This window comes from Chiloscyllium plagiosum, chromosome 22 (assembly GCF_004010195.1).
Source record: "Chiloscyllium plagiosum isolate BGI_BamShark_2017 chromosome 22, ASM401019v2, whole genome shotgun sequence".
NCBI lineage: Eukaryota > Metazoa > Chordata > Chondrichthyes > Orectolobiformes > Hemiscylliidae > Chiloscyllium > Chiloscyllium plagiosum.
This window is the reverse complement of record NC_057731.1, coordinates 15,754,998-15,827,086: the sequence shown is the minus strand read 5'-3', so window position 1 is coordinate 15,827,086 and position 72,089 is coordinate 15,754,998. Positions and strand designations below refer to the sequence as shown.

The 72,089-nt window shown below is 39.3% G+C and overlaps 2 protein-coding genes across 2 annotated transcripts in view; one reads left to right on the top strand and one right to left on the bottom strand.

Annotated features, from left to right (window-relative positions):
- pde6c (phosphodiesterase 6C, cGMP-specific, cone, alpha prime) overlaps positions 1-15,379 on the top strand; it is a 36,723-nt gene extending 21,344 nt beyond the window's left edge. Inside the window, exons 9-21 of the mRNA XM_043713147.1 lie at positions 413-556; positions 646-711; positions 805-951; positions 1,504-1,611; positions 1,730-1,839; positions 4,337-4,424; positions 4,528-4,628; positions 6,382-6,489; positions 6,587-6,650; positions 7,514-7,588; positions 8,835-8,918; positions 11,131-11,284; positions 15,122-15,379. Coding sequence (XP_043569082.1) covers positions 413-556; positions 646-711; positions 805-951; positions 1,504-1,611; positions 1,730-1,839; positions 4,337-4,424; positions 4,528-4,628; positions 6,382-6,489; positions 6,587-6,650; positions 7,514-7,588; positions 8,835-8,918; positions 11,131-11,284; positions 15,122-15,204 — 1,332 coding nt within the window. The 3' untranslated portion in view covers positions 15,205-15,379. The remainder of the gene's footprint in view (positions 1-412; positions 557-645; positions 712-804; positions 952-1,503; positions 1,612-1,729; positions 1,840-4,336; positions 4,425-4,527; positions 4,629-6,381; positions 6,490-6,586; positions 6,651-7,513; positions 7,589-8,834; positions 8,919-11,130; positions 11,285-15,121) is intronic.
- Positions 15,380-29,960: 14,581 nt separating this feature from the next.
- Positions 29,961-65,671, bottom strand: fra10ac1 (FRA10A associated CGG repeat 1). Its single transcript, XM_043712466.1, has 14 exons — positions 65,529-65,671; positions 62,048-62,127; positions 57,525-57,620; positions 56,447-56,492; positions 53,687-53,763; positions 53,023-53,106; positions 52,105-52,189; positions 49,198-49,243; positions 43,418-43,531; positions 43,008-43,050; positions 39,806-39,918; positions 38,992-39,030; positions 33,414-33,498; positions 29,961-31,265 (listed from the first exon to the last, which is right to left on the bottom strand). Exons 1-14 carry the CDS (start codon positions 65,562-65,564, stop codon positions 31,223-31,225), a joined length of 987 nt encoding a protein of 328 aa, XP_043568401.1. The 5' UTR covers positions 65,565-65,671; the 3' UTR covers positions 29,961-31,222.
- Between the last annotated feature and the right edge of the window lie 6,418 nt (positions 65,672-72,089).

The window sequence follows — 72,089 nt, the reverse complement described above, 5'->3', positions numbered from 1 at the left end:
ACTCCCCTATATTTACCTCTGACTAATGCACCTAAAACTATGGGCAATTTAGCATGACCAATTCAGCTAGCCTGCACATCTTTGGACTGTGGGAGGAAACCCACGTAGACACGGTGAGAATGTGCAAACTCCACACAGACAGTCACCCGAAGCAGGAATCAAACCCGGGTTCCTGGTGCTGTGAGGTAGTAGTGCTAACCACTGAGCCACCATGCCACCCAGATCTTTGGTACCCGCTATATGCTATGTAAGATGGGAGGAAATTCTGCTAGATATTGCTGACAAAAAAATTGCATAAAATTTTATCATAGCTTATTTGCCTCTCCATAGGAATCCGAGGTATTAACTGCTGAGAATGCTGTTTTAAATTTTTAAACCTGCTTGACTAAATGTAGCTGTTTGCTTACCTCAGACCCTGACACAGTTCCTGGGATGGTCGCTTCTGAATACAGACACTTATGACAAAATGAATAAACTAGAAAGCAGGAAAAATATTGCTTCGGAAATGCTAATGTATCATTCTAAGTGCACCGAGAAAGAACTTCAGACCATTTTGGTGAGTTCAGCAATGGCATATTGGCACGAATTAACACAAAGCAACAGTGTAAATGGAAATATTTGCAACAATGCTGTGCCTTTCCGCAGAAAACAAAAGAGATGTTGGACAAAGATACTGCAGATTGTGAACAAAAAGATATGCTAAAGATCTTGGTGAGTTACATTTGTGATTACTTGTATAAAAAACAGCTGTCAGGATGTTAACCATCTTCAAACATCTCACCAGAGCTTGAATTTTACTTACAGCAAGAAGAACTACCTGACCCAACTGACGTTGAGCTCTATGAATTCCACTTCAGTGACTTGGATGTTTCAGAATTGGATCTAATCAAGTGTGGAATTCGGTGCTTCTTTGAAATAAATGCAGTCATAAAGTTCAAGATACCAGCAGATGTGAGTCTTTCTAATCCAGTTTTTGTTGTGTCTGTCTTGGAGGACCAGTGCTAATTTGCTTTTTAATTTTGCCTCTTAATTTGGATTATGAAGCCCCTGTGTTTGGAATCATTGTATTCTAGGTTGCCTTGAAGTCCATTGGCAGACTCTGAGATCCAGATAAGACTGGTTGTGAGTTAGTTCCAGGGTGTAGGTTTAAAAGCAGAAGTCTCCTCAAAGACAGTGGACACCAAGATCCTGAATCAAGAGTCCGTCATGAATGTTGCTTTCTCACTGACACATTTTCAGTGTTTATTGACAAAGGGATGATCAGACTGCCTCTGGTTTTATTCCTGCAGATTTCTTAATGGAAGCTAAAAGACGATAACTACAACCAGTTCTCTCTGCAGCTCACCAGCTCAATGGAGCAAAGACTAATACTGGGGGTGCTTTGACCCTTCACAATTCAGGTTCCCCTCTGCACAGCCAGGATTGGTGTGCCTGAAATTGTAGGCCACTTGTCTTTTTATGTCACTGAACACCTTAAATGAAATGCTCTACGTTTTGCAACAGGTATTGACCCGATGGATGTACACTGTCAGAAAAGGTTACCGTGATATTACCTACCACAACTGGCGCCATGGATTCAATGTGGGGCAAACTATGTTTACACTTCTCATGGTATGATACAGTGTTTCAAATGGATCGGGGTGGTCATTTCAACACACAACTATTAAAAAAAAAATTAGTTTTATGTAGCGGTCGTTGTGTTTTTTAAACGTTCAAATCCACTCTGCAGACAGGTAAAATAAAGAAGTACTACACGGATCTTGAAGCTTTCGCTATGATTACAGCAGCATTTTGTCATGATATTGATCACCGAGGCACCAATAATTTATACCAGTTAAAGTAAGTGGATTTTAAGAATTCATTCTTGAGATGTGAGTGTTGATAATAAAACTATTTATTGGGTAACTTCTATTTTCCTTGCAAATGTGATGGCGGTGTATTCCTTGAATGGCTGCAGTTGCAGAGCGCTATTAGATGAGCAGTTCCTCAAATGTAAGTCAACAACAGTGAAGGAACGGTGATGTATTTCCACACAAAGATGGTATGTGATTTGGAGGTAGATCTTGAAGGATCTGGTGTTGTCATGTGGCTGCAGCCCTTGCCCCTCGTGATGGTAGAACGTACGGGTTTGGAAGATGCTGTTGGAATATCAACTCCACCTCACTCCCTCACTTCTGAACTAGCTGCTCCTCGGTTTGAGGCCCAGTCCCAGGGCCTGAACACAAAAAAACCCAGACTGACAGTCCAGTGGGATACTGAGGAAGCACTGCACTGGTGAAGGTACCGTCTTTCAGATATTAAGCTGTTCAGGTGGATGTTAAAATCCCGTAGCTTCATTCGAAGATGATCAGGGGAGTTATTCTTGGTTTCCTGGTCAATATCTCTCTCTCAAAAACTAGTATCTAGCCATTATCACATTGTTAAACAACATCGTAAAAAAAAAGTTGATTGACAAAGGATGTTAGTCTGTGTTCGTGACACAACAGAAACTGAAATACATCTGAGTGACTTGATAGGAGCAAATTACTGCGGATGCTGGAATCTGAAACCCAAAAAGAAAATGCTGGAAAATCTCAGCAGGTCTGGCAGCATCTGTAAGGAGAGAAAAGAGCTGACGTTTCGAGTCTAACTGACCCTTTGTCACCTTTGACAAAGGGTCAGTTAGACTCAAAATGTCAGCTCTTTTCTCTCCTTACGGATGCTGCCAGACGTGAGTGACTTGATGCTGTCTATGACAGAGATATCACACATGACTCTGCATTGCACAAAAGGTGGAGGGAGCGGACATTTAAACTACAGGATAGTGTGCCAATTAGAAGGGTTTCTTGTCCTTCTTAAGTGTTCTTAGAATTGAACCCATCCTGGCATTACAGAGTACTTAACTACCTACGAGACAAGCTCAGAGTGTGATGACGTCACGAGATGAACTGCCAAACCCCAGCCTGCTTTAGCTGCCACTGCTTGTGACTGGTGCAGTTCAGTTTTTGGTTAATAATAATCTCCAGGATGTTGATTGTGGGTGATTCCAAGATTGTAATGGAAGATGGTTACACTCTCCATTATTATAATTAGCCATGAGCTGACACTTGCGTGGCACAAGGATTATTTGTACTTATCTTACGTTGTGCAGATCTTGCTGCATTACAATGTGGGCTGCTTCATTATCTGGGGAATTGCGAATGGAACTGAACCCTGTAAACAGCCCCACATTTGTCAATAGGGTAAAAGAAAGACCATTGGTGAAGCAGCTGAACATAGTTCAGTCTAGGATTTAGGATTCGGTGAGGTGGGGGGGGGGGGGGGGGGGGGGGGGGGGGGGGGTGGTGCAGAAATACACAAGTGATTTAGTGCCCACCCAAAATCTACACAAAAATTTCTTTGTAAGTACAGATAAATATGATAACAAATAAGAACACAATAGCTATTCTTTATCAGATTTCTTCAGTAATTACTAGCAATAATAGTTGTATTATTGCTAGACTATTAATCCAGAGGTCAGGTACTGTTCTGATACCTCTGCTCTGATTACATCTGTTCTGATGAAGGGTGACCAGACTTGAATCATTAATTTTGCTTTCTCCCCACAGATACTGCCAGACCTGCTGAGTTTCACCAGCAATTTCTGTTTTTGTCCTGGGTACAATGGTGGGGACTTGGATTCAAATCCTGCCATGGCAGATGGTGGAATTTGAATTTGATAAAAATCTGGAAATTAAGAGTCCAATGACCGCCATACCTTTGTTGATTGTTGAGCAAAGCTTATCCGGTCTTTTAGGAAGGAGATCTCCTGTCTTTACCTGGTCTGGCCGACGTGGGACTCCAGACCAACAGCAATGTGGTGGACTCTGAGCAATTAGGGATGGGCAATAAATATGGGCAGAGCCCATTACACCCACATCCCGTGAATACATACAAAATGAATTACATCAAAGAATCTCTACTAATGAATATAGAATGTAAACAGGAAATGTAAGTTAGAATATTTATTTTAATTTAATTTCATGCATTATACTTATTTCAAGATGAGCTTATGGGTGAGGTATCCATACAGCAAAGCTTGGAGAATCAGGACAACCTCCTAATTTGTGTTTAATTCACCGCATGTGGATGCGAGAGGTTGTTTTTCCAATTTATTCCTCTATAACAGTGAGTGTTGATATTCTCACTATTATTCTTAGCACAATTTCCAGATAAAAGCTTCTAAGTCCATTCTTCCAAACACTCAGTCATGATCTTTGCCAGGGATATTCTATTTATTTACTGATGAACAATATCAGCAGCTAGAAAGCATATTTTAAAATCTAAACCATACAACTAAAATAAAGCTCCTCCACAGATCACAAGCAGCTTTAGCAAAATTACATGGGTCTTCGATTTTGGAAAGGCATCACCTTGAATACAGTAAAACATTACTTCAGGATGAGGTCAGTACACCAAGACTACTGAGTAATTTAGAAGAATCTTTAAAACAATTTAGTGAATTTACATTTTAATATTACTGATTTCCCATTCTGTTTACAATGGCAGAGCTTAAACATTTTTCAGAACCTGAATCAACGTCAATATGAAACCGTCGTCCATTTAATGGAAGTTGCGATAATTGCTACTGACTTGGCCTTGTATTTCAAGTAAGTGTTCATTTCTATTACCTGTTCTTGCTTTAGATGAGGTGGTGCAAAAGCTACATCTTCAGATGACGGGACATTGTGGAATATTGTATTTTTTTGACTTTAAAAAAACTCTTGTGAATGATCCTGAGGATGACAAAATACTCTGAACAATGGATTGACAGCTAAATAATGAACCATTCCCAAGATTTGGAACAGTTTGGAGATGCTTATGGCCTATACTCAGGTTAGTGAGGGAGAGGTCGAGGTAGCAGAAAAGTGGGCAAATTGACTGAGGTGGAATTAAGCATTTTTCAAAGTGGCTAAGATGTGGGATTTAAAGCGTGGTTTACAAACTCTGGTATAATGTGAGAATCGATTCACAAAGGAGCAACAAGACTGATCTGTGTAGAGCTCATGAGCTATAAGAAGAGATATGAGAAATTTAGAAGGTATGATGAAGATGGATTTCACAGAAGTATGAACAATATTAAAAGGTAAGGAGCACTGACTCTTAGGTTTAGGGAATAGAATAGAAGCAGGTTGAAGACAAGATTCTAAAACTCAAGTTGGACCACATTTGAAGTGCTGTGAGCAGTTCTGGCACTACACCTTGGGAAGGATGGATTGGCCTTGGAGGGAGTGCAGAGTAGCTCTCTTGCAGTGATAGCTGTATTGTAAAGACTGAATCATGATAAAAGATTTCATAAACTAGAGTTTATAATTTGGAATGTATAGGTTAAAGAGTTTTCATCAATGTTTGAGATATTAAGGGGAACAAATAGGATACACACAGAGAGAAACCGTTCCTTCTGATTGGGAAGCCTGGGATTGGGATGAATGAGTGGGGTTGGGGAATGGCATAGACTCTTAAAAAAAATTCGAACCAGACTGTTCTGTAGTGGCATTAGGAAACACTTAAACATACAAAGGATGGTAGAACGCTTCCTCAAATAGCAATTGATACTAAATCAATTGTGTAATTCAAAACTGAAATTGGTAAATTTGTTGTTAGGTTGCAGAGCAGCAATGGTCTCACTGAATGGCAAGACAGGCTTTAAGGCACTAAATGGCATACCCCTGCCTCTACAGCTCACAGCAATGCTGGGCTCCAGCAACATTGACAAAACCAGAAAACCTGATAGTATGGGGGATGAAGTTCGTCTTGGACTACAGTGAGTAGACAGCAGCTCTGCCCAATAACAAGGGTGACAGTGATTAACAGTCATTAGCTGTAGTGTAGCACATAGCACCGGAAGCTGAGGGGAGATGTGGTACATGTGCACAAGCCAATGCCCGATTTAGATAAGCCAGGCAAAGGGAAAGCTGCTCCTTTTAGCCGATGGTACAAGAATAAAGGGATACAAACCTCAAGTTTTGGCAAAGGAGAACGGGCGTGGGGGTGTGGTGGGGGAAGGTTGTGTGGATGGATTTCTTTTTATTGAGCAAATGGTAATGATCTGTAACTCACTGCCAATGAGGATGATGAAATCAGAAATGATCACTGTTTACAAAAGAGAACTGAATGGGGGATTTGAGTGGAATAAGTTTGCAGAACTAAAATAATCAAGTAGGCGAGTACGATTGACTTGATTGCTCTACAGAGAGCTGGCTTATACCTGATGAGCAGAATGCTTTTCTTCCCTAACCTAGTGACTCTATGATTTAAAGAAGTCTATACCGCACACTGTCATCCTTAGCGGAGACACACATTAAATGGAGCTGGATTGAAAAACAGATTATTTCAACAATATATTTTTTGAAATATTTATAGGAAAAGGACAATGTTTCAGAAAATTGTAGACTATGTTGAAAAATCAGAGACTGAAGAAGAAGCAATAAAGTATATTTCTTCTGATCCAACCAAAAAGGAAATTGTTATGTATGTATTTTACTCTTTATTTATTTTTGTTATTAAAAATAATTTAAAAATAATGGCTTTTTTTTTATCAGCCTAACACCTTTCCATCCTGTCGCAGGGCAATGATGATGACAGGATGTGACTTGTCAGCCATTACTAAGCCATGGGAAGTACAAAGCAAGGTAAGCAAAAAATACCAATCTTAACCTCTATTCGGGTGATATTACACACTTCTTCAAACAATTGCATAAGTTTGAACAGACAATGGGAACAAAGTATTATGTTTTAAGTTGTTAGTAAAGTTGCTTACATGATTAACTGATTTGTACTGGGAATTCCAGCATTAAAAAAATGTATTTGGAAAAGTACTCACATTCATTTTGTTTTCAAATTCCCCAATATTTTAATGTTTACTCTTCTCTCAAGTGTTTTAATGTCTGTCGTTGATTGGATGGATGTCAGTGTCTTTGGGAAAATTCATGATAGAAGAAAATTCAAAACAACAATTGTCTCACTTTATAGATTTTCATAGAATCACTGACATTTCACAAATCTTTTTATAATTTAGACAAAGTTATATGGATAAAGAGCTGTCTAATTTTGTGGTGGTGTAGCTTCCAAATACTTGAATGATGCATTTTGTTATTTCTAATTGTTTATAAACAAATGCATCTGTGGTTTGTCAAAGTCTATTTTACTGAAATTGAGTGTCTTTCGGTTTTTAAAGGAGAAATTCATGCTTTCAGCTCTTCACATTTAGAAAAGTAGTCAAATAACTTTATGTAAATTTTAAATGGTCTTAAAAATTGCATATCAAGCAAATCTGTGCACTATTTTGACTCATCCTGCCTTTTGTTTGCAATGCAAGACTTGATTAAAGCCGTAGAGTGTGGTGCTGGAAAAGCACAGCCGGTCAGGCGGCAGCCGATTGTAGCACTTCTCCCAGTTGGTTAAAGCCATGGAAGACTACTCCTTGTACTATATCTTCAAATTGGCAATTCAATATTTTTCTCCACTTGTCTTTCATAAAGTGTTTTCATTCTAGGTTGCACTTATGGTTGCTAATGAATTCTGGGAACAGGGCGATCTGGAACGAACAGTTTTACAGCAACAACCTATCGTAAGATTTGAATGTCTAAATTAAGTCAACTTAACATTTGGGTAGTTAGTCTTATAATATACAAAAAGATTTGACTGGGGACATTTAAACTTTTAAAACTGTACACTGGAAGATATCCTGGTGGCGTAGTAGATAGCATCACTGAGTTAGCAGCAAAGCCTCTGGGCTCAGATCCCACTCCGGTACCTGATGGCCAAGGAAGGTGTGTTCACTGTGTAGTCAAACAGGCTGAGTATCAACTTGTAAATCCTGCTGAGATATGTCACTTGCTAAGTGTAGGAGGAATGCCTGGTCAGCAGATAATGGAAAGAAATTGGGGCCACTAGTATTGGGGCTATTGTGAGCTTGAATTTACATATCTCTGCTTGGTGTGTTTTCGGGGAGTAGGGGTGGGGATGCATTAGGTAGGATGGATGCCCAGTTCATCATCTTCCTATTTATCCTGTACTGACCCTCATAATACGAAGAGTATGTATTTATCCAATATACAGAAATAACTAAGGGTCAATTGAGCTTTATAAAAGATGTATTACACGTCTTGGTAAAGTTGACATGGTAGTGGGCATCCATTAACAGGACAGGATAGAAGGGGAATAACAATTTTTGGGAAGTGCCATTTGTACACAATGGGTAAACACTCTCACCTCCACTCACAAGATGCTATTTTCCTGGGACTGGCTGCAGTACCGACAGGAACCACTGCCAAGCTCTGGTGTTGCTGGAACAACCCAGGCAGCACCAGGAGGAGGAGAAGTCAACGTTTCGGATATAACCATCCTCAAAACGTTCACTTCTCCTCCTGATGCTGCCTTCCTCGCTGTGTTCTTCCAGCCTCCTGCTTGTCTACTTTAGATTCCAGCACCTACAGTTTTTTTTTGCCTCTAGCTGCGGGAGCTGCTACAAATCCCCGGACTATCTGGTAACTCCAGAGAGTGGGACTTCCTCCCATCCCATTTTCCAACATCCAGAGCATGTAGTACCAAGCAGGGCAGTCTCCTTATGTGCCCGTCAGCTGGCCACAGACTTGCCTTCTGTAGGGGAGGGGCAAGTGAAATTGTGTCATGTGACACAATGGGTTGGTCCTGCCTTGGAGCAGAGAACTCAATGTGAAGAACATTTCACTCCTGTAGCAATGCTGTTGTACAGTTTTGAGGGTGCAGAGTTTAGTATTGTGTTTTATATCAATCAATAAAACTTAATCTAAGGAAATATACATATTTAAAGAACTGGCTTTTTTTTAAAACAGCCAATGATGGACAGAAACAAAGCAGATGAACTCCCCAAGTTACAAGTTGGTTTCATCGACTTTGTGTGTACCTTTGTGTACAAAGTAAGTATAAAGGCTGTTTTATACTCTATCTGGTCTGAAATAGAATTGTAAAATTGTGACAGACCTAAAGAGGCCATGTGACCCACTGTACTTATACCAGCTCTTAAGAGCAACTAAAAACTGCTAAAAGGTGACTAGTCAAAAGCATTTCACCTTGCATTCATCAGGACTAGGATGTTAGAAACTAGCTTAAATAAAAACTCACCAACTCATACAGGATAGGGACAGGGTGCTGAGTGATTGGGCCATTGTTGGCATGGAGATGTAACAAAACAGTTAATCCTAGTTCTTAGATTTAGATTACTTACAGTATGGAAACAGGCCCTTCGGCCCAACAAGTCCATACCGCCCCGCCGAAGCGCAACCCACCCATACCCCTACATTTACCCCTTACCTAACACTATGGGCAATTTAGCATGGCCAATTTACCTGACCTGCACATCTTTGGACTGTGGGAGGAAACTGGAGCACCCGGAGGAAACCCACGCAGACACGGGGAGAATGTGCAAACTCCACACAGTCAATCGCCTGAGGGGGGAGTTGAACCCGGTCTCTGGCGCTGTGAGGCAGCAGTGCTAACCACTGTGCCACCGTGCCGCCCACTGACCTCTCTGACCAATCAGTTTTATTGCCTGTTCGGAGTGTTGCTATGGGATTGCAGCAGAGATTGGCTGTCTCCATGATCCTTTGATTTTTTTCATGAGATAGGTAATGATACCCAAAGTGGGACTGGGTATACAAACATTAAAACCACAGCAAAGTGGGTCAAAGGGGAATAAGTTCCCTGGACCTGATGGGCTGTGTCTTAAGATATTGAAGCAAGAGCTACATAGTGGACACACTGGTCATAATTTTCTCAGAAACCTTCCATTCTGGAAAATTCCCAGAGGACCAGAATGTTACATACTTATTCAAAAGGGAGGGAGATAATAAAACATGTAACTAAATGTCAGCCAGTTTAATATTTCTGGATTAGTGGTGCTGGAAGAGCACAGCAGTTCAGGCAGCATCCGAGGAGCAGTAAAATCAAAGTTTCGGGCAAAAGGCCTTCATCAGGAATAAAGGCAGAGAGCCTGAAGCGTGGAGAGATAAACTAGAGGAGGGTGGGGGTGGGGAGAAAGTAGCATAGAGGAAGATGAGGCATTCTTCCTCCAGGTGTCGGGTGGTGAGGGAGCGGCGGTGAAGGAGGCCCAGGACCTCCATGTCCCAGGCAGAGTGGGAGGGGGAGTTGAAATGTTGGGCCACAGGGTGGTGTGGTTGATTGGTGCGGGTGTCCGGGAGATGTTTCCTAAAGCGCTCTGCTAGGAGGTGCCCAGTCTCCCCAATGAAGAGGAGACTGCATCGAGAGCAACGGATACAATAAATGATATTAGTGGATGTGCGAGTAAAACTTTGATGGATGTGGAAGGCTCCTTTCGGGCCTTGGATAGAGGTGAGGGAGGAGGTGTGGGCGCAGATTTTGCAGTTCCTGCGGTGACAGGGGAAGGTGCCAGGATGGGAGGATGGGTTGTAGGGGGGGCGTGGACCTGACTAGGTAGTCACGGTATTTCTGTTTGGGAAAATATTAGAGTCCATTCTGAATGACAATAGCAGAACATTTAGAAATACATCATAATATAATGATAGCACAGTGGCTCGGTGATTAGCAATGCTGCCTCACAGCACTTGGATTTAATCCCAGACTTGGGCTGCTGCCTGTGTAGAGTTTGCATATTCTCCCTGGGTATGTGTGTGGATTTCCTGCAGGTGCACCGGTTTCCTCCCACAATCCAAAGATGTGCAGATAATTAAAATCTCACTTCTTTGTAATTTTCACACAATTTCTATAATTTCCCGGCAAAACTGCTCTAAAGCTTCCCCATGTGTTGCTAGAATGCACATCGTATGCAATGTTACCTCTTTTGCTTCATAAAGCCAGCCTGAATCCTGACCACGTTTTATGTAGGATTATTTAGTACCCAGCAATAATAGGTCATTGTTTATACTACATTTCATTTATATGCAAACATAGTTATTTAGTCAAATTTTTCAGACATGTTCTGACACATTTCTGAAGCAGGTGGAACTTGATCCAAACCTTTTGGCTAAGTGGAAGGGACACTACCACTGTGCCACAAGAACCTTTCCACCATATCATATATTTTGTTATTAAAACTTCAATACATTACATGATCAGTAAACTGATTATTTATTAGCTGGGCACCTGTTACAGGAATTTTCAAGATTCCACAAAGAAATAACACCAATGTATGAGGGACTCCAGAACAACAGAGTTGAATGGAAATTACGAGCTGATGAATACGATGCAAAGATGGCTTTGATTGAAAAACAAAGGAAGGAACAAGAAGAAATGACAGTGAAAAAAGGTTAGGATTTAAATCTTAGGTAAATCTTTAATTTACCATTCTTTTGTCTCCCATTGAGTTCCAAAAAGACTCGTGTTCATTAAATGCACTCATGACTAATTTCGTGGAATTGGCATATTCCTATTTTGTTCTAAAAAAAGAGTTAAGGAAACTATCAATCTAGCAATGATGAAGTCAGGACTTGTGGCTTTATTTTAAATTTACTGTAGTCTCATATCAACTATAAAATGGAAGTCCAAAGGGCAAACATGTTAAGAAGGTCAAGTTACTGAGCTAATGGCCCAGATATTCTGAGGTGTGGCAGTCACTGTTGACTGGACCTCCCTCCAATCTTTTTTTTAAGTATTCAGCTTCACATTTCTAGCCAATCTTAGCTCCTGCAGAAATGTGCTGAGTACCTAAAATTAACTGTTCTCCTGGGGTGCAGGATTGTCAGGGGAAGTATAACTGCACCTCTTTTCTAGCGGTCAGTGTGCTGCGTTCTGATATTTAAAGGTCCATCAGCACAGCTAGACACTTTGACAGTGGCTGTGAAAGGAGACGTGTAGGGTTAAGTTGACAGTTTAAGTCGGGTGGGGGTAATAGGTGAGTAGAGAGTGACTTGGGCAGTGTGCCAGGAAAGAGATGGAATACTTAGCGTTGATTGGGGGTGGGGAGGATGAAGGGCCAGTGTGGCAATAAATCAGAAGAGTTATATGCACGCTATTATTGTTTAGAAAAGTCTTATTAGGTACATTACAATTCATGTGGAGACTGAATTCCCTGAAGTTTATGGAAAGAACCTTAGGGTCCATTTCACTTTCTAAGACTTAGAGTCAGAGACATACTAAACCACCAGCAATGGGTTTTGTCCAATCCCAAAACTCTTTGAGTCTTCCATTCTCTAACCATATAAATGTATAACACTCAGCAACTGTATCAGTGTTATTTGCAGGGACCTGTTTAAAGCAAGAACTTGTTCAAAAACTGCCAAACAATAAACTGAATTCCATTCAGAGAAAACTTGCTTGTTTCCTCTTGTTCAAACAATCTGTGTCTTCTGAGCTGCCACTGACATGTAGGCAGAAGCTAAACACCCTTGCTTTCTATTTCCACTTCGCTTCTCAGTTGTTCATAGGGCATTTCATGGAATGTATTGTTATAACCAAGAAACCAATGAACCCTCTTGCTTTATTCCCATGTATGTTATAGACTGAGCTCAGGAATCCCACAACATACAGATCAGATAAAGTCCTGCCCCATCCATTGTGATGGATGGTAGACAGTTAGCTAATTAAACAATTAACTAACCAGAAATTACAGAAGCATGCCAGTGCAAAAGGCACGTTTTTCAATCTGAGCTGCTGAGGTGATAACCATTTGAACCTTCGCCTGCAGTCCCACCAGCAGAGATTCCAACCTTCAACTAATTCGATTCACTCAACATGATATCAAGAAATGGCTGAATACACTGGATGCAGACAACATCCCAACTAGTATTACAGCACTAACACTTGTTCTCCAGAACAAGCCATTCTCTTAGCACAAATATAAGACTGGAACCTACCATACCAATGTATGAGGGATTCCAGAACAACAGAGTTGAATGGAAATTACGAGCTGATGAATATGATGCAAAAATGGATTTGATTGAAAAACAAAGGAAGGAACAAGAGGAAATGACAGTGAAAAAAGGTTAGGCTTTAAATCTTAGGTAAATCTTTAATTTACCATTCTTTTATCTCCCATTAAGTTCCAATAACACTTGTGTTCAGCACCACACTCTCAACTTATTGATGCTCAGTTTGGATTTTGTCAGGGCCTAACTTCATTGCAGCCTTCATTACAAACATGGACCCTGTCCAGATATGTCCACTGTCTGGTCAACAACAAGCAGATCTGTCCAATCAGTCTATTGTTGATTGATGAAAATGTCATTGACCATGTTATCAAGTGGCATGTCCAATGCTACTTCATTTATCTTCCACCAAGACTACTTTGCTGTCATTACAGCCTTGATTCCAATCCATGAAGTGTAGGCTCCCACCCCCGATTCACAATGACTTACCTTGCTTGGGTTTCTTGATATCATCCAAGATTGAAAGCTGCCTTGATGCTAACAGTAGTGACTCTCCCCATGCCTCTGGATGTGGAGGAGCTGGTGTTGGACTGGAATGAATAAAGGGGAGTTCACGCTCTTCTGTCCATGTTTGTAATGAAGGCTGTAACGAAGTTAGGCCCTGGCAAAATCCAAACTGAGCATCAATGAGTCGAGAGTGTGATGCTGGAAAGCACAGGAGGTTAGGCAGAATCCGAGGAGCAGGAGAATCAATGGTTCAGGTATAAACCTTTCATCAGGAAAGGTTCTCAACTCTGATCTCCAGCATCTGCAGTCTTTACTTTCTCCTGAACATCAATGAGTGACTGACAGTCTTGCTGCTGCATCAAGGAAAATAGTAAAATTAAAAAGTTAATGGGAATCGGGGGAATTGTCTGCTTGTTGCCATCATCCCTGGTGTTTATCTGTAATTGTTAGAGGCCAGTTATCTCAGTCCCTGGTCATTGCTGCACAAAGTCCTCAGGTAATGTGTTAAGCCCAACCATCTTCAGTTTCCAAATGGCATTCCTCCAAAATAAGACAGAAGTGGGTGTTTGATTATTGCAGAGTGTTCAGTACCATTGTAGTTCTCAGATACTGAACCATCTGTGCCCATGTGCAGCAATACTGGACAAGTTTTGTGCTTGGACTGGTAAGTGGTAATAAACATTGCCTCTTGTTACCTGGCACTTGTGCAGTGACAAAGTAACCATTTCCCTTTTGACAGTTAATGGTATTACCATTGCTGAATCCACCACCATCAACAACCACTAATCTGAAATTTAACTGAAGCAACCATATAAATACTATAGCAACAAGAACAGGCCAGAGATGAGGATTTCGATTGAGTTATTTACATCCTGACTATTCGAAGCCTGTTCTCTATATAAAAGACAGAAGACAGGAGTGTGATAGAACACTTTCAAATTGTCTGCATTGGTACAGATCCAACAACATTTAAGAAACTCAATACAATTAAAGACAAATTAGCCAGTTTGATTGATACTTCATCTACCACTTTAAACATTCACTCCCTTGACAACTGATGCACAGTATTGTAGCAATCTCCCAAGGCTCCTTAAACAGCACCATCTTAAACAGCCCCATTTGGCCTTCAAGCCTGCACCAACATTCAATGTGATCACAGCTGATCATGCAATCATAGTATCCCACTCTCGCTTTCTCTGTGTACTCCTTGATCTCTTTAGCCACAAGGAATACACCCAGTTCCTTCTTGAATATATCTAACGAACAGGCCTCAATGGCTTTCTATGGTAGAGCATTCTACACGTTCACAAATCTCTGAATGAAGAACGGCTTCCTCATCTCAGTCCTGAATAACTTAACCATTATTCTTAGACTGTGACCCCTAGTTCTGGATTTATCCAACATTGGGAACATTGTTCCCGCAGCTAGTCTGTCCGTCCCTTCAGGATTTTAATGTCTCGGTAAGATTCCACCCTCTCACTCTTCATGGGATACTGCTACATGTAATTTTCTCTGACAGTCACACACCAGCCTGACATGTAATTACATTGCCATGTCAGCGTGTTTAAAATCCTGGGCTGCAGAGGTTCATGATGACAGCTCATTACTGCTTCTCAAGGGCAAGTAGGGATGGGCGAAAAATTACACACCTTATATTTCAATTATAATGCAGAAGGAGAAGTTGGCTCTTTAAATGTTTTTAGAATGACTTCATTTATCAAGTGATTGAAAATGAAACCGGGATGTTTCTCTCTCATGTTCTCTTCCTGCAGCAGTGAATGGAGAAGTTGAAGCTGGAGATGAAGGAAAGGAAGGCAAACGTGGTGGAAAATCCAGAACATGTGAAATATTTTAAAACTTTGTGAATAGACTCTTGGGTGCATTACAAACTGTTTAACAATGACTCGCCAATAGATTAATCAGATTATGAGTACAAGTTCACCAAGTATTTAAACAATCATTTTAAAATAATTTTGTTTTTGCAATGTGTACACCAAGGCTTATTTATTGCCCATTCGTAAATGCCCTTTAGAATACTGCGTGCAATTCTGGTCTCCTTCCTATCAGAAGGATGTTGTGAAACTTGAAAGGGTTCAGAAAAGATTCTTACAAGGATGTTGCCAAGGTTGGAGGATTTGAGCTATGGGGAGAGGCTGAATCGGCTGGGGCTATTTCCCCTGGAGCGTCGGAGACTGAGGGGTGACCTTATAGAGGTGTACAAAATCATGAGGGGCATGGATAGGGTAAATAGACAAGGTATTTTCCCTGGGGTGGGGGAGTCCAGAACTAGAGGGCATAGGTTTAGGGTGACGGGGAAAATTTTAGAAGGGACCTAAGGAGCAACTTTTTCACGCAGAGGGTGGTGCATGTATAGAATGAGCTGCCAGAGGAAATGGTGGAAGCTGGTACAATTACAACATTTAAAAGACATCTGGATGTTATATGAATAGGAAGGCTTTAGAGAGATATGGACCAAGTGCTGGAAAATGGGATTAGATTAGGTTAGGATATCTGGTTGGCATGGACGAGTTGGACTGAAGAGTCTTTTTCTGAATTGTACATCTGTGTGACTCTATGATGGAGAATCACCTCATGATTATCTGCAGTAAGTGTAATGTAGTTACAGCCAGAGTGTTTACTTCTCACTGCAGTTTGATACACTCCAATGGCTTACTATGCCATTTTGGAGGGCAGTTAAGAGTTACCCACATCTTTGTACAGCTGGAATCATGTGGTCCAGGCTAGGTATGGAGAGCACATTTTGTCTCCTGAAAGACATGAGTGAATTGGGTTTTTATAAAAACCAGTATCTTCATGATCATTATAAATGAAACCACCATTGCATTTTTGATTGAACGATTAATTAAGTACATTTAAATCCACACCCCCTGCCCAGCCACAATACTAGGATTTGAACTCATGCCCCATTGCATTAGTCAGGGCCTTCAGATTACTAGTAACATTACTAATACGCTGTCATCCCTTTAAGAAGCTCAAAAACAGTCTGTAGATAATCCAATACTCCACCAGTTGCATTATAAAATCAATGTAATGAATTTCAAAATTTATTCTTTAATTAAGAAAAAACGCATATAAAATTAAATGAAAAACTGACTGTTAAGGATTGTTAAATTGGAAGTGTCACCTTGAAGCAGATTAAAATTAGAGTTGAAGTGAAACCGTTTGTTCTGGACCTTGGCTTGGTGTCCCATGCTTGACCAAAGAATGCTGCATCTTCATGACAAAATGCACAATAGCACCTAAGAATAAATAAAACGCAACTTATTGCATTTAATATACATTTTTAGAAATGGTAATAGAGAAACAAATGAGACTTGAGAGACAAACCTTCGAGTCCTGACGGCCTTTATCCAGGGTACGAAAAGAAATGGATGAAGATATTCCAAATGCATTCGTCATAAATTTCCACAACTCTCCAGATTTGAGAATTTTGCTTTTGGACTGGAGAAATACAAATGTCATTTTATTAATTAAAAAGTTGAGGGAAACTACAAACCTGCTGGGTTATTGTTAATTTAGCATGGGTACTGGAAACTATAATCAACTGAAAAAGGGCGAGAATGGGCTGATCTGAGTTGGACTGATTGAATGGGTGAAGGGTAAATTACATCTGATTAGATCCAATTTTTAGAGATCTGTAACGTAATAGTTAGGAGAAGAGTCTTTGGGTATTGTCTGTGCAGGTTTGATAAAGTTCCGTATGAAGGCCATTTGCAAAAATAATACTTGGCAATTGGAGGTAATTTTGCCCTGAATTGGTGAACTGGAGACGGAAGGCAGAGATTAGAGGGAAGGGAATGGATCCTGCTCGGGAGGTAAGTAGTATTCCATGGTGATCTTGCATTTTCATGTTTGCTGATATGCTAATTTGAGAGATGGCAGCAGAACAGAATGAAGGGGCCAAAACAAACTTTACTAATAAAACAACATCAGATGGAATTAAGGCTGGGGAAGACTGAGAATAGCATCCAGGAAAAGCAAATTGAACATTTTTCTTCATGGTCCAATACTGTAGAGGAACAAACTTGGCTCAATGAGTAGAAATCATTAGACATGTTGTACCTATGTACTAAATTTTAATGAAATGTTTGACTTTTTCAAAGTGAAGTTGGAAAACAAGGGGAATGAAACTTTGGTTTACTTGTACAGAACTTTAGTCAGACCTAGTCTGGAGTACTGTTCAATTTTGGGCACCACATCTTAGGCCTGGAGTGGGTACAGTGCAAGAACAGCACAATACCATCTAAGCTTAAAGGGTGAAATTATGAGGACATGTTGCATTAACCTGGTGATGGAATCCAGAACACAGCACCATATCAGAGCTAAGCCATCTAAAAGTGAAATCAGGAAACACTTCAAACAAAGGGAAGTGAAAACCTGAAACATTCTCTACAAAAAGCCTGCTGATGCTGCTGGAATGAAAATTTTCACAACTGAGATTTTTGTTAGCTAACAATGTTAAGGAAAATAGATCGAAGGGTGGTAAATGGGGGATATCTGACTGAATGGTGGAATAAGCTTAAGGGAAGGAAATTTAGTCGTGTTCCTAAATAAAACTGGTGTTGGGTAAAAGAACAACAATCCACAACAAAGCTTAAAAATCACAAAGAAAATATTTTGAACTCTACTATTTGTTTGTCAGTATTTTCTGAACATAAATATAATAATACTTTGCATTTCAGAAAAATCACCATAAAAATATCGGGTATTGTCTCTGAAATCTAACCTGGAGATGTTTGCCAGCGTTTTTATCTCTAATTATGCCAGTTTTCTAGCATTGGTAGGCATGTGCCATCAACATCTACGATTTCCAAATTCCATTTACAAAGCGACTCTACATATTTTACTAAGCGAATAGATGCATTTCTCTTCTCTTTTCAGCTTTCAAAAATTACCTTTATTGTGCACATGTTCAAAAGCTGACCTGTTGAACAAATAATGTGCGTTTACTTACAGTAAACAATGGAAAAGGGCAGCTGATATATATGAGCTGAAGATGCATTGCCAATTTTTAGTGACTATATCGGCACATTTGCATCAGCTGATTTAAAAGAATATAAGTGCAGCCCTAAGTTGTGAGTGTATATAAAATAGTTGCCAATATTAATTATTACACAGCATTTGCATTCTACTTACAAAAACTGTATTGTGCACAAACTGCTCGTGTTGAAGACATTTATTAAATTTTCATCTCTGGGACCTAACTTGCGTGTTGTGCAGATTATAATTTTTCATTCTCTCATGGGACTTGGGTGTCAGTGGCTGGTCAGCATTTATTGCTCATCCCTTGCCGCCCTTGAACTGAGAGGGTCACATGCTGATACATGTATTGGGGTGGTTGAATTTCTCCAAAACACGCCACAGATCATTGCCTTTTCACACATGGCCACTTTGGCCAAGGGATTTTGTTGGAATGGCATATGAGGTATTACAAATGGTGGGTGTTTTCTCAATCCAGGATTCCTGATTGCATTCCCAGGGTTTCCTGATTTACACCAGGGTATTTTAAGGGTGTAGGCTGGTTTGGGCTATAGGCCTGCACTTAGCACTTGTGACCTGGCTGGTGCCATTGTGAGGATAGATATGTTCTTACTGCTCTGCAATTTTCATGGAATCAGGCGAGTTGAGCTTTTTAAAGGGGTTTTGGTTCCTAGTATCTGCGTGTTGTGAACCCCAGGCTGTTTGAGGGAACTTCTTAAAAGGTGAATTCAAAAGATCATCCACATGCTAGGCTGTGTCCCTGCATCCCCCTCCCTCCAAGGCCCTTCTTATCAAGCTAATAGCTCTTCCATATTCATCGACTCACTGTAAGAACTAATGCATGGATGTGCAATACAAAACCTGTAAAATGTTACTCAATACTTTCTAGTGATTTTAAAGAAGTTCTTTTACTACAGGGTAGAGGATGTTTTAAAATGCTAAGAGCAGAAACTATAAGACACTTGTAAGCTCCTAGCCTCAGGTAAATAAACTGACCGAGGAGATCAGAGATCGACATCTGCAGTGCAGCTAATATTACATTGTGACTCAAGTATTTCAACAAACTTGTAGATTTCTTAGCTTTCAGCTAAGAATGCCTAATGATTGGGATTAGGGGACAGTATGTGGCATGAATGAGGAATGTATGAAGTGGATGAGGGGTTAGAAGGCCTTATATTTTTCAAAGTTGAAACTTTATTGCTGGAACAGCACAGCAGGTCAGGCAGCATCCAGGGAACAGGAGATTCGAAAAGAACAGGAGTTCTTTTACTACAGGGTACCACAGGCCCTTCTTCAGGAATGAGCAGAGAGTGTTCAGCAGGAGAAGATAAAAGGTAGGGAGGAGGGACTTGGAGGAGGGGCGTGGGGGGAGTTGAAATGCTGTGCTACTGGTTGGTTGGGTTGGTTCGTCCGGGTGGCCCAGAGGTGCTTTCTCCTCCTTATATTTTTCAAACCAATTGAGACAAGGTTAAATAGCATGGGGCCTTTCAAACAGCTGAGCTTGCTATCCTACAGCTTCTATGGCTCCCTCCGACCTTCTTCCTGGGTTGGCTGGCCAGACTGCAGCCCTCCCCCAGCAATGAAGATCCCATCTTTCCAGGCACTTTCTCCTGAAGCCAGCATGAGAAGTTCATCACTGCGTGTTGTCTATCTTGGTAGATATGTAATTGCGTCGAGTTACTCTCACCTGACCAAACACATTAGAACATTATTAGCTAATTTATTTTTCTTTCCACCCTGCACTATCACCTTGGGAAATTCCTAAGGATCCATTCTTAGCTCCCTCCCTCCACATCTGCACCATGATGATAATATTTGTCAAGATAAGGCTGTCACTAATATATAGTGATGTTTACCCTGGAGAAGGATATGGAGGATAGTGAGAATGAGGTCACATTGTGGCTGTACAGGACATTGGTGTAAATCCAGTCTCCTTCCTATCAGAAGGATATTGTGAAACCTGAAAGGGTTTAGAAAAGATTTACAAGGGTATTGCCATGGTTGGAGGGTTTGAGCTACAGAGAGATGCTGAATAGGCTGGGACTGTTTTCCTAGAGTGTCAGAGGCTGAGGGGTGACCTTATAGAAGTTTGTAAAATCACGAGGGGCATGGATAGGGTAAATAGCCAAGGCCTTTTCCGTGGGGTGGGCGAGTCCAGAACTAGAGGGCATAGGTTTAGGGTGACAGGTGAAAAACTTAAAAGGGACCAAAGAGGCAATTTTTCATGAAGAGGGTGGTATGTGTATGGAATGGGCTGCCAGAGGAAGTGGTGGAGGCTGGTACAATTACAACATTTAAAAGGCATCTGGATGGGTATATGGATAGGAAGGGTTTAGATGGGCCAAGTGCTGGGATTAGGTTGGGATATCTAGTTGGCATGAACGAGTTGGAGATAAAGGGTCTGTTTCCATGTTGTACATCTCTCTGACTATCTAAAGTGCCTTAAATGCCCCTGTCATAAATACCTCCAGTACCACCTATGGCTGTGCATTCCAGGCTTCTACTATACTCTGTTAAAAAAAAACTTGCCCCTCCCATCTCCTTTGAACTTACCCCCTCTCATCTTAAATGTATGCCCCCTAGTTTTAGACATTTAAACTCTTGGGAAATGATTCTGACCATCAACCCTATCTATGTAGCTCATAATTTTATCAGGTCTCCCCTCATCCTCCACTGTTCAAGAGAAAACAACCTGAGTTTTTCTAACCTCTCCTTATAGCTCATACCCTCTAATCCAAGGAGCACACTGGTAAACCTCTCTGCACCCTCTCCAAGACTTCCATATCCTTCCTGTAATGTGGTGACCAGAATTAAACTCAGTACACCCGGTGGCCTAACCAAACTCTTATAAAGCTGCAATGTGACATCCTAACTCTTGTACTCAGTTCCCCGAACAATTAAGGCAAGCATGCTATACACATTCTTTACCACCTTATCTACTTGTGTGACCACTTTCAAGAAGCTATGGACTTGAACCCCAAGCTGTGTAAATCAATGCTGTTCAGGGCGCTGCCATTTGCGAAGCTTTTTCTTAACATTTGATCTCCCAAAGTGCAGCACTTCACACTTATCCAGATTAAATTCCATCTGCCATTTCTCTGCCAATAACTGCAACTGATGCATATCTCCTTTGACAACATTCTACACTATCCACAATTCCAATTATCTTTGTATTGTCTGCAAACCTAATAACCCACCCATCTACATTTTCATCCATGTCATTTTATATATCGCAAACAGAGGTCCCAGTACAGATCCCTGCAGAACACTACTAATCACAGACCTCCAGCCAGAAAAAACACCCTTTCACGACTACTCTCTACCTTATACAGGCAAGCCAATTCTGAATCCAAATGGCCAAGTCACCTAGGATCCTATACATCTTAATCTTCTGGATGAACCTACCATGAAGGACCTTGTCGAAAGCCTTACTAGAATCCATGTAGACAATATCCACTGCTCTACACTCAACAATCATCTTTATCACCTCGAAAAATTCAAACAAGTTAGTAAGACATGACCTGCCCACACAAAGCCATGCTGACTGTTCCTAATTAGGCTTTTCCAAAAGTGCGTAAACCCTATCCTTGAGAATTCTCTCCAAAAGCTTCCGGACCACTTGGATTATCCCTGTTTCCCTTCTTGAACAGAGGAACAACATTACATACTTGCCAGTCCCCCAGGAACTGTCCAGTGGTAAGTGAGGATACAAAGATCTCGGTCAAGCTCTCAGAAATCTCCTCTCTTGCCTCTCTCAGTAACCTGGGGTAGATACCATTGGAGCCTTATCCACCTTAATGTTATTCAAGAGACCCAACACCACTTCTTTCTTGATTTCAAAATGCCCTAGCATTTTAGCATGCTCCACAGTAATCTCACTATCCTCCATATCCTTCTCCTGGGTAAACATCACTATATATTAGTGACAGCCTTATCTTGACAAATATTTTCATCATGGTGCAGATGTGGAGGGATGGAACTAAGAATGGATCCTCAGAAATTTCCCAAGGTGATAGTGCAGGGTGGAAAGAAAAAAAAAAGCTGATAATGTTCTAATGTGTTTGGTCAGGTGAGAGTAACTCAACATAATTGCGTATCTACCAAGATAGACAACCTGGCTAGGAGGGTGCATTGCTGTTAGTGGCTAACAATGGGTTGTATATAATATGTGATAACAAGGCCAGGTGTGTTGGGGTGGGGGCTAGGACACAGGAGAATTCAAGCCCTAAAGTTATCGAACTCAATATTGAGTCCAGAAGGCTGCTGGGTCCACAAATGGAAAATGATGTATTGTTCTTCCAGCTTATGCTGAGCTTCACTGGAGTACTACAGCAAGCTGGAGACAAAGATATCGGCCAGGGAACAGGGTGGTGGGTTGAAGTGGTAGGCAACTGGAAGCTTAGGATCATTTTTGCCAACTGAATGTAGGTGTTCTGTGAAGCTGTCACCCAGTCTATGTTTCATTTCCCTAATGTAGACGAGACCTCATTGTGAGCAGTGAATGCAGTAGACTGATGATTGTATTTCTTAGTTATTCCCTTGCATTCCATTCCATTCCTCAATGTCTCTATGTCTTTCACTTCAAGAGCCTCCTTAGTCAACTATGACCAAGTGCTTAAGCACCCCTCTCCAACTAGGACCATGTTTTTCTTAAATCTCAGATATTTTTCTCTGTTAAAGGTGCTTTATTAACGTAAAGGTGGAGGGACCTTTTTGTCCACATTAATATTTCCAAGTCATCCAGAATTACAAAGGTTGAAATTTGGATGTGATTAAATGTGGGCAACTTACTTCAAAATACTTCTCACCATATTTTGTGACTGGCATAAATTTAACTCACTCTGGGAAGTTAGTGGTGGGGAACATGTGCATTGACCTTAGATTACAGAACTCTTTACAGCCTCCAGGAGACTTGGTATAAGGACAACCTAACCCCGCCCCCACACCCAGCTCCAGACCCACACCAGGTCCAAGCTCCCAGCCCTGCCGTGTTTTCACCATCCCTCCAGACCTACCCCTCTCTGAGGATGAAAGATCAGTCCTCAGCAGAGGCCTCACCTTCATTCCCCTACGCTCCCAGATTGATGAATTCAACACGCGGCGTGAAAATACCTAACCCCGCCCCCACACCCAGCTCCAGCCCCACACCAGGTCCTAGGTCCTCGCTCCCAGCCCTGCCGTGTTTTCACACCTAGTTCCCAGCCCTGCCGTGTTTTCACCCCTAGCTCCCAGCCCTGCCGTGTTTTCACACCTAGCAATCTCTCTATGTCTTTCACTTCAAGAGCCTCCTTAGTCAACTATGACCAAGTGCTTAAGCACCCCTTTCCAACTAGGACCATGTTTTTCTTAAATCTCAGATATTTTTCTCTGTTAAAGGTGCTTTATTAACGTAAAGGTGGAGGGACCTTTTTGTCCACATTAATATTTCCAAGTCATCCAGAATTACAAAGGTTGAAATTTGGATGTGATTAAATGTGGGCAACTTACTTCAAAATACTTCTCACCATATTTTGTGACTGGCATAAATTTAACTCACTCTGGGAAGTTAGCGGTGGGGAACGTGTGCATTGACCTTAGATTACAGAACTCTTTACAGCCTCCTGGAGACTTGGGATAAGGAGAAGTCTTGCCTTAATTTTAATGGGAATATCAAATCAAGGCTCATATTTACAAATCAGAATTGGGAAAGTCTAACAATGATTAGATTAGATTACTTACAGTGTGGAAACAGGCCCTTTGGTCCAACAAGAGCAACCCACCCAGACCCATTCCCCTACATTTATCCCTTCACCTAACACTACGGGCAATTTAGCATGGTCAATTCATCTAACCTGCACATAATGATAATGGATTATAGATATGTCAGACTAAAATAACATTGATTTCATGTCTTTGATTTTATGACACTCTTTAGGACTACTGCTCAGTTATTTTACATTTAAAAGTGTGGACAATATAGTGGAATAGAATGTGGCAAACTCATTGAGAAACATACTTGGGTTGGTATAAGCACATTGCTTGGAATGGATTGGGAAATTAACCAAGCTTTAAAAATGACTTAGATTTAGTCTCTAACCTCATGGAAACAGCTGGGGTTAGTTATCTTCAAGGGCATTTGAGAAGACTTTTCACTTTTCTAAATTGTGCATGAAATCTATGCCTTATTAAAGCAAGGTTAGAAAAAAAAATGACTGCTTCGTTCATGTTCAAGGATGAGTTTTCATCTAGTGAAAACAGGCTTGCTCATTTCAAACTGACAACAGCAGACTTGTATATTCCATCTCGATAACAGATTGTTTTGTTGAAGTATTTATCTAAGAAATGAAATCAATAACATAAAAAATACTTCACTGTGGACTATGCAACTTCAGAATTACTATTGACTCTTCAACAGTTTGAAGTCTATGTCTGTCATGATTGCAAAGAAATACTAACACATACTGACCACAATGTGCTATCTTTTGTGGAGAAATTTAAGATTTGAAATACAATGGAGCTTATTGATTCAATCATTCAACACTAAAATTGTTCACATTGATGGAAAATAAAATGTAATAGCCGACAGAGTATCAAGAATATGGTTATGCTGAAGTAATTAAGAAGTGGGAAGTAAATTACAATATATTGTTTAAACCTTATGTAAGGAATGAGTGGTGGCAAAAGAATAGACCTTTCTAACATTTTTTGTATATGTATTATATTTAGCTCGTGATGAATTGCATTGAAATACGTCTCACCTTGATATGGTGGAGGTATGCAAAAGATCACATTTTACTTTTTGGGGAAGTTATAAACTGAAATCAAAGAACCATCAACCTATTTATAACAGCATGTTACCAATGCTAAAAAAAACCCAAAAAAATTGAAAACAATTTAACCTATTGCTGAAAACTGGACGTGATCATTGGAATTTTGTATACCATTCTATTCTTTTCCCATTCCTGGTGTGTGTGTGTGTGAAGCCTTTTGTCTGTCTTAATCATGACTAAGTGAGAGCAGATTTGGAGTTTTTGAAGAGATATAGTTTAAGTTGAATATCAGTAGTTTAAAAATCCTTTCTTCTCTCTGATTTTTGTCGAAGTTGCATGAAACAATAAATAGAGTTACGTTCCGTTAGTGATGAGAAGCCGGTGTGAATTGTTTTTGGCTTGAATTGCAGTCAGAATGGCAAATTGGTCATCTTTCTGGCTGTTTGGGATTTTATAAATTGTGTGTGCCTTGTGGACACACTCTTCCCAGTTAAGTCATAACAAACTGAAGTACACATTTACTGCTATCAGAGATAATTACTCAACCTGACCAAAGTTATTGGAAGGATGGACAGAAAACCCCCCAGACATCATCATCATAAAGGACACAGCACATTCTTCAGAGATAGCCATAAGCATTTGAACAGCAAAAAGCATCAAATCTGTAACCATTGCTTCTGTCATTCTTGGCAATGCCAATACTCATAACTATTACATTATAACTGTGTTTGATACTCACTGAAGCAGTATTTGAATTTAGTTAGAAAATTATGATTAATTTTCTTTCTTAAACTCATGATCATGGTCTAAAACATGCAATATTTTAAAAAACAAACAACTGTGCTTGAGAACATGCTCATCAAATAATATGTGGACAAAAGTGCAAAAGGAAATATGCCAGGGATAATTCTTTGTCAAAGGCAAGTGTTCATAGTTTAAGGATTTTCACAGATTAGAGATAAAGCCTGTTGAATGAGCCAATGTATTTTGATGAAAATGGAGAGAAAATAATTTGTCCTTCAGGAATATATTTTATTTACTGAATAACTTAATTGCAGATAGTAGTGGGTTTAAGTAATAAATGTGCCCCTCCTAATGTCAATCTTCTAGATAGGTTTATGAGGAAAATGCTGTTATGGAAACCAGCTCATCAAAGTGGTCATTCTTCACATTGACAAACAGAGGAATAAACTTCAAGTAATGTTTTGAAAACATGTCTAGTGGCAATGCTGTTCTATCCATATTGTTGAACACTGGGCCATATGCTAAGGAATTCCAGAGAATTGTTCTAACTACGGAAACAGAAGTCGTATTGTTCAACAGCATGATGTGCTTTTATGCTGAATCTTCTTTAACAGGATTACATATTAAGGAGGACCAAGTGAATTAGTTTTACCTTTCCGGACTAAGTAGATCAGAACTCTTATAGCTGAGTGTTAATCCACATGCATTTTCACAGAACTTGTGGTACAAAAAGCCGATTAAATATTTAGAGTACACATAAATTACAATCAAAATTACATGCTGTAATTAACTATTCACTTGACAATGAAAAGTTACAGAAGACAACATACTGACAATCAAATATAGAACAAGATTTAAATAAGAAATTTAAAAAGGCAGAACCACAAAAGTAATCATCTCTGGATTACAAGCAAATTGGCATTGGGTAATTAAAAAGGGCGATGAATGCGTGGTTCAAAGATTGGTGTGAGACTTGGTTTTGATTCATGGAATACTGGCATTAGTGCTGGGGAAAGAGGGATCTGTCCCATTCAGATGGGTTCACATTGAACTAAATTCAGATAAGTGAGAGATGATGATGGAGTTGAATTCAGATAAATGAGAGATGATGCTGGAATTGAGTTCAGAAAAATGTGAGGTGATGCACTTGGACAGGACAAACAAGGCAAGGAATACATGAGCACCGAGAATAAGGGGGACCTTGGAGTGCATATGCACTGGTCCATTAAGGTAGTAGGACAAGTGGATAATGTAGTTGAGGCTTATGGTATCCTTGCCTCTATTACTCGAGGCATAGAATTAAAAGCAGGGAGGTTACGCTGGATGTGCAAAACATCAGTTGTACTCCAGATATTGTGTGCAGTTCTAGAATCCACATCACAGGAGTGATGTGATAGCACTGGAGAGTGGACAGAGATGCTAATACCAGGACCTTGCCTGGACTGGAGAGAGATTGGGTAGATTGCAATTGTTTTCCTTACAGTAGAGGAGATTGAGAGGGAACAAGATTGAGATATACAAAATTATGAGGGGCATAGACAGGGTAGACAGGAAGAAATGTTTCCACTTGATGCAGGGATCAATGACCAGGGGCACAGAAGTTGTGAGGAAAACTTTTTCTCACCCATAGGATGATGGAAGGAATTCTTAACTCACTCCCTGTGAGGGTGGTAGAAGCAGAAACCCTCATAACATTTAAGTAGTATTTAGATGTACACTTGCAATGCCAATGAATACAAGGCAATGTGTTCGGTGCTAGAAAACGAGATTTGAATAATTAGGTGGTTGCTTTTGACCAGCAGAGAGACAATGGGCTGAAGGGTCTATAGATCTCTTTAACCATAATCATGTTGGGACAAATGCATTAGCAAATCATATAATCAGGGCTGTAGACAGGGTATAAATTAGATAGCAAGGAGAAGGTTCAAATTTCACACACAGGTAGATTTGGAAAGTCAAAGAGAAGGGACAAAGCATAAAATATAAGACTGCACCAGCAAATAAGGTCTGAAGAGAAAAATTGTAAAAGGACTGAATTAAAGACTCATTATCTGAATGCTTGTAAAATTTGTAACAAGATGGAAGAATTGATAACATTAATGGAAATAAAGGAGTATCTCGCCATTGTTGAGATATGGTTCAAAGTGATCACTGCTGAGACCTTAAAACTTCAAAACTATTTCATTGTTTGGAAAGATTGAAAGGTAAGAAACAAGGAAGTGAAGTAGCTATCAAGGAGGAGATCAGTTGTGAGAAAGGATTTTAGTTCAGAGGAGCAAAATGCATTAATGTGAGGGGGGAGAAAGAGACAGCTAAAGTCGGAAGGCTCCTTCATAGTAGATATACACTAGGGCTTCTCAATCTGTGGGTCACAACCACCTGATGAAGGAGCGTCGCTCCGAAAGCTAGTGTGCTTCCAATTAAACCTGTTGGACTATAACCTGGTGTTGTGTGATTTTTAACTTTGTACACCCCAGTCCAACACCGGCATCTCCGAATCATGACCAATGCTATTGCTACTCATTCATTCACCAATCCATTCACACACTCACTTTCTCAGGCCCGGGAGTTTTGCTGATTAATATCACTTAAGAACCATTCCCAATGGCTGTGATGGTGTAGGAAGGAAAGATTTAGATTCCTGAGACATTAAGACTATTCCTAAGGAGAATGGGATCTATGTATGCTGGATGGGTTGTAACACGGCAGGATCAGGTCAAATATCTTCACATTGGCATTTGCTAGTACTGTTTGGGAGGATTTAAATTACAGTGGCTGGGGAATAGGAACCTGAGCAGGGAAACACGAATAAGGGAAACAAAGATAGAAATGAAAGGTGGCAAAGTAGAAAACAAAAGTGGAAGATACAGGAAACAGAAGCTAGCAGCAAACTGGGCTTCAGTACAAAACACATATAAAAACGTTAAAAAAGACAAGTGCTTTATCTGAATGCATGGAACATTCACAGTAAGGATGAATTGACAGCACAAGTAATTGTAAACAGGTACAATATAATTGTGATTATAGAGACCATGGCAGCAGGGTGGCCAAGAACATCCAGAGGTATTTATTTAGATGAAGGACAAAAAACAAATGGAAGAGGAGGTGAACTATGTTCTTATTCAAAGATGAAATCAGTGCAATAGAGAGATTCCTGAGATTGGAGAGATTGGATCACCTGGAGATCAGAACAGAGGGCATCTCATTGAACTATACAAAATTCTACTTGGTTGGACAGGCTGGATGCATTCCAGACTTGTCTTGGATCCAGGAAAAGGAATAATAGGATACACAATAAGCCATTTCAGGATGAGATGAAGAAAGTTTTCTTCACTCAGAGGGTGGTGAAGCTTTGGAATTCTCTACCATTGAAGGATATGGGATCAAGTCACTGAATATACTTAGAAACAGATTTTTAGAGGCTAAAGGCATCATAGATATGGAGCAAAAGCAGCAGTATGGTGTTGAGATAGAGCATCAGCCATGATCATGTTGATTGGTGAAGCAGACTTGATGGACTGCTTTGGTCTACTTCTGCTTGTAATCTCTATGACTCTAAGAAGGTACACCCGCCCAGTTTAGCATTGCAGCTATCCCAAGAAGTGCTGCTTGTGCAACCAATGCTTCTCATGACCACCCTGTCACAACCGTCCACACTCGGATAGCAGCCTGATCTTCATTCTCCCTTGATGGTCCAACTCTCATTCTCGTTCCCATTGTTGGCAGGACACTTCTCATGCTCTTGCTAGACAGCAGCCCCTTATTCTGACTCCCTGCCTTAGCACACCCATTATCAGTCACTATTGAACCCATTGACAGCAAATGGGGAAAGAGAAATATCCTCAGTGGAGGTGCAGATCCTTGCAAAATTCTCCACTCTCAGTTAACCATATTTTATACAATGAATTGGAAGATCAGACAGGACCCTGCAGCGGGCCACATTTTGTTCACAGATCACCTATTGGAGAAGCTTATTCTACCCTGAAGAATTTATGCCTCCTTGTTGTTGATTCCCCATTCCTTCCCTTTCCAGAATTTGAAAGAGTTTTATTCAATCCCTTTTGTGTTCATGAATCCAGAGCTTTCCACTGGAAATAAAATGTCTCACACAAATAAATACCTGGTTGACATCATTCTAATTTATAGTTTTATTATAGTAGCAATATTCCATTGTTAATCAGGTATTCATGCTGTGTGCAAGACCACAAGTCTTGTTAACCTTAGGGGATAGGGGCACAGACTTCACACACACTTAACATAAAACTCGGATACATCTCCAATGTACCACGAAGGACCACACAATCAAACCAGACAAGTCAATGGGAGAAAAGGGGGTCTGGGGCTGACCTTGCAGGTATGCAGATTCGCAGGGAGTATACCAGCTGATAACAAGGTGTAAGTGTATTTTAGTTGCGATATTAATCAAATATCTCAAATATTTGCTGCTTTATTTAAGCTTCAGAATTTCAAGTTTCCTTTTGCATCTCTACTTCCATTTTCAAAGATCTAATTCTGTCCCTTGATTGTTCTGTCCCTTCAGGAGATATTTACACTCTATGGTCTTCTTCCCCCGAAGCATACTGCTCCAAATTTACGTAGGTTTGAACTATATTACCATATAGTAACCAGCTTGAAGTCTGTTAAAATCTTTCACAATATGAAATTCTCTCATTGGCTAATCAGCCATTTCACCTAAGATGCCAAAGCATGTTTGTGCAGACAGAAAAGAGTTTTAGGCAATGAGATTGTGCGCAACAAATGAGAAATACATTACTTGCATACTATGAAACATTCAACTAATTACAGTACATGTTTGAGTTACAAGAAATATACAACAGAATAAATGACATTGTTAAGATTTCAAAATATTTCCAAAGTACAAAATTGTTTCAGGCATATATCTAGTTTTTCATTTAAAAAGATTAAAGAACCTATATTAACATTACCTTCAGTACAATATGCTGACAAATCACTGATAAATAATTCCCTTACTAACATACACTAGAACAACAGTAAGCAAATGTTATTTTTTTAAATTTTGTGATATCCCAAATTAAAATATATTCTCTGTTCATTGGATTATTCTGACAACTGAAACTTAAAAACTCCAAAGTACATTATTCAGAACTTGAAAATATCGGACATTTCCCAAAATGATTACAATATTTTATTGTAGCAGACAGGAAACTCTTCTATGCAAATTTTTCCAAATCCAGCAAGAAATATTCAAAGTAGTTATGTTCACCTGGTGTTTTTGTATTCTTAATTTTCAAACTTAATACTCTCTGAGATAATCATGTGAAAAATAAAATTTGAATTTGTTCAATTTTTTCTTCTTCTGGAATAAACTGTATGCAGTGATTAACCTTCAAGCACAGGTCACAGAAACATGTCTTCAAAATACTCATCAAATTCGTCCTCCCTGCAGATGAAGAACAGGGTATGCTTTAGGTTTCCATATTACAACTGAACCTTTTATGATATTTCTCATGAACAAGTCCCTCTCCTCCTATATCTGATTTCAATAACCACCACACTACTTCTTTCCAACTCTTCCTTGATCTGTGTTTTCTACGCTTACTTACACTCTTTCACTACAGTGCCTTTCTCTAACTCTCTTGCTTGCTCTTTCTGAAGTGTTTCTGTCCTTTGGTCACCTCCCAGTCTCCAACTGTTTCTTTTCTCTGGTACACCTACTTGTCTGTCCTTTCCATCTTTCACTGTTTCTCTCTATATATTTGCAGTCCTACCCATTGCTTGCTCCTTTAAACACAAACATTTCTCACTTCTCCCAGTGAAATCTGCAACCAGATTTATACTGACTCTAACAGGTGCAGACCATAGTTGAACTGATCAATAGATAGGAGGAATGGGAGCAAACGAGTCAGGGTATGTGACTTAGATGTAGTGACAGCTCAGGCAGAGAGAAAGCACATATAATGCATCATCTCAGACTGGTAAAGCTTGCTGTAGATTTCAAGTGGGATCTGGAGTCCTGGGCCATAATTGTGTTACACTGTTAAAAACAAAACTGGTGTACTCACACAGACAAGGAAGAAACTGGCGAGTTGTAAAGCAAAAAGGAGTCCAGGACCTGGGGCTACCAGTGGATATGGGAAGGAAGAGGTAAAACTCACATATCCACACTGATAGGGCTAGCAGGGAGGGATCGGCATCTAGCATTGCTGTGTAATCAAAAGGAGGCTTGGCCATTTGAATCCAATCCATAATTGAGGAGCAAGTGGTTTCACACACCAAGGCTGTCATTATATGAACAGACAGGTTGGTTTGATCAGCGGTTTGGGATTGCGATGAGGCTGTAATGGATCAACAGGCAGCAGTGTTCAATGGTCTTAAGTCAGACCATTTGGATGGGGAGAGACAAACAGCTGAGATTTTGAATCCAAGTAGGAAATTTGTCCCAACTGGCATATGGCAACATATTTGCAATCGAGAACATAGCAGGTTCCCAAGATCCAATGATGTTTGGAAACAATAAACAATTTTTGATAAAGATGGATACACACCAACTGCAATAGTTTTCTTTCAGTTTAGTTTATTAGCCTGCTTAGGGAATGATGGATTAATTTCTATGGATAAATGGAGGAAGTCTAGAAAGTAGTCAACTTTTTTTTCTCCATTCATCAAAATTGACATTCTTGGATTAGTCACTGAACAAACCAGAAGAAATAATAATTAATTAAACCGGTCTTAAGGGACCTCTCCTGTGAAGAGACCACAGAGGCAGAATTCCTTGATATTTCCCTTTCTGTACCAGGCTCATCTCCAAATGTCTACTCTCTGCTCTTTAATCTCATTTTGGCGTCACAGTTTTATGGGTGCTCTTCCTACTGTGACATTTCAGTTAAAATAATAGCTTTGATGTCTTTAGTGCAAGTTATTCCTTTGACATATTTCTTCCAATAAAAACATGGCAGCACTAAAATGGTTGGCAATTATTGATAAAAATCTACCAATGCACTCAGGAAAATTGTTTCCAATTAGAAACAACGTTTATGCTAAAGATTAAGGGAATCAAGGATATATGTAGGGAAAAGTCAGAAAAGTAGAATTGGAGGCTAATCAGATCAATCATGGTCTCACTGAATGGCAGAGAATACTTTTTGGCTGAATGGCCTACTTCTGTTCCTACATCTTAGGGTCTGACAAGTGAAATTTTACACTAGAATAATAATATTCAGCCACTTACGTTTGGCACAATGTTATGCATTGCACTAGAATTATCTACTTTTGTTCAAAGCACAGATTCACTAAGTTTTATGAGTGAAGAGAAACATACACAATCTGAGGCCATACACCTGAAGGGACAGACAGTAAGTCTCAGGGGTTAATAGTTTATTTTTACATGACATCATTTCATCTGCATGTGAGGGGCAATTCAGGATGTAATGATTCTGCACTGTTACAGAGCTCACATTTTAATTATTACAGCCACTGAGCGTTTTATAACCCTTATTTTGCAGATAGATGATAACAGAATTTGGAATGCAATGTTAGCAATAGTTCCTACCTTTTCAATATATATAACAATTTGGATACAAAAACACACCTGGTCTTAGTTTCAAAATCTTGAGCTGGTCCCTTCCAGTATTCAGCCTCCAAGGGGTCATCTGCATCTGGTTTATCTTCTGATTCTGATTTAACAATTATTATATTTCATAAATAAGTGCCATAACACAGTTGTCACAGTTCAATAACATATCAAGACAAGCATTTCAAACAAATGAAAAAAGTAATAGGAAATATCTGCATCACTGTTTGCTAAGGAAGAGGACGTTGATACATTATCAGTGGAAGCAGCCATGGCAGAGTTACAGATTAGCTGAAGTTAACAGGCACGATGCACTGCAAAAAAGGTGACTATGCTTACAGCAGATAAATTCGATGTGGGCAAATGAGGGAGGGAGTGCGATAGTGGAAGAAGCTGACATAATATTCTATTCTTCCCTAAGTGTGGAAGGTATGCCAGAGGACCGAGTGTGAAAGGTGTGACACGCATAATTCAATAAAAGGCCCCAGGATAGACAATAACTACATTCCTTATACAAGACAACCATGGGTAAGATTTTAGAAATACTAATCAGAGCAAAAGACATTGATAGGCTCTTTAAGAGAGGTGACTAATGAAATGTACAAGGGAAGAGGGAATTACCATAATTATTCCAGAAATGAGGAATTGATTTTAACAACAAAGTTAGGTCAGAGAAGATAGCTTTGCTCTACTTGGTGCAAGGAGATTGAAGATTTAATAAAAGTGAGCAAGCTTATTACAGGTTTGAATAAGGTAGAAAAGGAAAAGTACAAGGACTGGATGATGCAGTGATAGGGTTTTAGGTGACAAATGCAGCAGGGAGGGAGCTGTGAGAAAGAGAGCATTTATACTGTGCATAAGGGTGGTGGAAGCAGAAATAATCAATGAGTTCTGAAAGAAATTGGATGGACACTTGAAGGAATTAAATTTTCAGAACTCTTGAAGTCTGACTGGATTGTTCTACAAAGACCCAGTATAGATTTCAGGCATGAATGATCTCTTGTGCCATAAATGACTATTTCCTAAAAAGGCAGAATGATTTGAAACTTTTTTTTATGGCATCCATTTGCACATAAGAGGCAAATTGCTAAAACATTGTTTGTAATTGTGATCTTGAATCAGTCTGATGTACGAGGGAAACAAAACTGAAGATCCAATTCCATGTGAAAGCACAGGACGTAAATCAGACACAAGTTTGCTTAAAGAAAAGCACAACGCCATTGACACAATCTAATTAAGTGGATTTGCAAAGGAACTTGTTACAAAATGATTAATATTCCATGCTGAAGAACTGCTAAAGCTCTTTATTAATAAGCAAACTGTTCGCTAGGAACTGGTTAAAAGATAAATGGAACAATTCTATCAGAATGGTTACTGTCACAAATTTTCCTAGAAATCACACTAAGCTAGAACATTTTACTTCAAAATGCATTGAAAGGTAACATACCGGGCTATATGGAAAATATTGTAAAACTTACAACTGCTGCCCTCAGTCCAGACCAGCTTGCAGATAGCACCATAAACATATGTATGTTTTTAGACTTACCACAGGATTGTTAATTAAAACTACTGGCTTCAATGCTTTATTGCAAAACAACTTTATGATGTTTCAGAGTAGCCATGTGATGGTGCTATAGCAATCTCACCCTAACCCTCAGGAAGGCTGAATAAAAGAAGGGGGCAGGGCAAAGTGGGGCAGGAGAGAAGGGGAATGGGGAATGGGGGAGATAGGGGAGAGATAGGAAAGGGGGGGAAGAGAGAGGGTGATAGGGAGTGGGGAAAGGAGCAATTGGAAACAGAGGAGAGGTAAACGGTGCATGACCTGATTGAGTTTTTTTGAGCAAGAGTCAAAGATGATTGTCGAGGACAGGACATTGGATGTTGTCTACAGGGACTTTAGCAAAGTCTTTGACAAGGTCCCTCATGGCAGGCTGAAACAGAAAGTGAAGTCACATGGGATCCTTGGTTAACTAGCAAGATGGATACAGAACTGGCTTGGTCATAGAAGAGAGAGTAGTGGTAAAAAGGTTGCTTTTCTGACTGAAGATCTGTCACCAGGGATGAGTTCTATGATTGTTTGTAATACATATATAAATTATTTGGATGAGAATTTAGGCGGTCTGATTAGTAAGTTTGCAGACTCCACAAAGATTGGGAGAACTGTGGATAATGGGATTACCAGAGGATACAGCGGGCAGAGAAATTGAAATGGAATTTAATCTAGACAAATGCAAGGTATTGTATTTTGGAAGGTTAATGCAGGAGTGAAGTACACAGTTAATGGCAGAACCCTTTGAAGCATTATCATACAAAGGGATCTAGGCTTTCAGGTCCACAGTTCACTGGAAGTGGCAACACAGTGGATAAGGTGGTCAAAAAGGTGTCTGGCATGCTGGCCTTCATCGGTTGGGGCATAGAGTATAAAAATTGACCTGTCATTTTGCACCTATATAGAACTTAGTTGGGCCACATTTGGAATACTGCGTACAGTTCTGGTCATCATACAAGCAGAAGAGTGTTGGGACTTTGGAGAAGGTACAGAAAAGGTTTACCAGGATGTTGCCTGGTTTGGAGGGTATTAGCTATGAGGAGAGATTGGATAACCTCAGTTTATTTTCACTTGAATGCTGGAGGCTGAGGGGATGGATCTGATAGAAGTTTTCAAAATATTGAGGCATGGATAGAATGGATATGTGGAGTCTTTTTCTCAGGATAGAAATGTCAATTACTTAGTGAAACAGAATTAAGGTAAAAGAGTGGGGGAGTATAAAGGAGATGCGAGAGGCAAGTTTCTTTACAAAGATGGTGAAAGTGCATTGCAGGCACATACCAGAGGAGAAGGTAGAGGAAAATACAATAGAAATGCTTAAGAAGCATCTTGACAGATTCATGAATAGGCAGGGAATAGAGGGATACTGTGTGTACAGGAAAGGGGCTTTTAGATTCGAGAGGGATCATGGGTCAGTGTAGGCTTGGTGGGCTGAATGACCTGTTCCTGTGCTGTACTGTTCTTTGTTCTTCCTTCTAAGGGAGAGAAATATTACAGGGTCATCTGAAATCAATGGTGAAGGGACAATCAATGAGGAGGGAAAACAGAATAGATTATGAAATTGAACTAGGGGTTGAATCACAGAGTACAGTCATAGAGATGTACAGCACGTAAACAGATTCTTCGGTCCAACTCATCCATGCTGACCAGATATCCTAACCTAATCTAGTCCATTTGCCAGCACTTCTAAACCCTAAACCCGTCCTATTCATATACCCATCCAGACGCCTTTTAAATGCTGTAATTGTACCAGCCTCCACCACTTCCTCTGGCTGTTACTGCACAGGAGACCATTCAATCCATCGTGCCTCCATCAAGTTTCTGAGCTCACTTACTTCCAACGCATTGTAGACCTGAGCTACTCACTGTGTGAAAAAGCTTCTCTCCTTGCATTGCTTCTTTTACAATGCACAAAGACCATTTCCTCTGGTTCTTAAACTGTTTTCCAGTGGAAGCAATTTCTCCCTATTTTGGTTTTGGAAACTTTCATCAAATCTCCTCTTAGCCTTCTCCTCTCCAAAGGAGAGAGTCCCAATGTCTCCAGTCTTTCCTCAGAACTGGAAATGTCTCATTCCCGGAACCATTCTCATAAAGCTTTGCTGCACTCTTTCCCACTCATTCACATCCTTCCTAAATGGTGCCCAGAACTATAAACAATACTTCAACTGAAGTCTAACCAGTATCCAACTTAGACAAGCTTCTCATAACCTCCTTAATCTTGATTTCTATGCCCCTATTTATGAAATCTAGTACTAGTACTATATACTAATCTATAATAATGTATGTTTTATTAACAACTCTCTCAACCTGTCCTGCCACCTTCAATGACCTATAGACATATCAAGATTTTTCTGCTTCCTCAAACCATTTAAAAAAGTACACTTTATTTTATACTGTTACACCATGCTCTTTGTACACTAGTATATCACCTCACATTTCTCCACATTCAGCTCTACCATCTATCTGCTCACTCCACCAATTTGTCAATGTCCTTTTGAAGTTCTACACTGCCTGCCTCACAGTTCACAACTCAGCTAAGATTTGTGCTATCTGCCAACATTGGTATTCTGGGGACAATATCAAAATCTGGATGAGTTATATACTGAAGGAAAAGCAAGGGTCCCAATACTTACCACTGGGAAACTCCACTATAAATCTTCTTCTCACCCCAAAAAATATTCATTAGATCATAAGAAAAAGGAACAGGAGGAGGCCATTAGCTCTTCGAGCCTGCTCTACCATTCAATAGTAACATAGTTTATCCGACACTCCTTCTGTCCACTTTCCTGTCCTTTCCCAATAACCCTTGACTCTCCAATGATCAATAATCTATATCAGCCTCAAGCATAGAACTCTCCCCCATGTGTGTCTGTGGAAAGGAGTTCCAAATACTCTCAGCAAATACATTCCTCCTTACCCCAGATTTAAATTGTCACCCCTAAATTCTGAAACTACGCCCTTTGGTCCTTGGTTCTCCCATGAGGGGAAGCATCCTCTGGGCATTTACTCTGTCAAACCTCTTAAGAATCCTATATGTATCAATGAGATCACCTCTCATTCTTCCAAATTCCAATGAGTAGAGTTAACCATTAACCATTTCTCTCTCTATTCTATCCCTTAGCTAATTTTGTATCTATGTTGCGATTGAGCAGGAAAGGCAAGAGAAACAGGAGTGAGGAGGAACAGTAGATGAAACAAAAATACCCTGAACACAGACAAAAGTGAATAAAATCTAACAGAACAACAATAATTTATTTTATGATATGCATATCTTAGAACTCGCACTGACTTTTCATTATTTTTATTATTTTATCAATTTTGGTTTGGAGCTGAGGAGGACTTGTGGACTTTGGGAAACAGCTCATGATAAAAGAACAGACTAAACATGTGAGGCCAGGCATGAAGGTTAATTTCAGGCTAATTCTTATCAAAAGCGTTCCTACAAACACCGTGACCCCGGAAAGAGCATTATTTTTAAACAGATAGCAGAAGTTGGCTTTTGATTAGGTCAGTACTTGAGAAATGATTCACACGAGTCTGGAAGAGACTTTGTGTTCAAGAAAATAGTAAATTTTGAATGGTAACTGACACCTCAGGAGAAGACTGTTAGTCTATCAGGGGTTAATTCAAGGGTACGTGCGAGTCAGAATACCAGGTGAAAACCTGGTCATGGTAAATTACATGTTTAAATCATGCAGTAGAACTTTGTTTCAATTCATAACCTTCCAAATCAGATCAGAGTCTGCTACTAAGGAATCAAAGCTGATTTCTAAACTCAAATTACATTAATAGATTGAACCCTCACAAGATTTTGTTGAAATGAAAAATAACAAGAGAAACTGTTGACACCACGCAGCTAGGCAACCATTACAGCATTCTCAGTATTTTGCTTTTGCTCTGGTGAAATCAATTTACTTCCATCTATGCAAATAAGAGCCACAAAATGATAACTAAAAAGGCTAAATGCTTTAAATTATATACTAAAAGGAAAAACAGCCATAGGGATCATTGCATCATGGCGGGCAGGCATTGCTTATGAAAAATTACCTTGGTCAGAGTCAAAGTTTTCTGTTCTGCTGGATTTTCCTGTAAATATAAACAAAGCACCAACTGGTAACCAGTACATTTGAAGAGATAAAGGGCAAAGCAGTTTCTCAAACTAGAAATTACATCTTTAATCCCACTCTGAACTGTTATTCATGATCTGACTTTCCCTGAAGAGAAGATATGCTTTAACAGTCCCATGTTTTACAATAATTCTGGTAACTGCATGGGCTTTGCTGTGTGTGGGTGCTGCATCCATCACTGACTGCTACAAAGTTGTCATTAGAAATGAGCAACCATCATTTCTTTGCAGTTTCTATTTGCCTTCAAGTAAGCTGAGCATAGTTCCAAAATGAATTTGCAAGGCTACTGCCTCGGAACCTAAACTGACCTAGGGCAATAGTGTTACTGATCGAGAACATGTTCCCATTGGAAAGGACATCCGTTTTGCTCACGTAGACTATAGCTGGAAATGTGTTGCTGGACCTCACTTTCTCCTCACGTAGACTATAGCACTGTGCCTTTAGATCAGGTAGCTACATGGATATTAATGCAATCTATTAAATTATCACCATAAAAGAATGTGAATGAAAGTATTATTTTGATTGGACAATCAATCTGTCAGCAGTTTGATACATTTGTGGACAGTAAATTGCTTGCAATATTGCAAGAATTCAAATACGTGAGCCATAACTACCAGTGGCGGTTCGGACCTCAGTGTGGAAACTGTCTGCAGATGGCACTGCCCATATAAAACTTCAATTATACTGTGTTTTTGTACAATATTTTGTCAAAGGATTACTTTCTTGTGACCTACCCTTGCTTTTACAACTATGCTTCTCTGTGGTCTTGGTTCTTTTTTCTGCTGGGACTTCATGGTGGTGTTCCTCCTCTCCAGGTTTCCTTTTTACTGCTTTCACTTCTTTCCTCCTTCATCAAATTTTAATAATACAGTAATATAAAATTGTAAAAATACTGATGTCTGCAATATTTTACATACATGAAATGAAAGCTACATGTATTCACACACATAGTTCTTTTTTGCTAGGCAGTACGATTATGTCTATACAGTGCGACATTTTCACTAAGTGCAATGGAAAATATCAATCCCTGACGAGAAATAACTTGCCTGGTTTGAATTTAAATCAATTAACTATCCCCGATCTATCTGTATGCAAACCACAGCCCAGTCAATCAGGATTCTTTTCTTGAACTACATGAATTTTTGTTTCTTAGCTGAAGTTTTTTTTTGCATTTCAATCTTGATGAGTATAAGATGAAACATATCAACTTCGTTGCACTTTTCAGCAATGCTTTATGTCTGTCCTATCAAACAATTAGCTTTAATTGAGAGAGGTGGGACTGTGGCGGAAAAAAAAGCGTTAGATGGAAACAGAAGTGGGTAGCAGCTGGAAGCTCAAGAGAATACACTCCTATTCAATGGGAAGAAGGCAAAGCCAGATGCAACGTATCAGGGACTTGTAGGATAATTAGGAGCAAGGCAAAAGACAACAGACCTTTATAGCCAGCTTTACTATATTATTTAAAAGCAACTGAGCAGCTGTTGCCGGAAGCTTAAAAAAATCCAAGCAGCTTTATTGTCTATAAAGTACTTATGGGAAATTAGATTATTAGTAATGATTCAAAGGTCATAATTTGCAGTAAGTGTAAAGTTACAAGCCTAGAAAAAAAAATCAGGTCACACTTCAGGTTTGAGGGGGAAAAACAAGCAGCAAAAAATTCAACCATATAGTAAAAGGCATTCCATGAGAAAACACAATTACATTGTGTAATATCCAGCTGTTTGAAAAGAACATTAGAAATGTTAGTTGTGGGGTGTAGCAGTACAAAACTGAAGTATTGCAGAAAAAGACAGAATTTGAACATTTTTGTGTTGCATTCATCTGGATAATTTTACACTTACATAAAGGGAAAACAAACTTATTTAAGTATTTTGTTGAGAACAGTGTTCAGCAAGTGGACTCTGGTAGAGACGCTGCCATGGAGAATACACCAGTTAGATGATGACTGACAGCTAACTGCCAAATTTCACTTAAATTAAAACCAGGCTGGTCGACTCACGTTGTCAAAGCATTGGCCTGAGAAACAAACCAGAGAATGGCTGTTTTATTGAGTTGAAACAGGCACAATGTGTGTTTATCTTCTTTGAAGATTTATACATGTTGCTTCTAGTCTAACCAAAGACAGAAAACTGCAAGCACAAATGACAATTTAAAATTATTGTATTATGAGAATTTTTTTTAGAACATGTTGCATAACTGTGGAATCCCATCTAATGTTAGACATTACATTTTGAGGTTGCAATTATAGGTAGGGTGCAGATAGTCAGCACCTTGCTTAGTGTGAACAACAGAAGCGGAAATCTACCAGTTTTTAGACATTTGGCTGTCATGCTTGGAATCACATTAGCAATTAAATTCATATACAACATTACTCATTGGTGTGATTGGCAGAACCTTTGTTTTTTGGTTGGGTGAACACAACTCTGCTTGCGGTGCTAGAACTGCTAATTGTGAACACCATTCATATTTATCTGCAAAGTAGCAACATGGAACAGCTAGCCTTCACCTGCTGCTGCAACAACTGAAATACTTCACCTTCAAGAGTAAATTTAGGTAGCCTGGGCACTTTTCCGGACCAAAGGTGATGACCTTGAGCCCTTTCATGAGCTTGCTCATGTTCAGCAATAAATTTTCTCATCAGGGCAGCCATTATCCTGGAGGATGGCTTTCATGCGGTCTATTCCAGTAAACAGCTATGCCCCATGATGGTGACGTTAAGGCCAACTGTATAGCATGCTGATCTGTAGGAATCCCAACACACTGACCAATAAAGATAACTTATGATAAATGGTAGTGGGGAACACCCTGGATCATTTCTCAATAGAAAAAAGCGATCATTTGATTGCTGCAGTTAAAATATGAATTTGATCATGCATCAGAGTCTATGAAGACATAGATGGAAATTTTATTCAAAGTATTTATCAAAGTATGCAAGGAATAGAAGATTAGATGACATATTTCTCATGAAACCTGACTAAGATATTTGCAACAGCTCAGCCTGGAGGAGATCCCATGGCAATACGACCTATTTGGGCTTATGTGGCATTGTTAAAACAGAATTCAACTGCGTAAGTTGCAGAGGTCGTAAGTTTAATGAATATGGATTCACAAAACAATGGCAGATCTAGACTGTTACAATAATGCTGCAGTGCAAATGTCTCTGGGATCCTTGAATAGGTACTTTGGTGAATAGGCTAGGAATGTCAAAAAGAGCAAATAGTGAACGCATTGCTATCAATATGCAAGTCGTGTACTGTATTCACAAATGTGAAAGAATACATATGTGTAAAATCTTGGTTTACTAAAGAGAAAAAAGATCAAATCAACCTGGTTCAAGAAAACATTTTTTTGCAATTTGTGGTGAAAATATTTCAGCACTCATTATTAATGGACAGATAGATACTTGTGATAGCTAGCTGTTACAGATCTGTGGGATGATAGGGGAGCAGTGAGGGGAGGCAGCCAGTGGGACAGTGAGGGGAGCAGTGAGGAAGGTGGCTAGCTGTGAGGCTCAAGGCCAGTGTGGCAGAGAGTGCAGCAGTATTGAGAAATGTGGATGAAAGGAAGGTGAAGATGGATAGCCATGGGATGGCAGCAACAACGGGCAGTACTTCTGGTTCCAATGCCATGTGGGCACACGCAATGACTATATCAACACCATTGGCACCAAATTCCTTTTCAAGTGCACTGACAGGGGATTCAATTAATCAAACCAGTCTATGTAATAATTTTAATTTACTACATAGATATCATTTTATATTTTTATTTACACATACAAAAACTGATTTAACACAGGATGCACAAATAATTGTTTATACTCATTTCAATTGACACTGTTGTATAAAATTTATCAACTCTGGCAATTTGTAAGCAGGAGGATTATATGGTAATTAATTTGCTTTATTTCAAGAGATACTGTAGAATTAGTTATGTTACCTGTGGTGATAGTTTAGTTTATAGGAGCATTCTGGACATAATCCTATGAAGGAAATGTAATATTTAATTAAAATAGAACAAGAAAAATGTGATATTACTGTCAAATAGAAAATTAAAAAAATTCACCCTACATGGGTTGACTAAAAAGTTCTTAACAATTGTTCTTAACAATTAACGTTATCTATTGTCCTACAATTCGTATGAATTTGGAAGGCAAGCAGGCCAAATTGTTAATCTTTTCTGGTATTGACAGTTAAAATCACACATTTTTGCAATTTAAATTCAAATTTCTAATAGCGAAGAGCACATAATTAGCTGATCAGCAATAGCTTTATTTCCAGATCTCAAACTAGACAAATAAATGCTTGATATATCCAAATGTGGGACGAAGTGACAAAGATGTGACTTACTCAGTTTCACAAGAGCATTTCTTTTCTCCCCTTGCTCAATATAACCAAAGTTAACCTCCCAACTTTTCAGTCCTTCTTTCTCAACACAGTGTTTGCTACCACAGCAAAACTGACCTGAAATGGGGGAAAAGAAAATTAAACGTTAACTCTTCACAGAAACACTAACTTGGCAGTATTCTGATTCGTTGTCTCTTATTTTAGGCATGAGGCAGTATCAATATTCGGGTTTTGGTTTATAAAATTACAATGGGAGTGAAAAGTTTGAAAAAAAACTTAGGTTGTTTCCATAACTGAGAACTATCAGTTATTTTTTGATAGTGTATCTGAAACAATTACTAGAACATCTATTTTAAAACACATGGCATTACCTTTGTCATGATGCATTGTTTAGATGCTCCAGAAATTATGGTCATTCAGATTTTGTGTAAATTCATAAAAGTGCGTGAATGCATCATTAAGAAAGCATTTTTCTGTATTTTTACAGCCCAGAACAAAACCAGTATAATGAAATAAATATTACTAACCTTTAGTTTAAGCTTAAACATTTATTTGATAGTATTTGGCAGGTCCTACGGGATCGTGCTCCTGTGACCCTCTGAATTCAATTTGTCCCAGTTTGACTTTGCCCTATTATATAAACTGCAAGCTGCCAATTAATGGTTTGTGCCTGTCCTCAGATGTCTCGAGCCCTAGCTGTAAATCTTTAATTCTGGTCTAAGAACTACAGCCAATGCAATTTCAATTTCCTGTTAGGTTTATCATCGACTTTACCATCACAGTTTTATCCCCAAATCACGTAATGGTGATCTTACTTACTCAATTTCCCAAGTTTATTGAAATAAGAAGTTCATGTAGTGCAGCCACTTTAAGGAAATGCAAATGCAGGAGTAGTTGAACAATGTGATATCAGGTTGGGGTCTATCTTTAAATAAAACTATGCAAACTTAAGAACTTTGGACTTGTAAAATTGCAATGTACATAACACAAAATAAATGCAGTGATATAAACTCATTTAAATTCACCCCAATAGTTATAATTTCTCAGTACAATAAGCCCAATTCTGGTCATTCTTCTACTCCCACACAATGTAATGATTTGTGACTTTTGAAATGACTGAGCCAAATCAGGAGCATAGAATTTGGTGTTTCACTGTTGTTAATATGAAGATTGTATCCAGATGGATGCAATTTTGAGTAACCCATGTGAATTTTGTTTTGCATTGATAATTCTTTCTGGATACAAGTGAAAGTAAATGATGATATGGTTCAAATCTGAACACAGATGTGTGATAGTCTGTAGGGCACAATCTATGGGACCTTTCTAATAACTTTGTTTCTATAAAATTCATTTATAGGAGGGGATATATTTTGTTGGTGAGCTGTGACTGGGGCTATCTTACCATAGGGTACAGATGTAGATCTTGTTGGAAGCCACACAGGCTGTCTATCTTGCTAACCTGACAGATGGCAAAATATTGATGGTCAAAATGCAATGTTTTCAAGCTATTGTTGGAAGTGCTAGGATTACACATAAACAAAGTATAGCAAGATACTTACAGCACAATCACGTAAAATAATAAAAAGTTGAAAAATTTGATAGAGGTTTTAGCTATCTACCTGATAGCATATAAAAGTCTAATAAACATAAAGACAGTAACCTCAGTAAACTTCTGAATAAAGTTAATACTAGTACACAGGCAGTCCTTTTGTTTTTCTTTACAAAGCTCAGCATTTTTGGACACAACCAAAGTATGTTGAATAGTCTGCTATTTCAAGCTCAGATTGAGGTCTTTCAATAAAACAGCTACTAGATTAATCAAGTTCAAATAATACAATTATCAAGTTTCTGAGATGTTTACATCTTGAGTCTGTAAATTTCAAACTAAGTTGAGTTAAGGTGATTTTGTACCTGTTCTGAAGTCTTCCCAACTTTAGGAATGGGTGGTTTGATTATTAAACATGAAAAAAAGCCTTAAATGATTCAACTAAGATGAATAAACAAACTATTTACACTTGAAGACAATGGCAGTAGTCTCTGACTATACAATGAGTAAACTTTGAGTCTCAAGTGCCAGAAATGTGTTGTTAGTATTGCATTATAAAGTATTTCTACCTGTCTACAAGATTAATGCATTTGATGTGACCATGACAAGAGGGCAGGAGCAAACATTTTTGATATCAGGTTACAGGTTTCCCTATAAATCAGTGAAGATCTCAGGCAGATAGCAATTTTATTTACTGCGGCCTTCAGCCAGTGGAGAGGCAGACAACAGGAGATAAAGGCACTAGGAGTAAAGAAAAATCATGCAAAACCCAGGTGGGAGCTCAGATTGAAGACATCAGGTTTGTGAGGACTTAAAGGAGGCTAAAAGATTTGCCTAACTCAAGTTAGAAGTCAGATATCTCCTGAGCAACTTTCACAGTAAAAAGCATCCCCAGAATTAAAAAATGCCCTCTCCAAGAAAGGCAAAAGGAAGGAGGCCATGAAGAGCTGGGAATAATTTTACACCTATCCATGCCCCTCATTATTTTATAAACCTCTCAAAGGTCTTCCCTCAGCCTCCAATGCTCCAGAGAAAACAGCCCCAGCCTAATCAGTCTCTCCCTATAGCTCCAACCCTGGCAACATTCTTGTAAATCTTTTCTGAACCCTTTCAAATTTAACAACATTTTTCCTTTAGCAGGTACCCACAATTATGGAGAATTAAGTGTTCACCAATGAGATAGTAGGATGTGCAACCATAGCAGGAGATTTTCAGTCATTTTAAAATTAAATTGGGAATCTTTCTTTCTGTATTTAAAGTACTATCACCGACAAGACTGTTTAGTCAATAGTATTTTCTCATCCTTTGCTACAGTAATTATTTTAAGTCATGAAATCTTATTACTTTATCCTTTCAGCTCTAATTTGGAAGACTGAATTTCTTAAATTGTCTGTTCCTATAAAAACTATAGGCACACATTTGATTAACTTAGAGGGAATCAATAAGCAAATGTTCAGACTTCCATAAGACCTCATATATCCGTTAATGCTCTGATGGAACAGAGTCTTTGATCAGATGGGCCAATGGGCTGAGGAGTGGCAGATGGAGTTTATGTGAGATAGTACATTTTGGTACAGCAAATCAGGGCAGGGTACACTTTGTGGGAAGGTCCTGGAGATTGTTGCAGACAAAAGGGACATTGGAGTGCAGGTTCACAGTTCCTTGAAAGTTGAGTCGCAGGTGGACAGGGAGTGAAGGTGATGTTTGGTATGCTTTCCTTTATTGGTCAGCACATTAAGTATAACCAATGGGAGGTCATGTTGCGACATACAGGACAATGGTTAGGACACTTCTGGAATACTGCGTATTATTATGGGTACCCTGCCAAAGGAAAGATGTTGTTAAACTTGAAAGGGTTCAGAAAAGATTTACAAGGATGTTGCCAGGGTTGGAGCTAAAGGGAGAGACTGAATAGGCTGGGACTATTTTCTCTGGAGTGTTGGAGGCTGAGGGGGACCTTATAGAAGTTTGTAAAATCATGAGGGGCATGGATAGGGTGAATAAACAAGGTCTTTTCCGCAGAGTGGAGGAGTCCAAAACTAAAGGGTGTACATTTAAGGAGAGTGGGGAAAAGATTTAAAAGGGACAACGTTTTCACACAGAGGGCATTGCATGTATGGAATGAACTGCCTGAGGAAGTAGTGGAGGCTGGTACAACTACAACAATTAAAAGACATCTGGATGGGGATACAAATAGGAAGGGTTTTAGAGGATTATGGGCCAAATGCTGGCAAATTGGGGTAAGATTAATTTAGGATATCTGGTTGGCGTGGACAAATAGGATTGAAGGGTCTGTTTCCGAGCCATACAACTCCATGCTCTATATGGGGTACATTGGACTCAAAGAAAGTGAGGACTGCAAATGCTGGAGATCAGAGTTGAGAGTAAAGTGCTGGAAAAGGACAGCAGGTCAGGCAGCATCTAAGGAGCAGGAGAATCGACGTTTTGGGCATAAACACTTCATCAGGAAGGAGGCTTGTGAGCCGGGGGCTGAGAAATAAATGGGAGGGGGGTGGGGTTAGGGGAAAGGTAGCTATGGAATGTGATAGGTAGATGAAGGTGGGGGGAAAGGCGATAGGTTGGAGAGGAGGGTGGAGCGCATACGTGGGAAGGAAGATGGACAGGTTAAGAGGGCGGTGCTGAATTGGAGGCTTGGGACTGGGATAAAGTGGGGGGAGGGGAAATGAGGAAACTGGTGAAATCCACATTAATCCCACATGGTCGCAAGGTCCCAAGGCAGAAGATGAGGCGTTCTTCCTTCAGGTGTCAGGTGGTTAGGGTTTGGCAATGGAGGAGACCCAGGATTTGCATGTCTTTGGTGGAGTGGGAAGGGGAATTAAAGTGTTCGGCCATGGGCCGGTGGGGTTGGTTGGTGCGGGTGTCCCAGAGATGCTCTCTGAAATGACGCATAAGTTGATGTCCTGTCTTCCCGATGTAGAGGAGACCACATCAGGTGCCACGGATACAATAGATGACGTATGTGGAAGTACAAGTAAATTTCTGTCGGATGTGGAAGGATCCTTTGGGGCCTTGCACGAGGTGAGGGTGCAGATTTTGCGCTTCTTGCATTGACGGGGAAAGTTGCCGGGCGTGGGGTGTGGGCTGGTGGGGGGCGTAAATCTGACAAGGGAGTCGCGGAGGGAATGGTCTCTCTGAAAAGCAGATAGGGATGGGGAGGGAAATATATCCCTAGTGGTGGGGTCTGTTTGTAGGTGGCAGAAGTGGTGGAGGATGGTGTGATGTATCTGGAGGTTGTTGGGGTGGAAGGTGAGTAATGGGGGAGGGGGGGGGGTGTTTGTGCTGTGATTGGAGGGGTGGGGTTCAAGGACAGAGTTGTGGGAAGTGGAGAAGATGCACTGGAGAGCATCATCGACCACGTGGGAGGGCAAATTGCAGTCTTCGAAGGAGGCGGCCATCTGGGATGTTCCTGGATATATTGTTTGCTGCACACTAGGAGATTGTTTCTTGCTGCATACACAGAACATGCACATGTTCATAAAAATTGCAGGTTCAAATAAAAACAAACTCCTGCATTCTTGCAAACCTAAAATATCCAGTGGGTCAGGCAGCATCTGTGGAGTGAAACAGAGTTAACATTTTTGGTTGTATCCTTTCATCAAGGCAGAAAGAAAACAGAACTCTCAGAGTTATTGAGTCAGTAGAGGAGGAAATGGACAGAAAGAGAAACAAGGACTAACAAAAGAATTCCTGATGCAAAAATCAGAGAGTGATAATGGACACAGTGAAGAGCCAAAAATTGTGTCCAGACAAGGCATGAATACTGCAACATGAAGGGGAAAATGAAACATATCTATGAAAAAAAACCCAGGGAGATGCAGAGGTTATGATCGAATTAGGATTCGGCAATAAATGCTACCTAGCCAGTGACGCCCTCATCCCATGAATGAATACAGAAGGAAAAGAATTCAATATTACATCCAGAAAACTACTGAATGCTGAGGTTAAAGAAAGGTGCTGCTCTTCGAGGTTGTACTGAGCTGCTGCAACTGATCACTGACAGACTATAAGCTGAAAGGCCAGGTGGGGTAAAGTGGTGAATTAAAAAAAAAACAAGTAACAGGAAGCTGAAGGAGGGGTTTTGCAATTTGGCTATCCAGCTCATGATCTGGTCAACTAAATTTCTAGATTCTATATTGAATCAGAACTTGAAAGGTTAATCTCTAACCCACTACATCAACCAGCTTTAATGTTTGCTATAACATTAGAGAAACATTACCTTTCCCCGAAATCACTTCTTTATCCACTCGCCATCGAAATCCAAACTGTCAGAGAAGAAATTGAAACGAGTAAAATGTAAAATACGAGAATCTAAACCTTCACAAAAAGAACCAACTGCCCGCAAGATATTCAGATTCTTCATCCATTGCCTTTTGAAGAGGAGTTCCCAAACACATGACCCACTGAGGAAAAAAAAACTCATCTGCCTTAAATGGGCATCTCCTTATTTTAATAAACAGTAAAACCTGGTTCTGAATTGTCCCACAAACATTGTTTCCACTGCCACTCTTTCAATGCCCCTTAAATCTTATATGTTTCAATCAAGTCACCACATTCTTCTAGACTCCAGCAAATACAAGCCTAGTCCCTACCATCTTTCCTCTGAAGAAAACCTGCCCATTTAGGTGTTAGTCCAGTAAATGTTTTCTGAACTGTCATCAAATAACTACATCCTTGCTTAAACAAGGAAACATTGTACTCCAGATACGATCTCACCAATGCATTTTTTTGCTCTTCCTGCCAAAATGTTGGAAATTGGGGTCCCCTTTAAATGTGTGTCCGTTCCTTATTTCATTTTTGGTATCAACTGTGTAGTACAAAACCTCCTTTAGCTATATTACATTAGTAATTAACCTTATAGAAGCATAAATAAAAGATTTATCAGGTGCCATACTACCCTATTACGAACTGCAATGTTTAGTAAAAAAAGGTTTGATCTTAGAAGGAATGAAAAATAACTTTCAAATGGAGGTGGACAATGGGATGATGGTCATCCTGGCATCATGAGTCATAGGCTAAGAGCATTTAGACAGGTGATTGGCAAAGCAGAGATGGCCTGGACAAACAGAAGGTACATCAACAGGTTTAGAGAGGGTTATAAATGGAAGGTTCAAAGGGGACAGGCCGCGACCTTCTTGAAGGAAGGTCAGGAGTTCTCCCACATCAGCCCGAGAGAAAACAAAGACAGATGCTATTGAAGAATACCATTGTGATAGTGTAAACGTCAGAACTTTAATAATTGTTCAAGGATTGAAAGAAGCTGTAAAACTCTATACAGCATAAACTGTAAAGACAGAAGCGCAAACAGTTACACAGGAATTCAAAGCAATTAGACAGGCCTGTGAGAAGGAGTTGAAGCTACATAAACTGAACTGTTTAGTAATTGCTTGATAAATGGCTATCTTATGTCACAATGATAAATGACTGCCATGCAGAAGAATTCAAGGAGTTTGTTGGAGGAAAGTTGTGTCTTCAAAGAGACAATCAATGCCAACAAGGAACAGGGAAGCTACTTTTGATAAGAAGGTAAACTGCAGACTTGATAGTTTCATAGCAGTAGTCAATATTGTGGATGAACAAATCTAAAGGATCATCAATAATGTCACATTATAAACTTGAAAGAGAGAAAACTGCAAATATTCAACTCTAGATTTCCTCAGGACCAGGACTTCAGGGAACAACACTACATAAGGATTGAACTTTAGACACATTCAGAGACGGGTATTGATTGGAGTCATAGCCAAATTCCACAATTAATCTGATAATAGTCAAGCTAGGGCTGAGAGGTTCAAGTTGCTTACTTGAGGGGTTTTATTTTGGTTGCTACATGCAATAAAGTTCAAGGAACTGTTCCAGTATTTGATTAGCTGTGAAACATCTTAACAAGTAGCCAAATTAAAGGTGGCTCATGGTAATTTACCTACAACACTATGAAAGACTGCAAGACATCTGGGATGTAAGTGTGTGCTGCCTCTACTCCATTTTACTGAATCGTCTTAGAATGCATGACTGATTTGGGTCCTTTTTTTGCCTAATTAACCAATGAACCATGTAAACCGCTGCTTCTCAATAAACTATCAGAAAATTGCTACAAATTGTCGACTGCTAGATTAGGTAACTGTGATCAGAATCCCACCAATGTCAATACCATATACAGTGGGTTCTTCCTTTGGGATTTTTATTTCTGAAAATGTGATATCTATTCCAGATGTATTCTGAAATATCCCACTAAATATCTGCTCCTGTTCCCTGGATGCTGCCTGACCTGCTGTGCTGTTCCAGCAATAAAGTTTCAACAGTGGGTTCTTCCTTTGGGATTTTTATTTCTGAAAATGTGATATCTATTCCAGATGTATTCTGAAATATCCCACTAAATATCTGCTATCGCATTTCCAATGACCGAACTCTTAGCCTAAATTGCCAGTTCACTCCCACCTGATTTTTTTCAGCCCATAAGTGAATCAAAATTCTCCACAATTATCAGAGTACCTTTCTGACAAGCTCGCACTTATTTCTTCCGTTACCCTCCAACTGCATGGTTATTATTTGGGAGTCAATTCATTATTCCCACGTGACTTCTTGTCTTTACTATTTCTCATCTCAACCAAAGTGCTTCTACATTCTGGTTTTTTGAACTGAGGGCATCCATCTTTATTGTGCTAATACAGAGTCTCAAACAGATGACTGTTAATTCATTAATTCTTGCCACTTCTCCTGATCTTTCTAAATATCTAAAGCTCTACAATATTCAACTTTGTTTCCATTTATAATATGTTTGGCTTGCATTTTTGAAGCCTATCAATCAATTTATGTCACCAAAGGACCTACAGGCTGTGACTGCAGTGTCAAACATGAAGTACTCTCCACTGGGTTCTATATGAACAGGCCAAGTAACTGACAGGTAAAGGATATATTAGCTGCCAGACCAGCTGAGTATTTCTATTTCAGATTTGCAGCATCTTTCAGAATTTTGTTTGCTCCTTAATTAACTAGTCTGAAGAGACTACACTAAATCACAGTCTCACCATTATTCGATTGAAAAATCCAAGCCACCATAATCTCCAAATGAACATTTATTTATAAATATAATTAAGTTGAAAAAGTGCTACAGTTTTCATTTCCTTACCTGATTGCACTTGTATCTGCTTAAATCAGCTATACAATATTCTTTGAATAATTTATCGTAGTATTTCTTTGCCAGCTTTTTCTCCCTAGAAGATGAAAGAAATTGTTATACAGTACACCCTAAAGTGAAAGGAAACTATTTTAACTGATATGCTTCAATGAAAAATTAGAACTTCCTTCACATTGACATTTCTTCAATTTTCTGGTCTAGAGCTGGCAGATATCCAGCTGTACAACTCAAGCATTGGCTTCCTTCTCCAAAGAAGTCAAGATCTTAATCTACTGCAAACCAAGTTACATCAAGTCCCAGACATTCTCTTTCTGAAAGCGCAAATGGCAAATGCAATTAAATACTGGCTATGTCTACAGTCAATTCTGATCTATTATGTTTCTAGATTATTAAAGAGGATACACTTCAAGGTTTACACATGTAAAATCTAATGGAAAGCTCAGCTTAAACAGAGAATCCTGAAGCAATCTATATTAGATTCATAAAGTTATCGATAAAAAGGTAGCTTCTATAATGTCTTTCTCAATGTGAGACAAATAAACCATTTTATAGTTTAACATGAAATGTGGTCAGAGTGATTTTACAGGTATCCATTATTGTCAAGTTTGCATGCATGCCAGGAGATTTTTTTTTGAAGAGACCAGTAAACTATAATTTCAATTACAAATACAACTGTTTGAGCATGGAACTGATGGGCTGCTGTATCAGATTTTGTTAAACAATTACAAGTTCTTATATACAATTGAAATAACAGTGGAACAAAATACTTGTTACTCCCATTACATTTTGTTAGCCAAAACATACATTTTCTTTAGAATGTTGTAAAGCATAAGCAGAAACTAAAGTAACAAATGTAAAAGATTAAAAGACAATAAATATCCATAAGCACTTGGGAAAAACACTGATTACCAAGTCAGATCGGCTTCATCATCCTCTGTCCATAAAAACCTATGGTTTTCTTTTATCACGTCTAGGTCTGTTTTATCATTCACCCTGGAAAAGAAATGTTCAGTGGACTAAATAATTTAGACTGGCACCACAGTAGAGAAAATGATGCACCTGTTTTGCAAAATTAATGAAATTAAGCCCTGCAAGATTTCTGATGCGCACACCATTATAAACATTGGCAGTTAAGGTTTTGTTGACATTACCTTACATGCAATGTCAATGAGATATCAAGTATTCAAATTTGAAATTTATCCTTTTGTGGCAATCACTCTTAGCTTACAAATTCAAACAAGATTAAAACAGAATGTTAGCCTATAGATGATCAAAGTTAGAAATGATGATTAATGTGACTATGGCGAAGGTAAGCTATTCCTCAGATGTTAAGTTGAAGCAGCACTGCATACTCTACAAATTTCTCCACTGGAATCAATGCAGATCATTGCACAATGCAGTATTTGCAACTAAACTACAGCATTATACACAAATGAATTATTCTTATTTTAATTTTCTGGCAATGTGATTGTTCATGTTGGAAATCAGTAGATATATTTAATACTCTATAGATGGAATAAAGCATTATCCATATTGAAAGGGTTACTGAGTTGTTACATATTCAGTTACTTACGTTGATCGTTTTAAGTCTTCCTTTGAGCCACCATAGTACAGTAAGTAATCATTGATGTATTTTTTGTGTCGTGAATACTTGAAAAGTTAAGAAAAATGTCATATTTCTGCAGGAAGCAGCAAATGCCAAACAGTGTAATATTTGTAATTAGAATGCAACACAACGCTACAAACATGGAGCTTGAACTCGTAAACTTCAAAGTCAGACATGAATGCTGCCACTGAATAAGGTTGGCACCCTATCAAGAAGTATAATACTAGTACATTGTTAGCTAATACATCTAGTAAACAACAGTTTTCAAATCAGATTAGATTAGATTGCCAAAGTGTGGAAACAGGTCCTTTGGCCCAACCAGTCCACACAGACTCTCCAAAGAGTAACCTACCCAGACCCATTTCCCTCTGACTAATGCACCTCACACTATGGGCAATTTAGCATAGCCAATTCACCTGACCTGCACATCTTTTGGACTGTAGAAGGAAACCAGAGTACCCAGAGGAAACCCACGAGAACATGCAAACTCCACACAGACAGTCACCCCAGGCTGGAATCGAACCCGGGTCCCTGGTGCTGTGAGGCAGTAGTGCTAGCCACTGAGTCATCGTGCCAACAAATGTTAACAATTGATTACGCAACTCATCTAGAAGAATCTACATTTCCACAGTTATTTGTTTTGAAGCAAAATATAAATGGTCTTCAGAAATAGTTTGAAGCATCTCAAATTCAACACAGTGTTTTGGAGAAATTATTTGAGCCTTTGAAAAGGTACATTTGAATGCCAGAATTGGAACTGTGAAGAGAAAATTATTAAATGATAACTGTCACTGAGATCCTCATCTCTATCAAACTTTGATACAAAAGGTTATAGTTCTCACCCTACCAATTGTTACTATTATGTACACAGAAGTAAATGATTGTGAAAGAGACATTTACATTATCAGTTTCACCTCTTGCATTGGCTGTTTCATCCCACTTGTTGCAGCTCAAGTATTTGGAAGTGTTTTTGCCCCAGGCTAAGATTCAAAGTCACAAGTACATTCATTTTCTAATGACAGCATTCCCAGGCATTAAGGTAACATCTGCATCAATGTTGGAAAAACAACTTCTGCATCCTTCAGTATTTTGCTTCAATTGTAAAACCAGTGCTCCGTCATCTTGTGTGTCATAATCAAGGTAAAGATAATAAATGCACTCAGAGCATCCAAAAACCTATACGTTATCTCCATGGCAGCATGAATTATGAGAGTACTAATACCCCATTAAGCTATAACAACCAATTTGATTTCTGAAATTGAGGTCTCTGTCTGATTAATTGCTTTAGAAATAATGATTATGTTGAAACAGCATTTCAGATCAATCTTTACTGAACTAATATACAGTACTGTTTATGTTCTCTTTGTTGTAAACTGTGTCTCTGAAGCATGTCATTTTCCCTACAAGTAAATGGCTCATCCTTTTAACTGGAATACCACAATATTCCTGAACCAGCATGAGCTAGAATGAAAGCATCATTGGGTCACTTTCAACAGTGATACACTATTGATCTGCATTATTTATTATGACTGCGGCCACCACTACTCCATTTGGCTAAAACATAATCAGTTTTGAAGTTGGACTAATAGAACAATTGAAAAATTAAATGGTGGGTATGGATGGGAGGGATAAGCCTACCAGGCTTGTTCCTGTTGTACAGTATGACTAATGCTACAAGATGCATTCCACAAGTTGCTGTTTAGTTTATGGAAATCTGCAATTTTAACCATCATGGTGAATCAGAGAATGGCTATAATACAGAAGGTGGCCATTTGGTCAGTCAGGTCCTTACTGACTCAGTGCAACAGCAATATAGCTAGTTCCACTCTTTTACCTTTCCCTGTGGACCTTTAATTTTTCTAAAAACCGAAGAACAGTGGATGTTGTAAATCAGGAACAAAAACAGACATTGCTGGAAAAAGCTCAGTAGGTCTGGCAGAAGGATCATCGGACCTAAAATGTTAACTCTGATTCTTCTTCACAGATGCTGCCAGACCTACTGAGTTTTTCCAGCAACTCCCGTTTTTGTTCAGTTCACAATGGAATCTGCCTCCACCACTCTTCTAAAGATTACAATCTAGATTGTAAACACTTGTTTCATAAAAAATACCATTCCTCACGTCACCTGTGATTCTTTTCCCAATCATTTTAAATCTGTGCGCTCTGGTTCTTAACCCTTCTCAAATGGGAACAATTTCTCACAGTCAGCTCTGTCTGAGAGACGCTGAACATCTTTATTAAATCTCCTCTCAACTTTCTCTTCTCTAACAAAAATAACATCAGTTGCTCTGATCTTTCCATGTAAGTGAATCCCTGGAAGCATTCTTGTAAATCTATACATACTCTCGAAAGCTTTCATATCTTTCCTAAAGTGTGGTGACTAGAACTGGACACAACACTCCTGGTAAGCCTAAACCAGTGTTTTATAAAGGATCATAATGTGTTTGTTTTTGTATTGTATAGACCATCATTTTATTTTTGTGCTTTTTAAAATTGCGGACTAAAATGAAAAAGCAGTGCTTTAAACCCAGCATTTTAACGGATTTTTGTACACCTTGAAAAGAAAGTAACCAGACTCTCAGGGCAAGCATTATGTTTGCTGTTTGAATATGAAATTTGGTTTGTAGACTAATTTTTCGAGGTTTCTTTTGAGAATAAAGCTTCTTTGTGATAAGCTGTCCCTCATACCCTTCCTTGTGTTGAGATATTATCTCTGTTTAAGGATACAGCATCCATGGCAATAAGATGGAATCGTCGGTTTCTTGCTTCCTCCCTGACAAAAGAAAATTACAAATTATGTAAAGAAACTTGTATTTATATTGGGCCTATGATCTTCTCAGGACATCCCATATTAAAAGTTATTTTAGAAATGTGTAATAGTGGTTTTGTAAGCAAATACACAGTCAGTTTGTGTTAGACCCTAAGAAATAGGGACAGGAGTACATGGTTCAGCCCCTTGAGCCTGCTCTACCATTCAACAGGATCATGACTGCTCCGACATTCCTCATATCTACTTCGCTGCACTTTCTCCACATCTTGATTCTCCTGCTGATCAACAATCTATCTCAGCCTTAAATATATATAAGGACTTTCCCTCACAGCTGTCTGTGGCAAGGAGTCCCAAAGACTCAGGAGCAATTCCTCATCTGCTCAGTCTTAAATTGGCACTCCTTTATTCTGACAGCATGCCCTCTGGTCCTAGAATTTCCCATGATGGGAAACACACTCAGCGTTTACCTTGTCAAACCCCTTCAGAATCCTGTGTTTCAATGAGATCATGTCTTTTTCTTTTAAAGCTAGAATCCCAAACTGTTTAGTTTTCACTCATAAGACAATCCTTCCACACCAGGGATCATCCTAATGAACCTTCTCTCAACTCCCTCCAATGAAATGATATATTTTCTAAACAATGGGACCACAACTGCTCAGAGTACACCAGATGTGGTCTCACCAGCACTTTGTGCAGTTATAATAAGACTTCCTTACTCTCGTACTCCAAACCCCTTGAAATTGGGACCAACATTCCACACAAATTCACAAAGAGAAATAAGATCAATTCTTTTAACTAATGTTGACTAATTAATATTAGCCAAGATACAAGAATAACTCCCTTCTCTTTGATAAAGTGTCACTGAATCATTCATATCCACCTGTACAGATAAAGGTTCAAAAGAGATTACATCCAAGAGTGTAGTACTGAAGTGTCAGTAAGATTTATTCTTTAAATCTTAAAAATCTGTAGATCTTGAACTTCAGAAGTAAAAGCAAATACACCCACTTGTTACAATTTCAGAGATATCCTTACCTGTCCCATTCTTGGGCTGCAAATTGCTTGTGAGCCACACGGGCATACTTTTCCTTTTGGAATGGCTTCGTAAGTAGTGCAGCATCTTTATTTGTGCTAGAATTCAAACAGGAAATATGTCTAACTATTATACAGAGGCTAATGATAAAGTACAGAAGAAATGAACAAAATACGATCTAAACTCAATATTAAACTTGATTATGTAACACTTTCAGCAAAGTTTGAAAACAATTAAGCTCAAGATAACAGTCATAGGTATGTTCACCAAGCTGGGAGGTTGATTTACAGATGTTTCATCCCGTCTAGGTGACATCTTCAGTGCTTTGGAACCTCCTGTGAAGCACTGTTGTACTGTCTTCTAGAATTTATTTTGTTCCGCTCCCGACGCTTGCGGTTGTTAGTTGTAGTAGCCGGTATACTGGGCCTAGGTCTATGTGCATGTTAATGGAGTCTGTGGATGAGTGCCATGCTTCTAGAAATTCTCTGGCTGTCCTCTGTTTAGCTTGTCCTATGATCGTTGTGTTGTCCCAGTTGCATTTGTAGTCCTTGTCATCTGTGTGGGGCTACTAGGGACACTTGGTTGTAGTGTTTAGTGGCTAGTTGGTGTTTGTGAATACAGGTTGCTAGTTATCTGCCTGTTTGCCCTTTATAGTGTTGCGTGCAATCTTTGCAAGGAACCTTGTAAATTATGTTTGTCTTGCACATGATGGGTATAGGGTCTTTTGTTCTGGTGAGTTGTTGAATGAGTGTGGTTGTCAGTTTATGGGTTGTCATTAATTCCAGTGGTCAGAGAAGTCAGGTTGTCAGTTCTGAGATGTTTTTTATACAAGATAGTGTGGCTAGTGAGTTCACTCATGGCATGCCCTCGTCGTGTTGTTTGTATGTTAGGCATCTGTGGATGAAGTTGCGGGGATATCTGTTCTTGGCAAATACTCTGTCGAGGTGTTCTTCTTCTTCTCTTTGTAGGCCAGAAGTGCTGCAGTGTGTAGTAGCCCTTTTACATAGGGTCCTAATGCAGCTTCTCTTGTGTATGTTCGGGTGGTTGGTATTGTAGTTCAGGATGTGGTGTGTGTGGGTGGTTTTCTTGTACACTTTTCTAGCGCATTCACCGTTTTGTGTTCTTTCTACCATCGCATGCAGAACTAATTGATTGTTGGTTCCCCCCTCCCTCATAAGTCTGATCCCTGTGTGCATGGTGTTGATAATCTAGTGTGTTTCTCAATTTCTATTCTCTTAATGATACCAAAAAGTGTCGTCCACGCATCTGATCCAGAGTTTGGGGTGGATTTGTGGGAGAGTTGTTTGTTCCAGTCTTTACACCACTGGTACTGTTAGGAGTCCAGGGATGGGTGAGCCCATAGTTGTTGAATGTGAAGTGTATCATCAAGCACAGGTCTAGTAGTTTGAGAATGCAGCCCTTGGTAATAGGTTCCCCGTCATGGAATCTGTTCTGCTTGTCTAGGAGATTGGTTATTTTCTCTGTGGCTGGAGTTTTGTCACTGAAGTGTACAGTGCCATTACATCAAATGAGACCATTGCTTCGTCCTTGTCTATGTTTACATTCTTGATGTTGTGTAGGAATTCCTGTGATGATTGTGTGGAGTGTTTGGATACTGTGATAGGATGTTTTAGTTAATGTTGAAGTTTTTGTGCCTGTTTATGCAATGGACTTCCAGAGAATGCCACGAGTCGAAGTGGCATGTCTGATTTGTGTACTTTGGGTAATCTGTAAAATTTTGGGGTGTTGTTGCTTCCTGGTTTCATCCTTTGTCGGTCAATCCTGGTTATTAGTCAGTTTTTTTTGTCAGTGCCGTAGTGTGTTGCTTACTCTATTGCTTAGAGGTGGCGTGGGGTCCCACTCCTTCTGTAGGTAAATGTTGGTATCTGCAAGTAGTTTCTCTGTTTTCTGAATATATTTGATCTTGTTCATAATAACCATCATTCTGCACTTGTCTGCTGGTACTATGATTACATTCTTGTTGTTTTGGAGTGCTTTTAGGGCATCTTTTTGATGTTGAGGTTGTTCACTTGTCTTTTCTTTGTTAGTAAGGATACAATGGTTTGTCTGATTGTTTGCTGTGTCATTTCGGTTAGTCCGTTAATTATGAGTGTACATTCTAGTGCAGCTAGGAAGTCTATTGTATTTCTGTTATTGTGGTTGTAGTTGAGTCCCTTGGCTAGTATAGCTTTTCTTTGTCTTAAGCAGTCTGTTGGAGAGGTTTCTTACCCAGGTGTTTGTTGTGCTGTCTTCTCTGTTGTTGATTAGCATAATCATTTTGTCTTGTAGTGCCGTTCTCTTTCTGTATGTGGTCCTGTTCTGTCCTATGGTGATGGCCTATTAGATTATCGCGGTCCACTTCTGATTGGTTGTTTTTGAAATTAATTATCTTTGACGCACAATTTCTTGTCTGTACCTGAGTGGTTTGTTGTGTGTTTCCGTAATCATAACCTGGATTATCCTGAGACTGTTTTGTCTGACTGTTTCTCTGGCTTGTGGTTTGTTGATTGCTGTCTGTATCTGGCATATGGTGGTAGTACTTGATTTCATTGATATCCATGTAGGAATCGGAGTTGTTCCTGGGTAGCGCTTAGGTGGTTGGCACAGGATTCCCGTTTCTTTACTTGTCTTAGCGGTGTGTCACCCATAGATGTTCAAGATGTTCTTTACGCAAACTTTGAAGCTCAAGATAAATCATAGACACTTTTTTTTAAATAGCTGCAGCTTTATAAAAATGAAAGCTTAACATGAGTAAATGTTAAAATTATTCGTGTATATTTAAGGCACAATAAATTCCAGGATCTTAAATAATCTTTTAGTTGAGAAATCATTTATTTTATTGAGAACAGGGTGTCAAGGTTTGTCTGAAAAAGTTCTGGATAAGTGCCTTGCGTTTCTTTTAAATACATTAAAGGCTATATATACACCAGATATTGATTGTACTATAAAATACATTAATCCTTTTTATAAAAACAAAACATTTAGAGCTTGCAGTATTGAAAATCTTGATAAGGTGTTGAAACTGAAGTGTGGTTACTTGACTTAATTCAACAATCAACATCATCCAAAGATGAGTTCTTCCAAAATTACCCCTTTTATTGTTATAGGAAAAAAACCCCTCTATTTTCAGGTGAAGTTTTAATTCTGTAGAGTAACTCGCTTGCTAAAACATACTTGCTAAAATTGTAATTCCAAAAAGTACACCACATACATGGAATTGTGATGCTGGTAACATTACTTTCAGCAGCATTCAAGCAATGGCTGAACATGGGACAGACTGAACTCAACCAGAAAGGAATATTGTTCTCACTACCTTGTGCTCACCAGCCCCTATAAAGAGCTTGCCACCTTCTGTTCAACTTCCCTCTTTATTAGCCAACTCTCGAACACTTGTCATGTTGCTAAATGACCCCATCTAAGTCCTCCCCACCGTTGACTCCATTTGCACAATTGAGATGGCCAACAAAATAGTAAGAGCTCATGACAAGTGGACAATGAGAACACTACAATGTCATTACAATGATGGAAACTACGCATGTGATAGGAGATCAAATATGTGCCGAAAGATCAAGTGTATTCTTTCCTGATTGGTGTCAGATATGAAATATATGTCTCCCTTTTTAAACTTCAAACTCAGCTCTGTGTCAAAAGGACTTTCCCCTTTCTTTCTTGACTTGAACAGCATTTGTCCATCATTCTTTCTCTCCTTATTCCCTCGGCAGTAAATACACTTCACAGCTTGTTTACTTCATAGCTTTTCTTCATCATATCTTCCTTCACTGATCTGTTACTCCTCTTTTTTATTGTTTCTCATCTTCTGTCAATGCTGAAATTTATTGTGCCATACTGCTGAAGCACAGTGACTCAGTGGTTAGCACTGCTGCCTCTCTGCACCAGGTACCCGGGTTCAATTCCAGCCTCGGAGTCTGTGTGGAGTTTGCACATTCTTCCCATATCTGCATGGGCTTCCCTCCGGGTGCTCTGGCTTTCCCTGCCCCCACCCCAAAGATGTGCAGGTTAAGTGGATTGACCTAACTGATACTAAATTGTCCAGTGTCCAGGGATGTTCAGGCTAGCCATAGGAAATATATGGTTACAGGGATATCATAAAGGAGTGGGCCTGGGTGGAATGCTCTTTGGAGGGTTGGTATAGACTTGATGGGCCGAATGGCTGCTTCCAAACTGTGGGAGAGTTCTAAGACTTGAAGATTGGAGGACATTACTTTAATGCTATTTGACAGAAAGTATGTTGTAAACTACTATCCAGGTAGCACTCACTGTTTCTTTCTTTTGTATGGTTTTAATTCAGTTATGTTTCAGCCATCATTTGGTGGTCAAGAAAATGTCTTCTATGTAAAAATAGTTTTTGCAAGTGTATTGTTATGACCAAAAGCTACAATTTCAATTCAAAACAAAATAACGAGGCTTACAACAACTAATTATAATTGTTTAATTCACAAATTAAAATAAACTCATGAAATACGTTTCTTATATACGTTCAATTTTAACCAGAATTACATTGTACCTTCGACTTTTACAGTTGGACGTCTCACTGTCATTTTCATCCTCACTGAATTCGGAATCATAGCCCCCAAGACCATGCTCCTGTTAACATTAGAAAAAAAGTGCAGTATTGTATAATTTGTTTTTCATATTCTTTTATATGAATCTTCAATAATTATCGATCCTCCACAGAACAAAAGCACAATACAACAAAAGCATTAATTGTCTACACTGTACTAAATTGGAACTAAACAGGCATAAGTTAATAAGAATTTTTTTTTCCAAAAGAACTAATGTCCACTGTACAGACAAAATGCTATCACTCTGAACAAACCTGTAGACTACTGGAAAGGTCAGAGTTAATGCATTGGATCATATTAAACAGGCTGTGGTTACTCACTTTACTGCATCACAAATCGCAACATGAAAGTTAAATTTAACAATTGACACAAATGTTCATTATTACTGCATCCATTCCAATATTTGTCCATAAAATATCTTCTGAACTTATACAGTTTTAAACTATGAATTCCATATTCATTTGCATGGCAGTTGGCAATTTCAAGTTCTTTCGGTTTCCAGTTTTTTGTTGTTGATTGCAACCACTATCTACTGCACTCCCTTTTGCAGCCTCTGCTTTTGCATCCTGCTCCAGTCACTCCATACCTCTTGTAGCCTCTCTTTCTTTCCCCATTCATTACTTCACCTCAAAATAAAATGATTAGCTTGGGTCTCTGGATCACTGGTCCAGAGACATTACCACTGTACCGCTGTTTCAAATCACCCATCCTTCTTTAAGAATTTAAAGTTAGATTTATGATGTGCATTCAAGTTTCAAAACTTTACTATATTTGACTAATAATCTCCATCAGCAAGCTTTCATACCTAAACTTCTTCAAACTGCGAATAACACAGGAAACATGTACTTAGCAGAATTTGAAGACTGCAACATTAATTAAGAAACACATTTCAGCACTATTTTGCATTCTATATATTTTTCAGTAAAAGTCGGCGATACTTTGCCGAAAATCTTAGTTGCTGCAAAACAAAAGCTTCACTGTGGAAGAGACCCAATATAATGTTCATCCAAACATTACTGTCCAGATCTTAACTCTCACAAAATTGCATAAGAATATTAAAAACTAAGACCAGGAGTAGGAGATTTAGCCCCTCGAGCCTGCTCCACAATCCACTACAATCATGGCTCATCTCACCTATTATGGCTTTGTTGCTGATCTCCATTAGTTCCCAAACCTGCAACATCTTAGTTTTAAAATGCACATCCTTATTATTAAATTCCTCCAGGCTTGCCTCTCCATAATTGAGAGCTTTCCAATTCTACAGATTCAAACAAATTTCACTCTGCTCATTTAGGGCCTAAACGCAGCAAATTCCCCCATCTTGCTTTCTTTCTTTAAGACACTCCTTAAAACCTAAGCTTTTGGTCCTTCATTCAAATAGGTTCTGTGCCACACATTGCTTGATAACACTCTTGTAAAGAGTGTTAGAGCATTTTAGTTCATTCAAAAGTACTATGGGACACAAATGCAAGCAGTTCCTGACCTAGTCATGGAAACATGTTAGAATCTTATAATTCCTTAGGGGGAGGACTCCATCAGGAGTAGAGATGATATTTGTGAGGCTCCCAAATCCTCTGAGCCATACAAAAACAATTTAACATCTGCATATTCACACCTTGAATCACTAATGAAACGGGTCAGAAACTACAATCTGCATTAGTGGTACTGACATGGAGGTGGTCAAAAGTTTCAAGTTCCTCGGAAAAAACATCACCAACAATTTATCCTGGTCCATCCACGTCAATGCTACAGTCAAGAAGGCACAGCAACACCTCTGCTTCCTCAGAAATCTAAGGTAATTCAGCATGTCCACCATGACTCATCAATGTTTATTGATGCACCACAGAAAGTATCCTACATGGCAGCTTGGTATGGCAACTACTCTGCCTAAGACTGCAAGAAATTACAGAGAATTGTGAACGCAGCTCAGTCCATCATGAAAACCAGCCTTCCATCCAGTGACTCTGTCTACACTTCTCACTGCCTCAGGAAAGCAGCCAACACAATCAAAGATGCTTCCTACCACGGTTACACTATTCTATTGGATAGAAGACACAAAAATTTGAAAACATGTACCAACAGATTTAAGAACAGCTTCTTCCCCACTGTTATCAGACTTATGAATTGACCTTTCATGTATTAGAAATGATCTTTGTTTGTATCTTTCCTGTAGCTGTAATAGTAAATGTGGTATTCTATTACCCTGATGTACTTAGTTAAGGTACGATTTGTCTGGTTAGCACACAAAACAATACTTTTCTCTGTATCTCAGTTCATGTGGCAATAATAAATCAAATTAAAGTCTGACCAATACACACCTAAACTGACGAGATATTCTATTTTAATCCTCAGGCTCCTAAAAGCCCTTAAAATGTTTTAATCTGACATGATTTACTCAAGTGTTTCCTCTGGAGAGTTTAATAGTTAACATTACTTAATGCAACAGTTTTATTTTTTCCAAGTTTTGGAAGGTCTGGCAACATTTGTGGAGAGCACAGGAGGTAACATTTTAGATCAATGACCTTTTATCTGAACATCTAATAAAACACATCAATCTGAAACATTTACTCCTCCTCTCTCTCCTGAGGTGCAGCCAGGCCTGGTTTATATTTCAGCATATTGTTGTGTGTTTGATTTCCATGACCTGCAGTATTTTCCTTTCATGGTATGTTTGGCTCTGCATTGCAGACTCTTTTGTGGAGGAGTAGTCAACTCCCTACAGTTTTGGATACATCTCCCTAATATCTAGGTTTCATAGCACTCCAACGTTAATACCGTTTCTAATTTATTTTTTTCAGTTGTTGATCTCATGGTATCTCCCATGCTCATTCTGATTTGCAAAGGCCAAGAGCAACTCCAAAGGGTTAACACTTAGGCTTTAAAAACAATCATATTAAATAAAAATAGATGAGTAATCACTGAAGTTAGTTAGTACTTTGAACTTAGTCCACTCCTGAGAGACTCGAAGATAGATTGTTCACCAATTGGGAGGAAACAATTTGAAAAAATGAAACAAATGCAAAAATTGTTGCAGACACTAAGGACTGGCAGCATCTATACAAACAGAAAGAGTTAACGCTTTGAGACCGGTATAACAACTTCAGAAATGTTAATGTATGTATGGCATTTTAAAACAAGATCACATATCTATCCTTGCTTTTCTTCATCTAACTGACTGCAGAGAGACTTTCTCTTCCAAAATGTCAATTTTATTTATTGGAAAACCCCATTCTGAACGAAAGCACTGACTTCCCAAACTCTAACCCTCGCCATGAATTCAGGAGACCATCAGCTGAACGAGGGAAAACCAACAATAGACGCACAGAGCGGGAACTCCCTGCGCTGTGGTCTAACTGTCAAGTCGCCTCCACGTTCACACAAACACCACTCCACCATCCCCTTGAGTGAGTTGATGTTCCCAACCTGGACAAAATCCAACTTCCGTCCCTGTGCGCTCATCGCCCCCTCCTCCCTGCGACGAATGATGACGCCACTGCTGACGCCAACAAGCGGCGACAACGCTCGGGCGGTTGAGCCGTTCCCGGGAGGAGGCGCGCCGGCGTGGTCACGTGGGTGGGTGAGGCGCGCCGGCGTGGTCACGTGGGTGGGTGAGGCGCGCGGGCGGGGTCACGTGGGTGGGGGAGGCGCGCGGGCGTGGTGGTCACGTGGGTGGTTGGGGCAAGCGAAATGGCGCATGCGTGCGCGTGGCCTGTCAGCGATTCGGTTAGAGACGGAAACAACCTTTGGGCAGGCGAGAAGAGTGAGTGGTTTGGTCTGTGTTTTATTTTCAGGGGATGGTGTCCTATTCCCTCAGGCTGTTTCACAACTGGAGAGGTGGTAAACCGGCTGGGATTTGTAGAGGACATTCACCGCAGAAACAGGCCATTCGGTCCAACACGCCCGTGCTAGCGTCTCTTGTCCACACCAGTCTTTCCTCATGTGCTCCATTCAATATAATGTTTCAAATGATCTATTTGTGTGGCCGACACAAACTACATACACACACCCAACCACACTCGCAGCAAAGCGACCTGTACCCAAATACAACTGAATTTATTGGAACATTCCCCATTCTCCAGAAAAAATACGAATTGTATATGCTATCATTTGCTGTTGTTGTTACCCAATGTTTTTAATTCAGTCAGGGGATGTGGTCTTAATATTTCTTGGGGATGGGTCACCGGACCCAAAATGTTAACTCTGATTTCTGTCCACAGATGCTGCCTGACCTGCGGAGCTTTTTCCTGTTTTTTCTCTCTGATTTATAGCATCCACAGTTCTTTTGATTTTTATTTCTTGCCCATCCTTGAGAGGTTGGTGTGAACTGCCCTCTAGAACACTGCACCTGTGTGGCACCAATGTTACTTACTACATGACTGGCCAAATGTAGATAGTACCACATAAAAACCGAACAAACGATGGGTGCTGTAAATCAGAAATGAAAACAGAAATTGCTGGAAAAGCTCAGCAGATATGGCAGAATCTTTAGAGAGAAATGTTTCGGGTGGAGTGTTCAAACTCCACACAGACAGTTGCCTGAGGCTGGGATCACCCAGGGACTGTGAGGCAGCAGTGCTAACCACTGAGCCACCATGTTTCACTGTCCTTGATTTCAAACTATCCTTTTAGCACCATTTCCTGAAGCATTTGGAGAGTTACTTCTACTGTAATTGATTTGGGCAAGGCAATGTCTTTCAGAGTAAATGTTTTTGCTAGATTGATGATATCTGGAGCATGTTGAGCTCTTGTTTCTCATGGAGAAAGTGAGGACTGCAGATGCTGGAGATCAGAGGAAGAGAGCTTCTTCAAGGAAGGCAAGGGCTTATGCCCGAAATGTCGATTTTCCTGTTCCTTGGATGCTGCCTGACTTGCTGCGCTTTTCCAGCAACACATTTTCAGCTCTTGTTTCTCATGGCAGGTTTCACACAGTTTGAGCATCCTTAGCTTCCTTAGTGTAGGGTGCTAGTCTTGACAGCACATTGACAATGTACATTTGTTTATCTTGCTTGCATGTAATGTGTAGATGATGTCTCTGCTAACAACGTTCTTTGCAGATGCTTTAGTGCAGGTAAGTACTAGTTTGATCAATGTGATTCGAAATGGCTTGTGGTAAAATCCACTGTCACTTTGTCTCTCCCAAACAAATATTGATTAAAATATTCACAGGTATAGAAACAGCCAGCCTCTCTTTATCAGTTTGAACATCACATCATCCAATTTACATTTTAAAAATTGGCTGGAAATGAATAAGTGTTGCTCCAAGAAAATCAAAAAATGCTGGAGACACTCAGCAGGTCTAGTAGCATCCATGGAGAGAGAAACAGAGTGAACATTTTGGGTCTGATATGGCTTCTTCAGAACTGGAACTTCAGCTTCGAAGGAGAGTCATGTCGGACATGAAATGTTAACTCTGTTTCTCTTTCCACAGCTGCAGCCAAGCCTGCTGAGTTTCTCCTGTGTTTTTTTTAGATTAGATTAGATTCGATTCCCTACAGTGTGGCCCAACAAGTCCACACCGACCCTCCAAAGAGCAACCCACCCAGACCCGTTCCCCTACATTTACCCCTGACTAATGCACCCAACACTACGGGCAATTTAGCATGGCCAATTCACATGCACATCTTTGGACTGTGGGAGGAAACTGGACCACCGGAGGAAACTCACGCAGACACAGAGAATGTGCAAACTCCACACAGACAGTTGCCCAAGATGGGAATTGAACCCGGGTCTCTGGCGCTGTGAGGCAGCAGTGCTAACCACTGTGCCACCGTGCCATCCCTTTTTCTGTTTTCATTTATGATTTCCAGCATTCATTGTATTTTGCTTTTATTTAAGGGTTGCTGCAATCCTTTTTCACTGATGTTGCACTGAAAATCTGTTTTCATCATTTTGTTACAGTCGTAGTAAATGGTGGCTATCAAATTTTAACTTCTGTTATCTGATTGTTATATCTGACATCTTCTATGAAAATTTGAAAAAACCAAACTGAGCTAAAATGACCACAAATTGAGGCAGGTTTATGAGACTAATGTGGAGTAAATAAAACCACCTGCACTGACATTATCATTTTATCTAAAGACAATTAAGTGAGGTGACTATGTCAGGAGTCAAGAAACACCAAAATAAATTACTGGAGAAACTCAACAGATCTAGCAGCATTTATGGAGAGAAAACAGAGTTAATGTTCCAGTGACCCTTCCTCAGAACTGAAGAAAAATACTCAGTCAAGAAACTCAGATCTGCATCTCTTGTTTTAATTTGACATTGGCGATTATTCATTTCTTAATTTTCCGATGTCCATTTGCCAGCTTATAAAGACAATGAAGACAGACTTTGGAATACCTACAACTACGTTTCATCAGTTGCTTTTTAACAGCACAGGAGAGAGAATGAATATGAATTGGTAACAACATTGACTGAAAGACGTTTGATCTTTTTCTCAGAAGACATTGTCCAGTGAAAAAGCAAATTTGGGTATCAATCAGTTATTGAGAACTCAAAGATGTCTGCAAATATCACCAATCCTCAATTAAACAACTGTGGTCTCAGGTTAAAAATCTAACACCTTAAGGAGTTTAAAGACTTTATATATTTTGTGTACTTGCTATCCCTGCTAGACATGCTTCCCATTTTAAACTTGTTACATATATTTGATGTTACGTTTTTATTACATTTTTAAGCATCAGGTAATAATATTCCTTTTTCTTTCACCGAAGAAAAACTTGTAATTTTCTTTTTCATTTTGATGCATTTAACCACATTTTTAATTGGCATGTGATACATGCTAAAAAATAAATACAAATATTTATTATGACTAACCAAGGAGGAATTAAAAAAGGGAAGCCAAATCATCTATCTGCACCTGGCCATAACAGTTGATGAGTCAAATGAATACAGCTGTGAAAATTGAGTGCAAACCTGAGAGTTTGGTGATTGGAAATTTAAATTATTAATTTTGTTCTGAATTTTTAAAAACATCTAATTTTGTATGTAATTAGCCGTAACTGGGTATTACTATGTAAACGGGCTAAGTTCCTTTCTTGCAGCTTAGACAGGGGAAACATTCAGTTATGACTGAAGAGAAACTTGCAGTGATATTACCTTGGTTTACGAGACCAGGATGTCGAATCGGTCTGAATGGAGATGAGGAATAGAATGTTTTATATATTAATGATTTAGATAAAGGTACTGAGGGCATTCTGGCTAAGTTTGCATACAATTCAAAGACAGGTATAGGGACAGGTAACATTGAGGAGGCGGGAAGGCTGCAGAAAGATTTGGACAGATTAGGAGAGTGGACAAAGAAGTGGCAGATGGAGTACAACATGGAAAAGTGAGAGGTCATACACTTTGGTAGGAAGAATAAAGGCATGGATTATTTTCTAAATGGGGAGAAAATCCAGAAATCTGAAGTGCAAAGAGACTTGTGAGTTCTAGTCCAGGATTATCTCAAGGTAAACTTGCAGATTGAGTCAGTAGTAGGAAGGCAAATGCAATAATGGCATTTATTTTGAGAGACTTGAAGATAAAGGCAGGGATGTACTTCTGAGGCTCTGGTCAGGCTACGTTTGGAGTATTGTGCGCAGATTTGGGTCCCATATCTCAGGAAGGATGTACTGGCCCTGGACCGTGTTCAGAGGAAGTTCATGAGATTGATCCCAGGAATGAAAAGCTTAACATATGAGGATTGTTTGAGGACTCTGGGTTTATACTCGATGGAATTTAGAAGGAAGGGGGGAAATCTAATTGAAACTTACAGAATACTTAATGGCCTGGACAGAGTGGATGTTGAGAAGATGTTTGCATTGGCAGGAGACACTAGGACCTGAGGGCATAGCCTTAGAGTAAAGGGAAGATCTTTTAGAACAGAGTTAAGCAGAAATGTCTTCAGCCAGAGAATGGCGAATCTATGGAATTCATTGCTACAAAAAGCTGTGGAGGTAAGCACATTGAGTATTTTAGACAGAGATAGATAAGTTCTTGATTGTCAAGAGGATCAAGAGTTCTGGAGAGAAAGTGGGAGAATGGAGTTGAGAAACTAATCAGCCATGGTTGAATAATGGAACCTACTTGATGGGCTGAATGGCCTAATTTCTGCTCCTATGTCTCATGGTCAAATGGTCTTATGAAAAAAAGTTACTAGTGGAAGTGGTCTACGGTCCTCTTCACAGTCATCATAATGTAGGGTAAAATATATAAAACAAAATCTTGAGGTCTTGTAATAAGGTGATGTCAATAATCATGGATGACATAGTCTATATACAAACTGGAAAAATCAGATTAACTGTAATAGTCTGCATAATGAGCTCAAAAAATGCTTTTAGGGTTGTGCTCCACCAAGAAACTTTCTGGAACCAACCAGACGGTTAGATTAGACTTAGTTTTATATAATGTGATGGGACTATTTTATGACCTCAGGGTAAAGGCTGTACTAAGCACCATAATATGAATGAATTTTGCATCCATCTTGAAACAGAGAAAATTAAATTTAAAACGTGTAAACTTAAGTAAGGGTAATTGTGTGGACATGAAAGCTAAGCTAGCTGAAGTGTATTGATATACTAGACTTGGAGATAGATCAATAGAGGTGTAGTGGCAAGCATTTAAGGGAATAATACTCAGAATAAGTGCATTCCTATGATAAACATTTGAAGAAGAGGACTCATCTGTGGTTAACTAAAGAAGTCAAGGAAAGCATCAAACTTAAGGAGAAAATTGCAGCTCAGGTGATTGGTCGGAATGTAAAAAAAAATGAGTTAAAAATTATTCAGGAGAAAGAATTTGAGTATAAAGGAAAACTACCGAGAAATCTTAAAGAAAATAGCAAGTGAATATCCAGATACCTAAAGTGTTAAAGGGCTTTCCTTTACTGCTTAACATGAATAAGGTGTAGATTAACAATGGCAGTAGAAATCATATTTCTGATCCCTGAGTCCTAGAAATTAGGTTGATTAATCCAGTATTTTTCCCTTGTATGGATTGGCCAAATTTGCATTTAATAATTGGAAATGGTTGAGGTTAACTCTTATTAGTTGATTATTCCTTCATCAGATTAGCTATATCAGTTAGTACAGGCAGTCCCTGGGTTGCAAGCTAGTTCTGTGCTAGATTTTATTCACAAGTTGAATTATACGCAAGTTGGAACACAATGCAAGACAGTGGAAAGCAGCTGTCTGTAAGAACAGGAAATGTTTGCTTGTCAGATCTTTAAACTCAATATATGTGATCGTATTTGTATATCCGAGCATTCGTAATTCAGGCAACCCCTGTAATAACAATTTTAGTTCAAAGCAAATTAACAGGGACATTCATCGCCACTTGATATGTGAATCACAAGATGCAGTGGTATACATCCAAGGAGCACATAATGATCAAACGTTTCAAAACTTCTCAGTTCTGAAGAAGGGTCACTGGACCCAAAATGTTAACTCTGATTTGTCTCCAGAAATGCTGCCAGAACCGCTTTGTTTTTGTTTTTGAAACTTCTACCATGAGATCGTAATTTAAACATCCTTAAGAAGACACAGATGGCATCAGAGAAGTAAGTTTTAAAAAAAATTTTGGTTGGTTGACCAAGTTCTCAAGGGAGAATAAATTTCTCTCTTCACAAGTCTAATGTTGGATACAACATTGTTTGAATTAAAAATAAAAGAATTTTAAAGTGTATTTGATAAGTGTATAGCTATATGAAGAAATAAACAAAGCAACCTCTTAGCCCCCTCAAGCAAAATGAAAGGTAAAGAGGTAAAAATCATTCCCAAGTCTTGTAGCATATGCACATGCACACACTGGCATTTAAGACAGAACAAGTTATAGAGTAGGGGAGGTGAAATTGAAAAAACGCTGAGCTCCATAAATAAAAAGAATCATTTAAGGTGTGGGTTTGCTTGCTGAGCTGTAGGTTTGATATCCAGACGTTTCATTACCTGACTAGGTAACATCATCAGTGGCGACCTCCAAGTGAAGCGAAGCTGTTGTCTCCTC

Coding starts and splice junctions, on each gene's coding strand:
- fra10ac1 (XM_043712466.1), bottom strand. CDS start 65,564: ATGAGCGCACAGGGACGGAAGTTGGATTTTGTCCAG. Junction 62,128..65,528: donor GGAAGTTGGATTTTGTCCAG/GTTGGGAACATC, acceptor TAATGTTAACAG/GAGCATGGTCTTGGGGGCTA. Junction 31,266..33,413: donor GATTTTGAAACTAAGACCAG/GTGTGTTTTTGT, acceptor CTTCATCTGCAG/GGAGGACGAATTTGATGAGT.